We start from the raw sequence: 69,867 nt of genomic DNA, 5'->3' as shown, positions 1-69,867 counted from the left end.
GTGCTTTTGTAAGCTTTTGTGCTGTTGATTTTTGTTTTGTTTTTGTCCAGACAGTGTCTTGCTATGTAGCCCTGGCTGTCCTGGAACTCACTCTGTAGACCAGGCTGGCCTGGAATTCACAGAGATCTACCTGCCTCTGCCTCCTGAGTTATGGGGCCACTTGCCAGCATTTTATTTTAAATGGGGAAGAAATGTTGAGAGAGAAGAGAGAGAGAGAGAGAGAGCAAGAGAGCACCTACCATTGGGACAATATCCCACCTGCCTTACAGATCTGAGCTACAAGCACAGAGGTCCTGTAGAAGGTTCCCTGAGCAGGTACCAGGAGCCCCATCTCTGGCTTTCTTCTTCACCAGCTGGGCATAAACTGACCATCTTAGCTTAGGTGACCTTGGGTTCGCTGGCAGAGCATAGAGAAAGAAAGGTTGCTGTTTGAAGCCTACTAAAGACCATGAGAGAGCCACAATAAACACAGCAATTGTTTGATGAAGCACTTGGCTTTGGTTCTGGGCAACAGGAAGAGCTAAAACTGGTGTGGCAAGATGGAGATGGCCTGAGGCAACAGTTTGGCTGCAGGGTCTGGTAAAGAGTTCTGAAACGGTGCATTCTGAAGAAACCTGGGGATTTTTCTCTCTAAGTTGCTGTAATACTGGATGTACTATAATATCAATTATTAAAATGCACATTAATTACTCCCCTATATGTCCAGCACAGCAGGCCTGGAACTCACTTATGCTGAAATACGATTTCCTTGAACTCACTGAGATCCACCTGCCTCTGCCTCTAGAGTGCTGGGATTTTTAAAATCTGAGACAGGTTGTAGAGCAGGCTGCCCTTGAATTTGTGAAGATCCTTCTGCTGTCTCTGCCTCACAAATAAGGGGATTACAGATAATGTGTCACTAGACCCTGCTCTCCCCTACCCCTCCATGGTGTTAGGAGCAGAACCTAAGGCGTTACTCCTGCTAAGCAACTGCTCTCTTGCTAAGCCACGCCCCAATCTCTCTAACACACTGAACTCCATACCCCCGCCATCTTTTATTTTATTTTGACTTTTTTGAGACAGTTTTCCTCTGTGTAACATATCTGGTTGTCCTGAAACTCTCTTTGTAGACCAGGTGGCCTCAAACTCACAGAGCTCCGCCTGCCTCTGCCTTCTGAGTGCTGGGGTTAGAGTCATGTGCCATCAACAACCGGCTTTTTTTAAATTGAAAGAATGTATACTTCCACTTCTCTTATTAATTAGTTGTCTCATTGCTATTTTTTTCCTATCATGGGGGGATATGCATACAAGTGGGGTGTCTGAGGAGACAGGGACAGCAGATCCCCTTGGGGCTGGAATGACAGGTGGTTGTGAGCTGCCTGACGTTTGTGCTGGGCACTGGGGTTCTCCTGTATGTGCTTCTAGCTGCTGAGTCATCTCTCCAGCCACCATCTCATCTTCTATTTTTAAACAGTCTCACCAAAGCATCCAGGCTGGCCTTGAACTCACCCTGTAGCCCAGAATGGACTTCAATTCAAGACCCCCCTCGTGCTTCAGTCTCCTGAGTAACTGGGATTACTGGTGTATACCACCATAGCTGGCTTTACCTTTCCTTCTGGAAGCTGGTTGTCGGTGAATAACCCTGCGCCCACCTTCAGGACTCTGTGAGACAATGAGGTCAGGAGTGTGTCTTGGTTCTGGCTTGACCCAATTTGGGTCTCTGGGCCAGGGAGTGCTGGAGCTGGAGGAAACCACAACCCAATGATTCTTTTTCCAGAGATATGGTGTCTACTTCTTGTCCCTTCCTCCACCTAAGCGCTCTCATTTTATCTGTCTGTCTGTCTAGCATCCATCCATCCATCCATCCATCCATCCATCCATCCATCCATCCATCTATCTATCTATCTATCTATCTATCTATCTACCTATCTATCAATGATCACTTTTGTTTTTTTGAGACATGGGTTCTTTGTGTAGCCCTGGCTGTCCTGGAACTCGACCTGTAGACCAGGCTGGCCTCGAACTCAGAGATCCACCTACCTTTGCCTCCAGAGTGCTGGGATTACAGCTGTGCATCACCACCCACCTGTGAGCTCTCATTATTTGAGGCTCCCTTCATTTCATGGAGCCCCTCTGATGCCTAAGCCTTTCCTGGGCCATCATGATGGGTTAAGCATATGTCCAGTAAGCTTGATGACCTGAATTCAAGCTCTGAAACCCATGGAAAGACAGGACAGTACTGACTTCACTAATTTAACTGACTTCTGTGAACCTTGGCACATGCATGTGCCCACGCACACAACCACACACGATAAAAATAAATGTAAATATTTAAAAATGGGTCCCTTCCTGAGAGTTCCTCCCCTTCACTGAGCCAACATCTATTTATTTTGTTTTTTTTTTTTTTTAATTGGAGACAGGGTCTCATGTAGCCTAGGCTGCTCTCTGTGTCATCCAGTCTAGCTTTGAATTTGTAATCCTCCTGCCTCAACCTCTTATGAACTGAGATTATAGTCATGGCACACACTTGGCCCCAGATCTCTTTTCTCTGAAGCACTTCTCATCAGTCACTGGCTGGTTTCTTTCCTCTCCTGGATAGAAGAGTGGTTTCCTAAGGGAAGCTGCTGGGGACAGTTGTCTATATACTCACTGCTCTCATAGGCTCTTATCATGAATGAACTAAACACTAGGGCATTTGCTATTAATAGCAATCCATTTCCTTCTCCTTAGGTCATCCTGATGCCAGCACAGTGGCATTCCTTAGGGGAGAGGAAGGACTTTCTGGAGTTACTCTCCTAAGTAATCTTTTGGCACTGCCTCACCGAAATCTGCCTCTAATGCCAGCTACTTAGGATGCTTAGCTAAGATGAGCTTGAGGCACGCCCTGAGCTACAGATTGAGATATTGTCTCAAACCCAAACCCAATATCAAGTTCATGTGATCAGATACCCAGGTGACCCTCTTTGCCTCCTAAATCACCAGGATGGTCAGCACAGTTTATATCTCTGCTGCCCCAGCCTCCCCATGAGTCCTTTTTCAGGCCTGCCATTTGCACACGGTGCCTGAGTGCCCAGATCAGACTTGCTGCCTCCCACTCACTCCCCTCCACTCCTTTCTCCAGCATTCCTGCTTAGGCCACTCATGGCCACCTCACTGTTTAAAACCAGGTCTCTTCCCCAGCCTTCATCTCCCCTGGCCCTTTCCATGTTCATACACTGTTGTCCATCCCCACATCTTTGGAACTCTTCTTTTGGTTTCTAGAACGAGCTTGCCATTCTCCTGGTTTCTGCTGTATGTTAATGAGTCCTGGGTTTACAGTGCCTCTGTGCATTCATTCCCCTTCCTATTTCCTGGATCTTTTCACCTGGCTGTTCCTGTTCTGAACAACTCTTACACTCAAGCGAACCTCCATCAGCTTCCCGCAGGAACTCGAGCTGCTATTTGGTGCTTGTCCCACCATCAGTGACCTAAGGCTGAAAGCTGAGGCTATATCAATCTTATCTTATTTTGGGTTTTCAATACATGGTTTCTCTGTAGCCCTGGAACTCACTCTGTAGACCAACCACGCTGGCTGAACTCAGAGATCTGCCTGCCTCTGCCTCCTGAGCCCAAGTGTTAAAGGTATGTGCCACCACCACCTGATTCAAGTTGAGGCTATTTGAGATTCTCTGCTCTCCCTCACTCTGACACCCTAATGGTTCTGGAGTCCTACAGATCTCACTTCCTTAAGTCCCCTCAGTTCTGCCCCTAGATACCACTATCTTACCTAGATGGGGTCCCTCTATCATCTTTGAGTGTCTTCCTCAGGTTTCTCTCACCCTTTGCCGCTGTGTTTTGTTTGTTTGAGACAAAGTGTCCTTATGCAGTTCTGGCTAGCCTGGAACTTGATATATAGATCAGGCTGGTTTAGAACTCACAGAGACTCTCCTGTCTCCAGAGTGCTGGGATTAAAGACATGCTCCAACATGCCCCGTTTTGTTCATTTGTTTGTTTTGTTTTGAGAGAGCCTATGTAGCCCAGGCTTGCTTTGGAATTGATATGTGAACCAGGTGTGGTGATCAGCCTGGTCTACTACATAATGAGTTCCAGGACAACCAGGACTATGTAGAGACTCTACCTCAAAACAAAACAAAACAAAACAAAAAACAAAAACAAATGAGCCACACCCCCATCGCTTAGACGTCCTTTTGGTGAGGCATTAGAGCCAAACAATAGGTCTTTTTGTTTGACGTCTCCAAATATGAAATCACCGTATAGAATGAAAGAAATAGACAGAGAAAGAGAGAAAGACAGAGAGAGAGAGAGAGAGAGAGACAAAGAAGAAAAATTGTTAGTGGTGGTGAATATAATCTTGAATTCCTGATGTTTCTGCCTGCAAGGAACCTGGGGCCTGTTTTCCCTTCAAGAGCCCCTGCCACACACAGTTCCCTTTACCTTGTTCCAAGAGCAAGTGTCTGACTTCTCAATATTGTTTAAAGCTAGGTCCCTCCCTCCCTTGAGAGCACCGGAAAGAAGGTGAGGTCTCTCCACCTCCTGGTCAGAAGAATTCCTCAAATGTTCCTTTTAGTTCCCCACCCACCTGCCCCAGTGCTGGGAAGGGAACCTAAGCCCGGAGTGCGCTACAGCTACAAGAGTACTCTACCACTGAGCCACACCCCCATCGCTTAGACGTCCTTTTGGTGAGGCATTAGAGCCAAACAATAGGTCTTTTTGTTTGACGTCTCCAAATATGAAATCACGGTATAGAATGGATTTCTTTAACCCACACATCAGTCACCTCAAATACCCAGAGCCAGGCTGTAGATTCAAGCTCCAAACTCAAATCCACTGGGACATCCTCGAGAAGAGCCCCTTGCTTCTTTCAGCGGTATCCCTCAGCAGCCCTGGTTAGATCACTAGATAAGCCTTGCCATAGGCTCTGTTGAGTTCAGTCTCGGAATACCTCCCAAAAGACCCACCAAGTGAGTGCCAGACTCACTGTATTAACCCCCCCCCCACACACACACACACTCCACTTTCTCCTTACTGGACCAGTGTGCTGTTTTAAGCTCGCTGCCCACGGTGAGATGAGGGCTATCCCAGGGACACTCCCCAACAGGTGCCCGGTAGGGGAGGTGGTGGCCTGTGGGGGCGTTCAGGATAAGGAGGCTCCATCGACTGCAAAAAACGAAAGGTTTTTATTGAAAAATACGAAACTGCCCGTTTTATGGCTGCCTGTCTCTGCCCACTGTGAGCCTTCTGGCTGTGGAAGGACGGGTTGGCAAGTAGCTGCGGTGGCCACCCCAGCCCTGTACTTGGGAAGGGTGAGGTTTCTTTGTCCAGACGGTTGGGTTGGACGGTTCCTAGGCCCGGCAGTCAGGTGGCAGCCGGGGAAGAGGGGGGGTGGGGCGCCAGGCTGTCTGTCCTCTTCTAGTCTAGCAAGTAGACTGCGTGGCATCTGAACCATATGGAATGTGGGGGTGGTCTCCGACGCATGGCTGCACGCTGGACTGGTGGGGTGCTTCGGCTTCTGGTAGTGGTGATGGAGCTGTCTGCGTGCACCCGGCCCCTCAGACATAGTCCTTGCGGTCATAGGCGGTGCCGGTACCGGTGCCAGGCCCGGTGGATCGCGGCGCAGAATAGAGTATCTTGGTGGGCGCGTACTTCTCGCGCGGAGGGCAGGAGCAGCAGAGCAAGGCGCCCCCTAGCAGCTGCAGGGCGGCGGCAGCCCAGCCCACGTACAGCCCGGCTCCCATCTCCCGCTTCTGGGCCTCGGGCACCAGTGGGTTATAGAAATCCCTGATGATGGTGTTGGCTGACCAGGACACGGGCACTAAGGTGAGCAGAGAGGCCAACAGGAAAAGCACTCCCGCCCCGATGGTGATCTTGGCCTTGGCCGTCTCATCTTGTACGCAGTTGGTGCACTGGGCACCCACGAGCGCCACAAGGAGCCCGAAGGCGGCCATCAGGATGGACACCACGATAAGAGCTCGGGCGGCCTGCAGGTCCTGCGGCAGGGCCAGCAGCGAGTCGTACATCTTGCACTGCATCTGGCCGGTGCTCTGCACCACACAGTTCATCCATAGGCCCTCCCAGGTGATCTGCGCCGTGATGATGCTGCTACCGATGAATGCCGAGACACGCCACATGGGGAGAGCGCAGCACACGATGGTGCACAGCCAGCCCAGCACCGCCAGCGACGTGCCCGTGATCTCCAGGCCCATGGACATGGCTACTGGACTTGAACCGGCTCTGCCGGTCAGCTCCGAGGGCTGGAAGATGAGGGATCGCGGCCGCCGGACCTGAGAACCAACTGCCGTGCGAAGACTAACAGAGAATTGTCGCCGGGGCCGACGAGTGGATGGCAAAGGACGAAGCGCGCTAACGGCTCCTCTCCGGGGCTCTCACGGAGGCTGCCCCTGCACCTGCCTGTGGCTGGCTTCTGAGACTGGGTTGGCTCTGGGATGGGGTGGGTTGGACTTAGCTGGTGCCCAGAGGAGGAGGGTGGAGCTCGCTCTCCAGGCCCAGGGGACAGTGACGTGTGTGTCCCGTCCAGTCCCGTCCGTCCTCTCCCTCCCCTTCACCAAGGGAGGAAGGACTTAGCCAGAACCCGAATGTTCTGGGGTGGGGGGTGATGTCGAGGGAGGGCCGGGCTCTTTGTGTTTCCTCCCTTCCAAACCTCTCCTAGCTCCTTATCCTTAACGAATTCTCTTGAGACATACAGAGGGGGAGGGGCACTTCAGGGATTTTCGAAGCGCCAATTACCAATAGTAAACTGCTTGGCTCACTTGCCCCCACCTCCATCCTTTCCAACGCGGGAGGCGTAGGATGGGGGCGAGGCCAATTCCTCTGGACAGCCGGGACTGGGAGGACCCGGTGAGGGCGTGGCTGTGGCTGTTTGTCGTTGTAAGTCGACGGAATTGCTGTACCTGCTCTTGGGTCCTTCGGGCTTTGAGGCAAGTGAGCCCAAGCGCAGCTTTATGCAGGCTGGTAGTAAGGTCTGTATTTGGATATGCTAAAGTCAGGGCCGCCCACCTGAAGAGCGCCCCCATCACCAGATGTTGAGTTCAAATATTTGCTGGCCCCCTCAAGTGACTTAGCTCACTGTCCCACCCAGAAGTTACCTTTCCTCATTGAGGTTCTCTTCATGCGCTCTTGTTTGCTCTCCTTTTGGGGGGCAGCGTGAATGCCAGGGTGAGGTGGGAAAGAGATTTGATACAGCCCAGAACAGAAAAAGAAAAGGTCAAGCCAGTGTGTTGGCTCCTGCCTGAGGCTGAGGTAAGAAGATGGCTTTGAGTTCAAGGCCAGAATGGGCTCTAGTGTGTGTCTCAAAATAGAACAACACACATACGGAAAGCCCTGTACAGTGTGCCATGCCCGAAATCTCAGTACTTAGGAAAATGGAGTGAAGCAGGAAGGAGTTCAAGATCATCTTGGCTAAACCGAGAATTCAAAGCCAAACGGGCCACAGGAGACCCTGGCTCAAACAATCTACAAGCAAGCATTAAAATAACAATAACAACAGAGCCAATGGTGCACACCTTTTCTGCAGAGTGACTTTCCAAAGCAACACAGAGAAACTCTGTCTTGAAAAAGCAAGCAAACAAACAAAACCCAAAAACAAACGCCCCCAAACACCAATTCGTAATGTCTCTGAGCACTGTCTCTCCTGCCCCATGGTCCCTCCCCCTCTTAAGAGCTGGCCTTGGAGTGGCATATGCTCCAGCTCTTCCGGGTTTTGTTCTTAGACATTCCAAGGACCTGTGCTTGGGCTCCTTTCTTCATGGGGCACTCCTACAGCTACCCACCCTATGTCTTCTGTAGTTTCAGAAGCAGGGGGTTTAGCTCAGTGGGTAGAGCACTTAACCAGCATGTTTGAAGTCCTTGGTCTGTCCGGGGCACTGAATAAGCCCTGTGAGATGGTATGTTATAATCACTACTCTAATGCATATCAGAAGTTCAAGATCCTCCCCAGCTACTTAGTGAATTGGAGGTCAGTGTGGGTGGCTTAGAACCCTGTCCCCAAACAAAATAACAACAACAAAAAATGACAGCGACAAAACAACCCCAGCTTCTTACCCACAATGCCCAGTCCCCTTTTATACCTCTCCTCTTTAGTATTTGACACCATCTGAAGCCTGCTCCCTCTTTCCTTTCTTTTTTCTCTCTTCCTCCCCCTCCCTTCTTCCCTTCTTTACTCCCTGCCTTCCTATCCACCCCCCCCCACACACACATCATTTTCTCCCTCCCCCACAGGACTGCACTGAGTAGCCTTGGGTGGCCTTAAACTCAGGAGTGGTTTGCCTCCCCTGCATGAGTGGTGAGATTCTTTGTGAGAGAGGCTATGCTTGGTTTCTCTTTATTTCTGGTTCTTTGTCTCTGCTCCGCTCTGTAACCACCGCTGGGACATTCAGAATGTTCCAAGACTGACGAACATTTTTTCGCCTGTTTTATTGTATGGCACTCCCACCACCTAGAACAGGGCTGGGTACTCAGAGAAGTAATTGACATCGCACTTTCTCTTGTTCCGGTAACCTGTCCTGCCAGGGCTCTTGGACTGAGGATATTGTGTTGTGAGGGCCCCAGGGGCTGTGCAATTAGCCAGGAACCTGAGACCCATCCAACTAGATGAAAAGCTTGGGGGTGGCAGATGGTCCAGAGGATAAAAGTCCTTATTGTCAGTGACAACCTGAGGAGTCCCATTACTCCAAAGGTTGGGGAAAACTCATTTCCCAAAGTTGTTCTCTGACCTCACATGCTTACACATGCACTCACACACCCACACACACAGAATAACCAATCAAACAAAATAAAGGGGCAAGCTTCATTGAGTTGGGCCTAGGATTTTTTTCCCCTGGGGGGGGGACCCCTACCTCTCAAATCACAAATACTCAGACTTCATCCTTTTTCCTAAAAACTCAACCCCTAGGGTGACAGAAGACACAAATAAACAATCCCAGGGGCCCATGGAAACCAGGGCTCTGTTTCTTCCAAGTGCAAAGGTCTCGGGCTGGTCCTGATGGGCAGGGCTGGGAGTGCCAGGCCAGAAGGCTCAGCTAGTGCTGGGTCAGGGCTGTTCTGGGAAGAGTGTAAACCTGGGTCCTCTTTAATAGAGTATTGGTGTGGTGACTGACACCTTGGGTCAGGAGATGAGGATATGACTCTGTCTGTAAAGTACTTGCCACTTTTGAATGAGGATCTGGATCCTGTCCCTTAAAACCCACATTAAAAAACAATAAAAAAGCTGGCACATGACTTTAATCCCAGCACTGGGGAGGCAAAGGCAGACAGATCTCTGTGAGTTAGAGGCCAGCCTGATCTATAGAGTAAGTGCCAGGAGAGGCTCCAAAGCAAAAAACAAACAAACAAAAAAAAGCCAAGCTGGGCGGTGGTGGCGCCGTACGCCAAAGCCACAGAGAAACTCTGTCTTGAGAAACCAAAAACCAACCAAACAAAAATAATAAAATAATAAATAAATAAATAAATAAAAGAAGAAAGAATAAACCAAAACAAAACAAATAAAATAATAAAACTGAATACAGTGGCTCCCACTTGCCACTCCAACCCCCAGGAGGCAGAGACAAGAGGATCCTAGGGCCTGGCTGCTCAAATAGATGAGTTCATATTGAATGAGAGACCCTCCTCAAAAAATAAGATGGAGAAGTGATTGAGGATGACACCTGGAGTGCCTCTGGCTTCCACATATTCAAAAACATGCAATGTGCCCACACTGCAAAAAAGGGGGGGTGTGGGGAAAACCTGGAGTGGTGGTGTACACCTTTTTTTTTTTTTTTTTGGTTTTGAGACAGGGTTTCTCATTATTGCTTTGGAGCCTGTCCTGGAACTAGCTCTGTAGACCAGGCTGGCCTCAAACTCACAGAGATCCACCTGCCTCTCCCTCCCAAGTGCTGGGATTAAAGGTGTTCACAACCAACACCCAGCTTGGTGCACACCTTTAATAACAGCAATTGGATTGGGTGGTATAAATGGGAGAGCTCTGTGAGTTCAAGGGTAGCCTTATTTAAGTTAGTCCCTAGCCTGATCTAAGAAAGTTCCAGTCCAACCAGTGCTACATAGTGAGACCCTTTCTTAAACAAAACAAATCAAACAAACAAACCTTCAAGATCTGAGCTCTGTTTCCTGTCACCTTCCCAGCCTGTCACCATGCTGTCTCTGCCACATGGATTCTCTCCCTCTAAAATTATAAGGCCGAATAAACTCTTTCTTCCATTAAGAAAAAATAATAATAATAAAATGCCAGGCAGGCAGTGGAGGCTTATGCCTTTAATCCCAGCACTCTGGAAGCAGAGGCAGTCAGATCTCTGAGTTTGAGGCCAGCCTGGTCTACAGAGTGAGTTCTAGGACAGTCAGGGTTACACAGGGAAACCCTGTCTCAACAACAATACTAAGAAGAAGGAGGAGCAGAAGGAAAAGAAGAAAGGAAGAGAGAAAGGAAGAAAGAAAGGAAGGAAGGAAGGAGGAAAGAAAGAGAAAAGAAAAGGAAACAATGGTGGAAATCTATCCCCCCAACCCCAACAGTGTGTTAGAGGTCATAGGAATGCTGGGGCAGGGTGGGCCACTCTGACCGCTGGTTATACTGTGGTTTGACACCATGATCTTTGATTCCTGTTTGTCTTCGAGGCTAAGGAAAACCTAGATGAGTTTTCCAACCTCAGTTTCTATCCTTGTAAAATGGGGGAAACTATGTTCCCGTGACTCATGTTGTAGGACGGTGGAGAGATGGACAGCCACGTATCTGTCCCATAAAAATAGAAACAACCAGGGCAGGGCATGGAGTTACACAGCAAGATGATGTGTACTCAGACCTGTGATAGCTGATCCTGGAGACCTTGAGTAGGTTCTGTGTAAGCCTTGATCTCCAGTTTCCTCATCACAGAGAAGGAATTGCTCTGAGACTGAACAGGGTTGGGGGGATGGGCAGGAAGAGCAGGCTTGTTTTTGAGGTGGACTTGCTGGGCAGGGCTGATCAGAGGCAAGCTGGGTAATTTTCATGCCCAGGGGCCAAACTTCAGGTACTCCACAAATAAGACTTTGGCTCCTAGTAAACACCTCCAATCAGCCCTGAGCTCAATATCTACCATGGGTCTTATAACTCAGTAGTCAAAAGGCAAATGGTCCAATTGAAAAGTGGGTAAAGGAAATCAAAATGGTGAACTATTACCTCATTCCAGATAGTACGACTGTTACCAGAAAGGCAGAAGGGAATGGCTGCTGGGAGGAGGTGGAGAAGAGGGAACCCTTGCATGTTGTTGGCAACGGTCTGGAAGCTCCTCAAATGACTTAAGAGAAGAGCTGGCAAGACGGTTTAGTGGTTTAAGGGACTTGCCTCCAAGCCTGGCTACCTGAGTTCAGTCTCCTGGAACCACATAGTGGAAGGAGAGAGCTGACTCTCCAAAGTTGTCCGCTGACCTGCGAGTGCTTGAGCTTGATTACTAGAGAGAGAGAGTGTGTGTGTGTGTAAGCCATAACACACATCACAGAGCATACACACACCACAACACAGTATGCACACACACACACACACACACACACACACACACACACACCCTGCCTCCACAAAAAGTGAATGAATAAAGGACAAGTTTAAAAGATAATTATCAAAGATTTTAACTATCCCACTACTGGCTGTTCCATTGGTGACGGGATGAGACAGTTATTCACTGTCGCCCTCTTCAGCAGCCTAGGCATTCATTCCTTTCATCTTTTAGGGACTTCAACTCAGGCTAAACAGGGATCTGTGATTTTGAGGCAGAAAAGAGTTTCAGGAGGAGCCAACATGAAACAATCAGAGATACAAACAGATAAACAATACCAGGGTCTCACCGAGTGGTAGCTCTGGTTAGCTGGCCTTGAACCACAGAGGTTCCCTGCTACTGCCTCCAGAGTGCTAGAGTTAAAGGTATTCACCACCACACCCTGCCCAGAGTGGAAGATTTTAGTAAAGATATTTTAAGGGGCTGAAGTGATGGCTCAGTGGTTAAGACCACTGGCTGCTCTTCCAAAGGACCCCAGGTTCAAGTCCCAGCAAGTACATGATGGCAGTTCACAACCGTCTGTGACTCCAGTTCTAGGGGGATCTGATACTCTCATACAGACATACATGCAGACAAAACACCAAGGCCTGTGGAGTAAAAATAAATAAAAGATATTTTAATAGCTGGGCAACTGTAGTGGTGCCTTTAATCCCAGCACTGGAAGGCACAGGCAGACAGATTTCTGTGAGGCCAGCCTGGTCTACAGAGTGAGTTCCAGGCCAGCCAGGGCTACACAAGAGACTCTCTCTCAAAAGCTAACAAGTAAAAGAGACAGAGACGAGAGAACTGCATAGGGTTGAAGGCAAGCCTGGTTTATAGAGTGAGACTTTCTCAAAAGACCAAATCAACCACCCAATAAATAAAACCATTGACAGAGAGACCCTGTCCCAAATAAATAAGTAAATGAACAAGACATTTTAATATTTGTAACAAGCAGCCGCGTCAGTCCCAAATAACACAGAGACGCTGTATTTGATTTGAAGCTGTTGGCCAGTTACTACCATTTCTTGTTGGCTAGGTCTGTCTTAAAGATTAACCCATTTCTATTAATCTAGGTGTTTTCACGTGATTTTGGCTTACCAGAGAGAGGGTCCGGACCTCTTCCTCTCAAATTTCTACATCTTGAATCTCCTCTCCTACCTCTCCCAGAATCCTCCTTGTCTCCTAGTCCCACCTATCTTGCTTTCCTATTGGCTAACAGGGCTTTATTCATTAACAAATAAGAGAAAAATATTTACAGAATGACATCTCCCATCAAATATTGGCTTTAACCATGAAGGTTGGGAGAAAAAGGGGCTCTCAGAAAGAGAGACATACCCAGGTGTGAGTATGAGATTCTCCAGCAAAAGTCACAACTGAATTAGTATTGGGCATACATATATACCATTTTTGAAAGATGTATTTTTATATATGGATGTCTGTGTGTGTGTCTGTATGCCTCATGTGTGCAGGCCCATGGAAGCCAGAAGAGGGTGTCAGAGCCCATGGAGTTAGAGGTATCGGAGGTTGTGAGTCACACTCAAAGATACAGTTTTGGTCAAGAAATCACACCTTTGATCCCAGCACTTGGGAGGCAGAGGTAGGCAGGTCTCTGTGAGTTAGAGGCCAGCATGGAGTATAGATCAAGTTCCAGGACAGGCTTCAAATCTACACAGAGAAACTCTGTCCAAAAAAAAAAAAAGAACGAAAGAAAGAAAGAAAGAGAAATAATTCCCTTTTCATTTTTGGTAAGCGAGACGTAGATGAAATAGGCAGATAGAGATTCCCTGGATGGAACTGTAGCCTGCTAACACTATGACGTCTCTAGGGTTGAATGGGGTTAAATATATACCTTTTCTTTGAGAATGGTGCTTCTGGTGAGATTCAGGAAAATCGCAGGTCTGCAGCCGGGGAGGGAGACAGACCTTGAACAGCTGTTATCTGTGCTGCAGTTCTTGTCCCTCCGAAGGCCTGAGGCTCCAGTGAGACTGCAGTGAAGGGTCCCTGTCACTTTTCATGTCCTTGTACCTTTCCATCTTTCCATCCCTCCTCAGGTACATATACACAAATACAATTAGCACACAGAAGAGGCATCTGCGTTCCATGCTCAAGCAGCCACGTATGAAACAGCCAGGGGATGGAGACTGCAAGTGTATGGATAAAGAAACTCGAGGCATGGGGGTGAACACCTGTAACCATAGCACTGAGAGGTAGGTAGAAGCAGGAAGATGCCCAGGAGTTCAAGGCCAGGCCAGCCTAGGCTACATGAGACTCTGCCTTAAAATAAACAAACAAGCAAACAAACGAAAGAAGGAAGAGATGCGTTGGTGGTATAGTGGTGAGCATAGCTGCCTTCCAAAAAGAAGGAAGAGGAGGTGGAGAAAGGAGAGGAGGAGGAAATACAGCACATATTATGGAGTATTAATGGTTAACATAAAATTTTGTCAGTTTCAGAAACACTGGTGGCACTGGAGGACAGTAGTTCAGTGGAATAAAGAGAAATGAAGTGACCTTATTCACACGTGGGATCCAAACACAGTTGGTGTCATAAAAGTTAGAGTAGAACAATAACTATCAAAAGTGGAGGGGAGCAAGATGGAGGGGGGCATGGAGAGAGGGAGGGCAACAGGGACAGAGGGCTGGGATGCTGCTGCGGGGTTGGGGTGGGGAGTGGAAAGCTTGCCTAGCATACAAGAAGCCCTAGTACCATCTCTAGTGACATAGAAACCATGAACTGTGTATGGTGGGGCCTGTAACCCCAGCTATATAACTGGTGTAAGGCTAGCCTGAGCTACATGAGACCCTGTCTCAGATAATAAGTAAATAAACAAATAAATGAGAAAACCAAAACAGAGGTACAAGCATCCTAAAACCCAAAGTGTGTGTGTGTGTGTGTGTGTGTGTGAGGGGGGGGGATATGAACAGCCATTCAAATAGAACAGGAAGTTAGGCATATGAAAAGATGCTTATTGTCATTATTCATTAGGGAAAGACACAGAAAAACCACAAAGTGGTACCACTATACACTCTCAAGAATGGTTAAAACTTAAAACACTGACAATGACAAGTGTTGACAAGGTGATGGAGAATTTGTTTCACCTCCCTTCTGGAGTCCATAGTTCAAAAAAATAGAGTCTCATGTAGCCCAACCTGACTTCTAATTCTCAACTTCCTAAATAGCCAAGGATGGTTTTAAGCATCTCATACTCCTGCCTCCATCTACAGAGTGCTAGGCTTATAAATATGTGCCATCACACCCAGTTTTATGCAGGTCTAGGAACTGAAGCCTGGATTCTGTGCACACTAGGCCAACATTCTCCCAACTTAGCTACACCTCCGAGGCTGACCTGGTTTTATACCTCAGGAATTCATTCTGCAGCCCAAGGTGCTCCGAAACTTAGGATCTACTACAGAACCAAGCTCTCAGGTCCTTCCTAGAAGATTCTAGTACTGTACTACTAAGAGCCACAACCTCTCACTGGGAGATTCCAGGGAAATGTACCCCTCAACCTTCAAGGAGTGATTTTCTACTGATTTATCACCTGGAACTCTGGACATTAACTTTCTGTCTTGGTTTTATTGTGCTATCATGCTGGCAGGGGAAGGCAGGGTGTTTTCTTATCACTGAAGGGTAGATGCAGAAGTCTGGGTTTTCTATTTATCCTGTAGTGATGTCTGGGGCAGAGGAAGAAGGTATCTTTTCATGACTGCTGAGTAGGGATGGCAGGGCCAGCTCCCTTGGGAGGTTTCTATTGACAATTGGGTAAGGGTGACTTCCTGGGATGTCAACCCTGTGTTATCAGGAACTGGGGATGTCTTTTCAGTACCTCCTGCATAGAGAAGACTCACTGTCCATGGATGGGATAGTAGGAGGGCAGAGGTCAGGACAGCATCCTGTTGGAGGTGTTGGGACACTGCATTCCAGCCTTGTGAGTGTGGAAATTGACTCTATGACCCTCTGTCCTTTGCTGCAGCTAGTGTGAATTTGTGCACAATTTCCCTAAGGCATCTTAGTTATTTTTCTCACTGCTGTCACAAAATACTTGGCAAAAGCAACTCAAGCAAGGGAGGGCCCATTTGGCTCACGGTTTGAAGGTACACAGTCCACCAAGTTGGGGAAGGCATGGTGGCGGGAGTGTGAGACAGCTGGTCAATCACACAGCAGCCAGAGCCAGGAAGCAGAGAGAGATAAAATAGATTCTGGTGCTCAATTTTCCTTCTTGGTTTTTGGGTTTTTTTTTTTTTTTTTTTTTAGCTTTGCATTCAGCCTGAGTTCCTAGCTGGTGGGATGGTGCTGCCCACTTTCAGGATAGGTCTTCCTTCCCTCAGCAAAAACTCCTGCAAATGTCCTTGTAGACACATCAATCGGGTCATTTCCTAGTTTGACATGAAGATCAACTATCACAGTTAGAATCAGTTCCTACCTGTGTCATCCTTTCTTTTCTGATTCCTATCGTAAAAACAGGCCCTGTTTGGGCTTTAATTCCGCCCCTCCCCCCAGCTGTCTGCTTCTTCAGCTCTACATGAGGGGTATCCTAAAGTGTGTGTGTGTTGGGTTGGGGGGGGGGTGCAGGTTGGGGATCTGTTCCTGTAATCCCAGAGCTCTGGAGGTTTGGACAGGAAGGTCTGGAGTTGGAAGCCAACCTGGGCTATAGTAGATACTGTCCAAAAAAAGGCCAAGTGTAAAGAAGGGGCTCGGACTGGAGCTTGGTTGGCAGAGTGCTGCTTGCTATTGTGCAGGAAGGCCTGGGTTTCATCTCCAGGTTCACATAAACTTGGGACGGTGGCACACACCTGTAACCCTGGCACTCCCGGGGGTGGTGGAGGCAGGAGAACCAGGAGTGTAAGGTTTTCTGTGACTGCACAGTGACTCTGAGGCTGACACATCTGAGAACTTGTCCCAAATACAGAGGAGCGGGAGGAGCCAAAGACAAGAAGGGAGAGAAGGAAGAGAAAAAAAATAGAAAGAGGGGTGAGGAGGAGGAGATGGAGGAGAACGAGGAGGAAGACAAAAAGGAATGTGGGAGGGTCAGGAGGGGAAAGGAAGCCCTTTGGATGTTTGGATAGAGGCAGACCAGAGGGAGGAGAGGGCACTAGGGAGGGACTCAGGAGGTCCCCACCCCTGGCCTGTGCAGGGCCTGCTGAGTTCCCAGCCTCAGGCAGAATGGAGAGCCATACACTCTGTTGATTTCCAAGTTTATTTAAACCCAGGAGCCCTTATCATATCTCCATCCAAACAGCATGAAGTTAAACAAAGCTGGTTTCAAGACCTGCAATGAGGAGTTGATTTAAGATAGGGCTCTATCTGTGGTTACTCAACCTTAGGTGAGGTCCCACCTTATCACTGGCCAAGGCACGTTCCGGCTCCTGCTCTGGTCAGGCCAGCAGCTCTGCTCCCCTAGTTGCCTCTGAGCTAAGGTCTGAAGGGAAGTTTTGCTGCTGAAGGGGATCAGGTTCCTGTAGTCTTACAAGCATCTCTCTGGGTGTCAAGGAATCTCTTCTGTCTCACTCACCAGCACTTGTTCTAGGGACTTGGGATCACAGTCATCATGGTGACAAGGAGAAAAATCATTACAGAAAAATTATTCAGGCCTGGGCTGCATCCCAGAAGTAGAACACCTGCCTAAAATCCCCCAGGGAGGGACCAGCGTCTGGCTCAAGGGTAGAGCACCTGCCAAGAATCCCCCAGTGAAGGGCTGGGGTGTGACTCAGTGGTAGGACATACATTTGCTTAGAATGCTTCGGTCAGGAGTTGGGGTATGACTCACCTCTGCAGAATTTGCCTCACATGCATGAGTCCCTGGTCCCACTCTCAGTGACTCAATGACACTTTTCAGAGTGCAGTAAGGTAGAGTCCATTCACTGCCACCTGAGTTGGTAACAGCCCATTGTGATAGTGTCTTGGAGTGGGAACGAGAGATTGGGTTCTTCTTAAACACAAGCCAGAGAAGGTGGGAAGTATCTGTAATCTCAGCACTCAGAGCAAGAAGCAGGAGGATGGGATGGAGAGTTCAACACCAGCCTGGGCTAGGCAGGGAGAACCTCTTTCAAAAGAACAAATACAGAGCTGGCAAGATAGCTAGCTCACTCAGTGGCGAAACACTGACTGCTCGTGCAGACAACTGAGATTCAATTTCCAGCACTTACAGCAGATGGCCGGCGCTCTACCACTGACCCTAAATGCTAGAATTAAAGGCTTGCGCCACCTTGCCCAGTCTAGTTTATTTTTTTGTTTTTGATTTTTGGGGGAGGGGATTTTCAAGGAAGGGTTTCTCTGTGTAGCCCTGGCTATCCTGGAACTTGCTCTGTAGACCAGGCTGGCCTCGGACTCACAGATCTGCCTGCCTCTGCCTCCCTAGCGTTGGGATTAAAGGTGTATGCCGCCACCACTGCCACCACTGTCCAGTTATGTTTTGATTTAAAGATCTTATTCTAATCAGGCTGGCCCCAAACCCAAAGCAAGCTTCCTGACTCCACCTCCTATATTCCAAAGTGCTGGGTTATAGGTGTGAGTCTGTTCTTGTTAATTTTATTACATTTTATTTATTTGTGTATATTGTGTGTGTGTGTGTGTGTGTGTGTGTGTGTTGTTAGAGGTCAGAGGATAACTTGTAGGAGCCAATTCTTTCCTTGAATTATGTGAATCCCAGGGATGAAATCTATTTACTCAGGTTTAGCAGCAAGTGTCTTTACCATCTCTGCCATCATGATGGATCCCGACTCTCTATTAATTTACTTACTTATTTTGAGACAAGATCTCACTGTGTAGCTCATTTGTCTCAAATTTTTGATCTTTCTGCCTCCATCTCCCTAGAAGCAGGAGTTGTGTGTGCCTCTCTCTTCCCAGCCCCATGTATACGTGTGTGTGTGTGTGTGTGTGTGTTAACACACACACATATATATCCAAATTCATAAGGTATGGAACTATTTAAAGCATTTAACTTCCTTTTTTAGCAAATGGTCAATAACGCTGAATTTAAATTTTAAAAAATTTATTTTGTAATTAAATTCTTTTATTTTTTTTACTTAAAAATGTTTAAGCTTGTTTTTCTATTATTTTATGTGTATGTGTGTTTTTCCTGTATGTATGTCTATATATCACTTCACTTTCATACCTCATGCCAATAGAGGCCAGAAGAGGGTATTGAATCTCCTGGAACTGTAATTACAAAAAGTTATAAGTCTGCCATGTGGATGCAGGGACTCTAATCCAGGTCCCCTGGAAGACCAACCAGTGCTCTTAACTGCTGAGCCATCTCTCCAGCCCCTACATTTACTTATTTATTTATTTTATTTTTTATTTTTAGGTAAATTCTCACTATGTAACACAGTCTTGCCTCAAACTCAGGATTCTCTTGCCTCAGCCCCATGACTGCTGTGGGAGGCAGGTCTGTGCCATCACACCCGGCCAGCCAATTTTATTATTGGCTCCAAGATTGAAAATCGAGCCTGGCGTTGGTGGTGCTCACCCTGAATCCCAGCACTCTGGAGGCAGAGGCAGCTGGATCTCTGTGAGTTCTAGACCAGCCTGGTCTACAGAGCGAGTTTCAGGACAGGCTCCAAAGCTACACAGAGAAACCCAGTCTGGAACAAACAAAAAACAAAACAAAACAAAAGACTGAGAATTGAGAGAAGAGGAATGCCCCGACTGCCCTGTAGAACTGAAGCTCTAGTTTCTTTGGCCTGCCTTTGGAGGGAGTTGTTGGATAAGATACATGAATGAAAACTAAGGTAGACAGAGAGACAGATAAATAGTTAGGCTCAGTTACTTACATGTATAATCTCAACAATGTGGAGGCTGAGGCTGGAGGATCAGGAGCTTGAGGCCAGCCTGGGCTACACAGAGAGATCTTTTCTTGGGGGAAAAAATGCAAAAATGTTAGCTGAATATGATGATGCATACCTGCAATCCCCACACTAGGGAAGATGAGGCAGGAGGATTGCTATGAATTCAAGGCTAGGCTGGGTGGAGTGTGATGCCGTCAGGCTGGGCTGCTAGAGAACCAGTCTCAAAAGCAAAAACTAAAAAATACTGAAAAGCAAAAGTAGTTCTTTTATATACCTTTCCTGGGAATACACCATAAGCCCCTCATTTCAGGCCACTGTGCCATTCACCACTTACAGGAAGGAATGTTCAGAGACCAAGAGGAATGTGAACGGACGGGCCTTGCCGGCTGCCTCCTGTTCCATCCATCAGCCTTCAAATGTACTCTTTGTTTAGACATAGCACAGTGGTTCAGCCTCCCCTCTGCAATAATGCCTCCACAGAGACCCAAAGCTGGGGCTGGGAGTGCACTTTCGATGGTGGGGTGCTGGTGTGGCATGCTTGAGACCCTGGGTTTGATTTTTACCATGGCATTAACTGGGCCAGTTGATGCATACAAATATTCCAATGTTCTAGAGCTCATGGAAGCAGGGAGAACAAAAGTTCAAGGTTAGGGCTGGAGAGATGGCTCAGAGGTTAAGAGTACTTGTTGCTTTTGCAGAGGACCCAGGTTCGATTCCCAGCACCCACGTGATAGTTCACAACTATCTATAACCTCCTAACAGGCATGCAGTTGATACACATACATGGATGTGGGCAAAAACATTCATACACATAAAATAAAATAAATCTAAATGAAGCTGGGCTTTATGGCATATGCCTTTGATCTAGCTAGCACTTGGGAGGCAGAGGCAAGCATATCTCTTGAGTTTGAGGCCACCTTAGTCTATAGCGCTAGTTCTAGGACAGCCAAGGTTACACAGAGAAACTCTTGTTTCAAAAAGCAAACAAGCAAAAAGTCTAAATGAAGTTTAAGGTTACATAATGGGTTTGACTTCAGCCAGGGCTATATGAGACCCTGTCTCGAGACAAACAACCACAACAAACCACAAAACAAAAAACCCAAAAGAACTATGTTCAGAGTGTATCTATTTTGCCAACACTAGGAGATTCCTGGATGGTGGCTATTGGGAGCCATGTTCCTTCCTTAGGCCTCTTTGTAGCCATCTTATTACCTTTATTGTACTGGCTGGAGTCATCAGAGGAAGGAGCCTCAGCTGAGGAAATGCCTCCATGAGATTCAGCTAAAAGGCATTTTCTCAATTAGTGATCAATGGGGAAGGGCCCAAGCTACTGTGGGTGATGCCATCCCTAGGCTAGGGTCCTGCATTCTTAAGAAAGCAGGTTGAGCAAGCCATGGGGAAGCAAGCCAGTAAGCAGCATCCTCCATGGCCTCTGCTGGTGCTCCTGCCTCCAGCTTTCTGCCCTGTAAAGAACTCCTGTCCTGACTTCCTTCAGTGATGGACAGTGATATGGAAGTGCAAGCCAAATAAGCCCCTTCCTTCTCAACTTGCTTTTTGGTCATGGTGTTTCATCAAAGCAATAGAAACCCTAACTAAGGCATGTATTCTTTTTATTTTATTTGGAGTTTAAATTTCCACTGCATTTTAAATTATTTATCGTTTTATGTATGGGCATATGCACATGCCATGGCGTGCTTGTGAAGGCCACAGGATAGCTTTTACACCCTCCACACTTAAGTACTGAAGACTGGATCCAGATTGCCAGGCTTTATCTCACCGGCTCTTTTTTGTTTGTTTATTTGTATTTTGCCATAGTGAAAACTGAGTCTAGACTCTAGTCGGCCAGATTTTTTTTTTTTTTTTGTGTGTGTGTGTGTGTGTGTGTTTGGTTTTTTGAGACTATCCTGGAACTAGCTCTGTAGACCAGGCTGGCCTCGAACTCACAGAGATCCACCTGCCTCTGCCTCCTGAGTGCTGGGATTAAAGGCATGCACCACCAAAGTCAGGCTTTTTATTATTATTATTATTATTATTATTATTATTATTATTATTATTATTATTTTAAAGACAGAGTCTCTGTGTAACATTGTCCTGGAACTTGCTCTGTAGACCAGGCTGGCCTCGAACTCACAGAGACCCACCTGCCTCTGCCTCCCCAGGGCTGGGACTGAAGTCTTGCACCACCATGCCTGGTTTGGCCTTGAACTTTTTATCTCCCTGCTTCATCTTCCCTGTTAGCTGGTGATTACAGGTGTGAGCCATCACACCTGGCCCTGTAATAGCCTTTATCAAAACCTAGTAAACATTAAGTTATTGTCTTGAGAATTATGAACAGCTTCAAGAAGTGAATGGACCACAAGGAGAAGACACAGCCTTAACTTACAGCTGGTTGGTCAGACAATCTAAGAAAATGAGTTGTGATGACATGAAGCAAGCTTGTAATCCCAATACTGGAGAGGGGGAGTCAGCATCAGGACCTCAAGGTCATCTTTTATTATATCGTGAGTTTTAGGCCAGCCTGGGCAAGACTGAGAACCTGTCTCAAACCAGCTATGTAGTGGAGGATGACCTTGATGTAGCTCCTGTGTGCTGGGATAGGTGTGTGCCACCTCAGCCAGCTTCTATAGTGTTGGGAATCAAGTCAATGGGGCTTTGTGTATGCAGCAAGCTTACATCCTCAGTCTGCTTTGTTATCACTATTTTTTTTTTTTTTTTAAAGAAGGTCTCTCTATGTTGCCTTGGCTGTGCTAGTATACTTTATGTAGAATGAACTGGCCTTGGACTCAGATCTGCCTGAGTGCTGGGATCAAAGGTCTGCACCATTATGCTCGGCTTATTATTAGTTTTTAATTTCACATGGGAAAGTTGGGCACACTGCTGTCATGTAGTTCAGAGGCAGAGTTCTTGCCTAGCAGGTGCAAAGACCTGGTTTGATCACCAGCATTTGGTGGCAGAGGCAGGTGGATCCCTGAGTTTGAGACCAGCCTGGTCCATGGGGTAAGTTCCAGGACAGCCAGGACTATACAGAGAAACAAAACAAAACAAAAGAAACAAACTAAAAAACCAAAAAGAACCCAGACCACAACCAAAAAGAAAAAGCCAAAGTGCATATTAATGGGCACCGTGTGGCATTTCACCCTCTGGGTTATCCTCACAGAGATAGACGTCTGCGTTCTTAGCTTCCCTCTTGGGGTTTTCGGTGAAGGTTTCTTGGCTTTAGATCAGGGAAAAGGTAGTTTATATTTCTCTCCCTCTCTGCTGCCCCAGGGCTCTGGCTTCTCATTCCAACTTCCGGGCCCCCTAAGGGTCATTTGAGAAGCAAAACTGGTTAGGGCAGATAGGTGTGGGTGGGCCTCCCGTGGGAGCCCGTCTTTGTAGGTTTCCTGGTATCTGTCCTCTGCAGCAGGGTCATGAAGGCCTAGACCTCCCGCCTGCCTCCAGAGCATGCCTACTACACGCTGAGTCTAAGGATAGACTGGTTGTGGTTTCTTCTTGCCTGGCACAGGGTGTTGTATTCTCATCCAGAGAGTCCATAGTTCGGGGTACAACCTTTCCCTCCCTTCAGGGACATTGGGAAGGTGTGAGGTGCCAGTAGCCAGGCCAGGGTAGAACTGTTTTCTCCACCTGACCTGGTTGGCTACTCTGGGGTAATTCCCAGGCTCTTAGGTGTCACTGAGCAGGTGAGAAAGGGGTGAGTCACACCTGCCTACCCCTCCCCCTCGGGAGAAACTTCTCTCTCCCCAGGGCTAGGTTTCACTAAGCCATAAACAGGCCCAGCCCAAGATCACTTTCTTCCGTTTTCTGCCAGATCCAACTGAACCCAGCCTGGGGGGCTGCCAGGAAGCCTGGCCAAGGGCACTTCCTGGTTTCAGGCCAGATCCCTGAACCCCTTGTCTCCCTAGGTCCCCTCTGCGCCGGGTGAAAGCTGAGTCTCCCACTGTGTGCCTTTACATTCTCTCTGGGGAGTTAGGGAGGGTAACTGAGGATGGAGAAGCAGGAACTTGGTGAATGGACCCAGGATAAGATGAGAGGGCTCTTTCTTCTTTTAAATTAGATTTATTTAGTTTAGTTAATGTGAGTCTTTTGCCTGTGTATATGTTCTGTACATGTATGTGTGCAATACGAGCTGTCGGAGGTCAGAAAAGGGCGTCAGACCCTCTGGAGCTGGAGTCACGGATGGTCGTGAGCCACCAGGTAGGGGCCAGCCATCTCTCCCGGATTCTCTGAGGGTTATAGCTGGCGGGGATTTAAGTTTGTTGAGCATTTAGGCGGGGTCATCCATTCCAAAGAATCTCTGTGGGTGGAGTTTCCCTGTCCCATCGGTGGGCGGAGCTTCTGACCTTATTGTAGGAGGGCCTATCAAATCCAGAAGGATGTTGGCAGGGCCATCTAGTGACTAGATTGTGGGCGTGGCTTCAGATCCTGTAGTTAATCTATAGGTGGGGCTCCCCATCCATCTTGAGCGTGTGGGGAGGGTCTCTGTCTTTTCAGGGGTGGAAGGGGCTGGGAAAAGATGTGAAGTTACCTTCATCCAGTGGCTCGAACAGTCTCTCCCTTTCTTCATTCAGGCGACTCTCCTCCTCCTGACACTACATCAGGACTAGGCAGAAAGGACTCTTCCCAGCTGGGTCCTTAGGGTGGCAGTATTCCACAAGGTCGTGTGGTTGTGTGCAGTGAGTTGGGGGGTGGGATGGGGCAGTGAAGTGAAAACTCTTGCCACTGAGGCTGAGTTTGGTTCCCAGAAATCACAGAGTGGAAGAAAGCTTCAGTGGGTTGTTTTCTGACCTCTCCGTGCATGCATGCCATCACACACACACACACACACACACACACACACACACACACACACACACACTTTATAAATAACCAAGCTGATCAAGCTGCAGGGACTCTTACCTCCACTAGGGGTGCTCTCATACCCAGGGCCAAAGCTCCCCTACCAGGGATGGATGGGATTTTCTTTCCATTCAGTCTCCTGGGATCTCATATTTCTGTCTCAGGGTGGCCTTTCTAGACTATGTCACAGCCTTGGTCACGGTTGCTATTCCCTCTGCAGACACCTAAGGTGCACTGGACCCAGCCTCAACATCCTGTCAGGCAGCATGAGAGGACAGACCCAGATTTCCAGCACTCTCCAGTTGTTACCGTTTGTAAACGGAAAAAGGATCTCACCTCTGATTCTCCACATAGGCAGCCAATTTGGAGGTGCTTAGCATCCTGTTCCAACGGCCCTACCTCTCCATCCTCCAGTGTTGTATGAGGTTTTCAAATTTTCCATCAAACTTTGAGGAAGCTGCAGTTCCCACTAACAAACAGGAGAGGGCGACTCTAGCAAGAGTTATAGGTGTCCAGGGCTGATCTCTGGTCCTGGAGAAAGAAGCCTCTGGGACAGGCAGTTGAGGTTGGTGTGAGCAGTGTCACCTAGGACAGGAGCTATTCATTTTCCCTCTGAAGTTTGTTTTTGGTTTTGTTTTAAGATTTTATTTTTGCCTGGTGTGGTGGTGCACACCTTTAACCCCAGCGATCCAGAGGCAGAAGCAGGTGGGTCTCTGAGTTTGAGTTCAGTTTGGCCCACATAGTGAGTTCCCACCAGCCAGAGCTACATAGTGAGACCCTGTTTCAAAATGTTTTATTTATAGCTGGAGATGGTGGTGCATGCCTTTAATACCAGCACTTAGGAGACAGAGACAGATGGATCTATGTGAGTTCCAGGGCAGTCTGGTCTACAGAGCTAGTTCCTGGACAGCCAAGGATACACAGAGAAACCCTGTCTTGAAAAAAAAAAAAATAATAAACATACAAAAAAAAGACTACTCCCCCCAAAAAAACCAAGCCTACATTTATTTATTGGTGGTACAGGGGATTAAAGCTAGGGCTTCATGAATGCTAGGTAGGTATTCTACCACTGAGGCATAGCCCCATCCCTACTTTTAAAAAAAGATATAACTTAAACTTAATTTTATTGTATTTTCAAATTTGTGGGTATGGATGTTTGCCTACATTTATGTCTTGTACCAGGTGGGGTGTGTCTGGGGTCCTTGGAGGACAAAAGAAGCTGTCAGATCCCCTGGAACTGGAGTTCAGACAGTTGTGAGTCTCTGTGTGATGCTGGCACTTGAACACAGGTTTTCTGGAAGAGCAGCCAGTTAGCTTACCCACTGAGCCATCTCTCCAGTCCCTTGAGATTGTATTTTAATTACATCTCTCTCATCCCTTTCCTTCCTCCAGACCCTCTCATAAAACCCTGCCTGCTCCCTTCAAATTCATGGCCTCCCCCATCGGTTATTATTGCATATGTATATGTATATGTACATATACATATATATATAATATATAGTGTGTATATAATGTTACTTGTAGTATGTATTCTGCTAGGGTCAGCTTGGGCTGTCTTACAAATAAACTTGATTGGAACTGATGCTTGTTGTAGTCACACCTCTTGACACTGGAGTCTAACCCTGAGTCAGTCACGTTAATGTTCTAAGCTCTGAGGGCGGGAGAAATGGCTAAGCGGTTAAAAGCACGGGCTGCTTTCATGGAGGGTCTGGGCTTGATTCCAAGCACAGGCATGTCAGCTCTTTAACTCTGGTGATCCGACACTGCCTTCTGGCCTCATTGTATGTGTACTTGATGCACAGACATGCATGCAGGCAAAACACCCATATTCATAAAAATAATAAATCTGCATAAAAAGAAAGCTCTAGGCACTGGAATTGGGTATGTTAACAGGATGTGTGATAACAAAACAATATCAAATCTGGGGCTTGTAATGAGATAGTCCTTCTGTGGCACTGACCACGCCCATTGGGGTGGAGCCATGGACGGAAGTGACCTGTGGAGGGAGGTCAGAGAAAGAGCCGGGAAAAGCTCTCTTGCTGGCAGGACTCGACAGGAGAGCATCGGGTGGAATTTCCTGGTGTTCATCTGTCTAGGTTGTAAGTAATTTCTCCCTGAATAAACATCTATTCGGCCTATTTGTTTATCCTGATCCTTATTTAACCGCGATAGGGGCTTATAATCATCCAGCAGAAATCCACCAGGGAAGTCACTCTGAGGCAGCCAACTGGAATTCCTGATACTGCAGAGGCCTTGGCTTCCCAGTTTTGTTTTGTTTTGTTTTGTTTTTTATTGTTGTTGTTGTTTTGTTTTTTGTTTTGTTTTGTTTTTTGTTTTTGTTTTTTTAAAGGCAGCCTAAGATGGGTGTTGGTGGCACACACCTTTAATCCCAGCACTCAGGAGGCAGATGCAGGTGGATCTCTGTGAGTTCGAGGCCAGCATGGTCTACAGAGCTAGTTCCAGGACAGGTTCCAAAGCAATACAGAGAAACCCAGTCTTGAAAAAACAATAAATAAATAAATGATAAAAAAAAAGGCAGCCTATAGAGGTGATGATGTCAATAAAGCAGGAGCCTATAACATCCAGCAGAAACTAATGGGGGAGGCTGAGACCATTAGCCAGCTGGAGTTCACCCCAAGACTGAGCTTCCTTCCCACGCCTCAACTTCTCTCTCCCACTGCAGGCACCCTTATGCTGTGGGAGAAGCATGCGTAACCTTGTTGCTTACTTTCCAACTGTTGTTAAAGATACAGTGTTTTAACTTTGGGGCTGTTTTGCTATATTATTCCCTCTCCTAAAGCCTTAGGGGCAGGCTTCTTGGAAGACACTTGACATGAATATGTTTGAGTCTAAAGTGAGGGGCTGACCCTCTTTTGGAGCCAACTTCAATTTGTTCTTGTTGTTGAGATGAGGCTGGCCTGGAACTTGCTGTGTAGACCAGGTGGCCTTGAACTCAGAAAGATGCACTCCCCTCTGCTTCCAGAGTTCTTGGATTAAAGATGGGAGCCACCATACCCAGCTCAGACCCTGCTTCTAAGTGAGGTCGAATAGCACATGACCACTTTCCGGTATAATGTACTTATAACACTGGGGTATAGTCCAGCGGCAGAACATTTTCTTCTTGTACTAAAGGTCCTGACTTAATCCCTAGTATCACAAAGCAAACAAAAACCACTAATGAGCAGGGTGAGGTAGCCAGGTAGACAATCCCAGCATTTGAGAGGTAGAGTGGCAGCAGGAAAGATGAGGGGAAGATTTTTCTACTAGGTAGAGAACAAGCAGGAAGAAGCTGTGATCACCTGAGAATGTAGAGCATCAAAAAAAGCTTCCACTATGCACCCCTGCTATGTTTAGGTGACTTTCCCCTTCCCCTTTTCAATGCTGTGGAGGGAACCAGGGTCTTGCAAGAATGAGGCAACTGTACTCCAGCCCCTCACTGGGGGATTCTAGGCAGGTGCTCTCCCACTGAGCCACGCCCCAGCCCCTCACTGGGGATTCTAGGCAGGTTCTCTACCAATGAGCCACACTCCAGCCCCTCACTGGGGGATTCTAGACAGGTGCTCTCCCACTGAGCCACACCCCAGCTCCTCACTGGAGGATTCTAGGCAGGTACTCTCCCACTGAGCCACACCCCCAGCCCCTCACTGGGAAAGTCTAGGCAGGTGCTCCACCACTGAGCCACACCCCAGCCCCTCACTGGGAAAGTCTAGGTAGGTGCTCTACAGCTGAGTCACATTCCCAAACCCTTTTTTGTTGATTCTAGGCAAGTAATATAACTCTGAGTTACACTCCTTGCTCAGCATCACATTTTGAGTCTAAGTTGCCCAGGCTGGCATTGAAAACACTCTGTTGTCCCAGGCAGCATAGGTTCTTGATCCCTGTGCCTTAGTCTATAGAGTAGGTGGGATTTCCTGTGTGCATTATCAGATCCAGTTATAAACAATATTTATAGGAACTAAACACCAGACAGACTTCTGCCCTTCTGGAACTTACCTGCTGGCAGGGGAAGATAAATGTAAGCAGCTGACTAATAAGTGAATGAGGAGTGGCTTGGAATTGATGATATGTTTTCATTTTCATTGATGCCCTGTGGTTCCCATCCAGGGCCATGCGTGTGAGTCCCTTTGGTTGTTTTATTCTTTTTCTTTCCTTTTTTTTTTTGGGGGGGGGGATAGGGGTTTCTCTGTATAACAGCCTTGGCTGTCCTGGAACTTGCCTGCTTTATAGACCAGGCTGGCCTTGAACTCACAGAGATCCACCTGCCTCTGCCCACCAAGTTCTGGGATTAAAGGTGTATGCCACCAAATCCTGCTAGGCTTTATTTTTATTGATGTGTGTCTGTGTATATATGCCATGTGAGTGCAGGTACCCTTGGAGGCCAGAAGAGGGCACTGAATCCCCTGAGGCTGGAGTTCCAGGTGGATGTCAGCTGTCATGTGGAAGCTGGGAATTGAATGAGGGGGACCTCCTTGGAAGATCAGCAAGTGCTCTAAACCTCTGGTCCATCTCCCCAGCACTAAGATTTCTTTCCTTTTCCTTTCTTTTCTTCTTTCTTACTCTCTCTCTCTTTCGTGTGTGCGTGCGTGTGCGAGTGTGTGTGTATATACACAAAGCCATTGAACAGGATGCCTTGAAGGAGCCACATGAACCACAAATGGACCACTCTGGAGATTTTTACCAGGGCTTGGCAATAACTGATGGGACCAGTGAAGGGCTCCCTGATAATCCTGGGGCCTGGAGTAACCCTATCAGAGAGGGAGCATCAGGAAGGAGCTAGAGGCAGGAAAACCAACCACTGGGATGCCAGACCTGGCTAGCCTCAGGTGAGAGCTTGACTCAAACCAAACTAAATGCCAGGTATGGTGGCAAATACCTTTAATCCCAGCAAATGGGAGTCAGAGACAGGTAGATCTCTATATATTAAAGACCAGTCAGAGCTATGTAGTGGGACCCTGGCTCAACAACAAAAGGTCAAAACCCCAGCAGCAGCAACAAACTCAACAACAAGGAGTAGGGGGGTCTGGCTCAGTGGTAGAGCTCCTGCCTAGAATCCCCCAGTGAGGGGTTGGGGTCTGGCTCAGTGGTAGAGCTCCTGCCTAGAATCTCCCAGTGAGGGGCTGGGGTGTGACTCAGTGGGAGAGCTCCTGCCTAGAATCCCCCAGTGAGGGGCTGGGGTGTTGCTCAGTGGTAGAGCTCCTGCCTAGAATCTCCCAGTGAGGGGCTGGGGTGTGGCTCAGTGGTAGAGCTCCTGCCTAGAATCTCCCAGTGAGGGGCTGGGGTGTTGCTCAGTGGTATAGCTCCTGCCTAGAATCTCCCAGTGAGGGGCTGGGGTGTTGCTCAGTGGGAGAGCTCCTGCCTAGAATCCCCCAGTGAGGGGCTGGGGTGTGACTCAGTGGGAGAGCTCCTGCCTAGAATCCCCCAGTGAGGGGTTGGGGTGTGACTCAGTGGGAGAGCTCCTGCCTAGAATCCCCCAGTGAGGGGCTGGGGTGTGACTCAGTGGGAGAGCTCCTGCCTAGAATCCCCCAGTGAGGGGTTGGGGTGTGACTCAGTGGGAGAGCACCTGGCTAGCATATAGAAAGCCCTGGGTCTAGGCACTGCAAAAAAGGAAGGCAGGAAGGCAAGAAGGGAAGGAGTGGAAAAAGTCAGGCAGAAAGAAACAAGGGCTGTGTGCTGTACACCTAGGTGTGTGGAACATGGTAGGGTGGGATCCAGAATGGCAGCACTACTGTGGGCAGAGACACCCACTATGGCTGCTGTGTTCTCAGTGTGCTTCTCCAGCCAGAAAGGGGGAAGGTGAGAGGAAAGGCAGGAAGGAGGGTGGAACTGAGCTCTGAGGGGAGCATTTAGGAAGCCTTCAAACATCCCAGCCCTGTTGATTAAGCCCTGATATAAAAAGAACATTGAATAATTAAAGAGTTCAAAACTAACCACAAGCTTGGCTGCTCTTGGCTCTGCCCTGCCTCCTGCCCCAGGGGATGCGGCAGATCGCGGTGGGTTGTGCCCTTGCTCAGTCCTGGTTTGATCCAGAGCTGAGGGCCAGTGGGAAACCGGAGCAGCTGGCTTCGAGGCTGTCCAGATGAGGTGCGTGTGTCAAAAGGATCCACAAGCACCGGGAGATGTCTTGGCTGGCAAGGTGTTTGTTGCACGAATGTGAAGCCCTGAGTTAGGATCCCTGGGTCCCATGGTGGACTTGGTGTCGCCTGCTTAAAATCCTGTGCTGGAGAGGCAGGGCAGGCAGATCCACGGGGCTCCCTAAGCAGCCACCTTAGCTGAATCAGGGAGTCCCAGGTAAAAGGGAGAGACCTTGCCTCAAGAAACAAGTGGGTTGGTAAAATGGGTAAGGGTTCCTTCTCAAACATGAGGACCCACCGTTCTGAGCCAGCACCCATGTGAAGACAAAACAAGGGGCAGACTCAGCCGGTAAAGAAGTTTGCCTCTCAGCCTCAAGACCTGAGTTTGGTTTCTGGGGCCAACTGAGGAAGACAGTTGATAATGACATCACACGCATACACGAGCACACACGAGTACATACATGTGCACTGACACACACGCATGGACACAGGCACACATGGACACACACAGAGACACATACAAACACGTACGTCCATATAAACTCACACAAAGCTAAGGATCCAAGAGCTAGCAGCTGAATTTCCTGGGCCTACGAAGTATGGAGTAGGAGGGAGGCCTCTTCACCTGTAAGCAGGGAAGGGAAACTTGACCTCTGAGTCACTCGGGGCTGGGGCCATATAGAGTTATGATCCCTGGACTCCTTGGGTTTTGTTCTTGTCACAGCTGACTCACTGGCTGTCTACCAGGGAGTCTCATGGTTAGCCTGGCTAGTTTCTCTCAGCCTCTCGGTGTGTCACAGAGGCGCGAGCTTTTCTCTCTGGTAACTCACGTCATCAAATGTGTGACCTGTGCAGGGTTCTGCTCCTATTGTTCTCCTACCTTCCCAGAGGAAGCGCTGTGGAGGGTCCCAAATGTGCCTCTGCTCAGTGCACTAGGGCCAGGCCTGCCTTGATTCAGGAGGTCTGGGCTGGTCCCGGCTTGGACACACCCTTCCACCAGTGAAGCCCTGTGTTCCATTGTTTGGATGCCCTATTACCTACCCACAGTTCTTCTACTAACCCAAAGCCTGTTCCAGTTACTCACAGATTGTCTGAGTCTGGTAATAGAGGCCTGGCAATCCAGCTACTGGGGAGCTGAGGCAGGAGACTTAAAAGTTCAAGGGTATAGGGTGAGTTTAAGGCTAGCCTGGATAATCTAGTGGAATTCTACTTCAAATCATAAATGGGCTTGGAAGATGCCTCAGTGGTTAAGAGAATGTACCGCTTTTTCAGAGGACCTGAGTTTTATCATTTTTAATTATGTGTGTGTTTGCACTGGGGCAGTGCTCACTGAGACTCAATGCCCATGAAGTGAGTTCCAGGGCTACACAGCCAAGGGCTACACAGAGAAACCCTGACTTGAACCCCCCCAATATATATATATATATATATATATATATATATATATATATGAGAGAGAGAGAGAGAGAGAGAGAGAGAGAGAAAGAAAAAAGAAAGAGAAAGAGCTGGGTGGCAACGCATACCTTTAACCTCAGCACTCAGGAGGCAGAAGCAGGTGGATCTCTGTGAGTTCGAAGCCAGCCTGATCTACAGAGCTAGTTCCAGGACAGGCTCCAAAGCTACAGAGAAACTCTGTCTTGAAAAACAAAAGTAAAGAGAGAGAGAGAGAGAGAGAGAGAGAGAGAGAGAGAGAGGGAGGGAGGGAGGGAGGGAAGGAAGGAGGCAAGGAAGGAGGCAAGGAAGGAAGGAAAGGGCTGGGGCTGTGCTTAGCGGAACAGCTTCCTAGAAGCCTTTTGCGGAAAACCTGAGCATTCCACAGCTGGCTGAATGTGAATTTTGGTCTGCTACTCTTTATTGGAGCAGCCTGGGATGTCACATCAGCTCTTGGAACCTCAGAACCTTTTTTTAAAAAAATATATTTTAATAATTTTGGTTTTTTGAAACAGAGTTTGTCTGTGTAGCCCAGGCTGTCTTGGAACTCACTGTGTAGACCAGACTGGTCTCAAACTCAGAGATCCGCCTGCCTCTGCCTCCCCCGTCCTGGGATTAAAGGTGTTCACCACAGTCCTGCCACGATCACCACAGGGAAACCTAGGTTTTCTGATCCTGATCTGGTAGCTGAGTAGGAAGATAAAGTGACTTCCTGTTTTAAACAGGCTACTAGCCCAGTGCCCAACCTGTACCACAGGTTCTTAGAAAGGTTTGCTGATGCTTTGCCTGGAGAGGCTGCAGAGTTAGGCAAAAAGAGCTAATCCAGCAGATTAGAGGAGCTTTGAGGGTTTCGTGACTGTGTGGGGCTTAAGGATTGTCTCTCAAAGCCAAAGCAAACAGAAGCCTTTCAAAGATTAGGCCACCTGAAATGAAGTCCTTGGAGGAGGAGAGAGATGGGTGAGAGGCAGTGGTGGCCTTACTATGAGGCCTGATGGGCCTCTGTGTGCTGTGAGGAAATGGCCTGATAGCCAGATAGGATGGTGGTAATAGGATAATGGCCAAGGTCATGTGCAAATATTGGGCACTGTTATGGAAGGAGTCAAGGGTCTTGCAGCTGCTTACCCATGCCCTAGCCCCTCGCAGAGGGATTCTGGGCTGCTGCTCTACCATTGAGACAGACCCCCAGCACTTAATATGAAGGTTTAAAAAACCAGCTGCCTAGAAACTGAAATCATGTGCTAATTGGAGGGAAAGTAACTTGACAGCTGTCCTCTGAGTCAGTATATCTCCTCTACATTACCGTTCCCGTTCCCTATCTGCTCTCCTCCATCCGAGCCCTCCCCTCCCTCTCCTTCCAATTGCTGTGCCATCCTGCCTGGGCCCTGGGTCTCCAGTCAGGGGGTGGCAAAGTGTCTTTTTTTTTTTTTTTTTTTTTTTTTTTTTTTAATTCCTTGGAAACACCTCCACCCCAGCCTATGTAGGGCTCAGCACTTGCCTGGCTAGTCTAGCCAGGCTGGGCAGCCAGGCCTGTCATTAGCTGGCCTCAGGCCTTAGGGGATGGATGGCCCACCCATGCAGCCTGCCAGGACAAGGGAGGGCTGGAGATCCCCATGCTAGGTAACAACTCTATCATTAGCTACATCCCAGCCCTTGCTCTATTTTCTTGTGTGTGTTCATGTGTATGTTGTGTAAGTATGTACACACACATGTAGAGAGACCAGAGGTTGCTCTGGTATCATTCCTCAGTGCCAGTGACTTGCTCTTTTGGGCAGGTGGGGTGGGGTTCAAGACAGGGTTTCTCTGTGTAGCTCTGGCTGTCCTTGAACTCATAGAGATCCACCTACCTCTGCATCCCCAGTGCTGGGATTAAAGGCCAGCATTTCCTGCATTTCCTGGTGCTTTTTTTTTTTTTTAAAGTATTTTTACTTTTTAAAAAATTTTGCGTACAGGAGTGTTTTAATTGCATCCATGTATGTGTACTGTGTGCATGCAGTGCCCGCAGAGGCCAGAAGAAGATACTGGATTCCCTGAGAACTGGATCTAGAGATAGTAGTTAGAGGCCATGTGGGTGCTGGGAATCGAACCTAGCTCCTCTGGAAGGGCAGTCAGTGCCTTTAACACTGAGTCATCTCCAGCCCATAATGTGCTTTTTAGCTCTACCTGTCCAGGAACTCACTCTGTATATTAGCCTGGCCTTGAACTCACAAAGATCCACCTGCCTCTGTGTCCTGAATGCTGGGATCAAAGATGTGCACCACCACCACCCAGAAACCATGCTTGACTTTTTATGTGGATTCTGGGACTTGAACTCTTCCTACTTTACCCACTGAGCTATGTCCGCAGTCCACCCTTTACCTCTGTTAGGTAAAGCAGAAATGAAGATGTCCTAAAGGGACACCTGGTCTTTCAATCTGATCATCAGACCATTAAATGTGGATCCCAAAGAAATGGGAATCTCATGCTGGGAGAAGGAAGAGGTCTCAGCCAGAGGAGGAGATTGCTTCCCTGCACTTAATTTCACACAGTTCTAACTGCTTGTCCAACAACCTTGCAGGATGAGATTGGAGCCCAGACAAAGATGGGTCACTGTGGGCAGAACTAGACCTTGATAGTGGCTGCTTAGGTGTGCATATCCTTGGCCATCTATTTAAATTTTAATTTCATTTTAGGACCCTAAAGAAAGGGTTGGGGATGGTTTGAATCTCTGTTCCTCTTCCCAGTGGAGTCAAATTAAATAAGCTTCCCCTGCCTACTTCTCATTATTACTTTGACTCTTTAGATTGTCTAATTGAAGACCAGTGACTGAACCTGGCTTGGGGCAAATTCACTAATTCTTCTCATTCCGACACAGTTTCACAGGCTGCTTTTGAATTCACCCTGTGGCCTTATCTGGCCTGGAACTCCAGATCTTTGTGCCTCAGCTCCTACTTTCTGAGATCCAGAACTGTGGATTTCCAGAGGCTTGGCACCCCAAAAACAACACACCCCATCAGTCAGAAGGATGCTGCACCCCCTTAATTCAGTTCCTCATGTTGAGGTGACTCCAGTCATAAAATTTTTGTTGTTACTTGTTGTTACAGTAATTTTGCTACTGTTATGATTCTTTATGTGTCTGATATGCAGGATATCTGATATGCAACCCCTGTAAAAGGTCATTTGACCCCCCCAGGGGTCACAACCCACAGTTTGAGAACCACTGATTTAAAGGTTTGTCTAGGTCTGGTTCCTGAAGCTTTGGCTCATGGAGACAGAGTAATTGTCTATTCCCAGATGAGGAAATTGGTTGAGAGTTTTTTCCTGTTGCCCAAGATCTTTTCCTGGTAGTAACAGAGTTTGGATCCCACTCAGGGACAGTGGGGACATTTCACTAGGAAGATTCCATGTTCTCCCATAGATTCTGAAAGTCCCCAGCCCAGGGTTACAGTGTGGAAAGAAGTGGTCATACTACACCTGCCTGGTTCTCGGAAGGAGTGGCCTGTTTCCTGTAACTGTCCTTATGACCCTCCTTCAAGATCATTCTATGCAGATGAGGAAATGCATTTTAGGTTTTGTAAAACCTTTAATGGACTAGTTACTTTAAACAAACAAACAAACAACAACAACAACAAAAACCCAAAAAAGTAGCCAGGTGGTGGTGTATACCTTTAATCCCACCACGTGGGAGGCAGAGGCAGGTGGATCCCTGTGAGTTCAAGGCCAGCCTGGTCTACAGAGTGAGTTCCAGGACAGCTAGAGCTGTTATACAGAGAAACCCTGTCTGGAAAAAAAAGAAAAGAAAAGAAAGAAAAAAAGAAAAAGTAACTGTGGGCTGAAGAGATGGCTCAGTGGTTAAAAGCACTTGCCGAGGACCCAATTTCAGTTCCCAGTACCCACAACCATTTGTAACTCCAGTTCCAGGGTACCTGATACCTTCTTCTGATCTCCATGGACACCAAGCATGTATGCACATATACAGACATGCAGGCAAAACACCCGTACACATAAAGAAATCTTGAAAACAAAACAAAACTGAATGTAATTGAGAGATGGTTCAATTAGTAATGTGCCCTATTGTAGAAGCATGACCTGAGTTTGTTTGTTTTTCAAGGCAAGGTTTCTTTTTCTGTGAACCCCTGGCTGTCCTGGAACTCAATCTGTGGGCCAGATTGACCTCGAACTCACAGAGATACCTCTGCCTCCTGAGTGCTGAGATTAAAGGTGTGTGCCACCACTCCCCCCGGCTCTGAGTTTGATGCTTAACCAGCACTTTGTAGAAAACAAGACATAATGAGGTTGGAGACAGGAGGGTCCTTGAAGCTAGTCTTGGTGAGCGCCTCATTCAGTGAGAGTCTCAAACAAACAAACAAACAAACAAACAAAAACATGTGGAGGGTGGCTGTCTAGATGGGTAAAGGGGTAAGGGAGCTTGCTGCCAAACCAGCCAACCTGACTTCAATTCCTGGGACCCATGGAGTGGAGGGAGAGAACTGTAAGTTGTCCTCTGACCCCTCCATGTACCATGTGACATGTGGGCACCGCCCCCCCAATAAATAAATAAATGTATCTAGTTAAAGGACACCTGACATAAACCCCTGGCTTCTACATGCATGCATACATGTGCAATGCATGTTCACAAAAATGAATACACACAAGCACATACATATGCCACACATATGTACATATATGTGTGTTTATCTCTGTTTCTATATAACCAGAGCCAGTCTTGATTGCACATACCTTTAATTCCAGTACTTGGGAGGTGGAGGCAGGAGGATTGTGAGTTCAAGGTCACTCTCTGCTATATGGCAAGTCTGAATCCAACCTGAGCCACATGGGAAAACTCTGTCTCAAATAAAAACAAACAAAAAGGAGAAAATGCTTTTTTGTCTGTCCCCAAACACTGACTCTTCACATGGGCCCACACGGCGACTAAAGCACTAAAAAGCCTGGCATCTCCACCTTCATTTTAGGATGTCTCGACTGAGGGGTCAGTTGCTGCCTCTCCTTGTAGGCATGTCAATCATTCAAGGAATGTCCTGCTAGAGTCCTAAACTATCTTATCAACCTCAGGATGGAAGCGCCCAAGATAAGAGTAACAGGAATGCCCGGTGGTAGTGGCCCATGCCTTTAATCTCAGCACTCGGGAGGCAGAGGCCAGTGGCTCTCTGTGAGTTTGAGACTAGCCTGGTCTACAAGAACTAGTTCCAGAAAAGCCTCCAAAGCCACAGAGAAACCCTGTCTCCAAAAACAACAACAAAATGGGTAACAGGTATCCTACTGTTGTCAACTTTTACAATATTCTGTTCCAGGTTCCCGCAAAGCACCTGAAGGCGTCCGGTCATTGCGTCATTGTCATGCCAATCCTGCAGTCACCTTGGATTCCAGGAACAACAGAGCCTTTCCAAACAGATCCACTCCCCTAAGGAAGGGATCGATCGTACACTATGTCCAGACTGTGCGTGCCCTGGAGCAAAGCAATCATCAGAGTGGCTTGGAGGGGCTGGCAAGATGGCTCGGTGGGGAAAGGTGCTTGCTGACAAGCCTGAGAATCGATACTTGGGATCCACATAGTGGAAAGAGAAAACTGACTGTTAGGAATAAAGCACAAGCGGAACCTTGGTGGATCCCATGACAGAAGAGGGAGACAGGAAAAGTCCTGTCTGCCTCAGGAGAACAGCGGGAAAGAGAGTGTAAGTGGGCGGGGTCCTTTGCACCTGCATGAAGACCAAGCTATTATGGAACCCTGGCTGACTGGAGTACTGCCTGAGTGCATTGTGACAGGGATAATCCAGCATAATGTCTGAATCCTTACATTAATAAGTTATACTGAGAGCTACACACACACACTAAATAAACACATAAACACAACAGAGAATAGAAGCAGCTGTCCTCAGGCAAGAAGGGCTTCTTGAGACTATCTCTGTAGAGCAACCAGACCCCACTTGGACCTGGACTGTTTAGTTACGCACAGCCCTCAGCAGTAGCCCCTTACTCTCCCACTATCTGAAATCAAAGCTCAGGTCAGAACCTTGGAGATGAATTTGACGTGGATTAAATCTCTTTTCTTTTCAGCCTTACTCACCTGCTTACGTGGCACGTGGCACACCAGGGCGCATGGCTGAGATGAGCAGGAAATGGTTTGCACATCCCCTCCCTCTCTCCACCTCTTGGTTTTACGTTTTTTCAGACTCACTTCTATATCTCGGTAGCATCTGTTTCCCCGGGGATGGTGAGATAGCCGTGCTTTACGGTATGCTGCCGAGCAGCCGTGGTGGTGGGTTGGAGGTGGATGCTGCCCCTGATAAAAACCAGCTTGGATGATATGTGTCCACCGGCACAGACATGACATTCCGCTGTGAAAAAAGGCAGTATTTGTGTAACTGTCCTGACAGGAATGAGGGCATTCTAAAGAGCCACTTGTGTCCCACCCTTTGCCTGTCATTCTGTTGAGACAATGGCTCCCAAGGAATTGGAATTCCCCATGAATTTCACATGGGGGGAAGAACAAGGTTGAAGCCTGGTGCCAGCCAGAGGGGGAGTTTCCCTCCCCTGGAAAGGGGCTTCACACAGCTTGTAAGAGAGACTTGGAGTTGAGACATGATGGGTCAGAATGGGTGGGACCATGCCTTCACTAGGGTGGCTCTGCCTACTTCTTGCCCTCTATTCAATGCTAAACCTCTTGTCTGGACCCCAAAAGTGGACTTTTAGGTGTGTGTGTGACAGGACCTCTTTGTTCCTTTTCAATATGTAGCTACATTACTACTGTTATGATAAAGCGCAGACTGGGGGGGGGATTCTATAATAGGTGTCGGTGCAGATTCTATAATAGATGATGGTGAACAAGGCGGAGGGACAAGCAACCCAGATGGACAGAACTCAAGTGAGAAGTTTTACTGGAAAAGGAAAAGGGGGAGGGGAAGGAAAGAGAAAGGAGGTAGAGAGACAGAGAGAGGGGGCAGAAGAGAAGAGGGAGACAGGAAAGTCCTGTCTGCCCCAGGGAACGGTGGGAAAGAGAGCATAAGCTGGCAGGGGTCTGAACGTTCTGTCTGTTTTTAAAGGGGCCCTTAGAACTACCTCTTCTGCCTCTGTGATTCACTGTTGTTCCTTTCATTGGTGTTTTGAGGCTGTGCCTAGCTAGTGAGGGCTGCTGTTACCAGGCTGGAAGCCAGTGTCAGATAGTATGGTGCTTGCTGCCCAAACAAAAGGAACTGAGTTTGGAGTACCTGCAATTCCAGCACTAGAAGGTGGGGACAGACGGGTCCTAGACTTGCTGGTCAGCCAGCCTGGCCAACTGGTGAGCTCTAGGATCAGTGAGAGAGTCACACACCCTACACCATACATATACACCGCACGCACACAAACACACACACACACTACACCATACAAACACCACACACACACACACACACACACACACACACACACACACACCAATCTGCATCCCACGGCCTATAAACAAATCACAAACACATGCCAAGGCCTTGCAGCAAGATTTTGTCTATAATCTGAGCAGGGCATGGTACAGGGCTGGAGGTGAGCTTTTGTCCTCCCCCCCCCCCCCACCTACTGCTCATGGAGCCATGAGGTTTCCTGTGCCTACAGGTGTTTTGTTTTATGGCAGGTGGGGTGTGCGGAACATAAAGCCACCTGACGCTCGGCTATCCATCAAATGTCTCCATCTCTCCCACCCACCCCGGTCCGGATCTGGGTGTCCTCTCAGGATACTGTTTTTATTTGTCTTGCCTAGCTGCCTCCATCAGTTTCACCTTCCGTGGCTGACCACCTCTGCCTTTGGGACCCATGAACACCTGTTCCCCCCCCCCCCAAAGCCCCAGCCCTTCCTACTTCCTGTTCCTGTGTGGTTGGCTGAACTTCTTAGTCACTTAGGACACAGATGGAAAGTTTTAGGGTTTTTACACTTCCCCTCCTCCATCCCTGTTTCTCCCAGTGCAATTTAGTGAGAGCAGGAAGTAGGGAGGGGAGGATGGAAGGGGTTGAGGGTCTGGATGGCTGGCCATCTGCTTCCTATCAGACAAGCTGGGCAGGAAAACAGGGAGGGAAACCTGGCTAAGGCTATGTGTACAAGGTAAGCACTTGCTTCTCTCCCGGCCTCAGTTTACTTGGAGTCTTCCAGAGTGACTGGGAGTCTGGCATGAGGTCATTCATGGGCAGGAAAGCACTTCTGGTTAAGACAGGTGCTTATCTCTGCTATTATTTAGCCCGAAGCCTTCATGGAGTTTTCAGAGCCTTGTATGGAAAGTCCGGAGGAGGCGTGCTCCAGGCAGAAACTATCCCTGTTTGTGTTGCTGGGGTGGTTCCCACCTGGGGGAGGTGCAGGAAGCCACCTCCTAGGAAACAGGAGATGCCTCATGCACCCCCTGCGCCCTGAATTCAAGCATCCCCCCACAAACCTACTATGTGCAAGCCCCATGCTGAGTTCTGAACTTGCTTTTGAATCTTTGTTTTAGAGACAGGGTCTTGCCTCCGGCTTGCACAGGGCTCCCTAATGGAGACCTACTTGCCTGCACTCAGTCTTCAGCAACACACTCCTGCCTCTGCCTCTGCTATTGCCTCTGCCTCCTGAGTGCAGGCATTATAGGTGGGCACCACCACGCCCATCTTTGTTCTTATTTTTCTCCCTCTTCTCTCATTTTCTCCTCTCTTCCCCTCCCTTTTTTCTCCCTTTTTCTTGCTTCTGCCTCAGTTTTTGGCGTGTGTTTGAACACCATCTCATGAGCCCCCAGACTGACCTTGCTTTCACTTTTAGAGTTCTGGGGTTACAGGTGTGTACCACCATGTCTAGCCTATGTGGTGTCATGGATGTGGAACCCCTGGGGCTCATTCATGCTATGTAACCATAATGGCAACAGAGGTATGTCCCCAGCCCTTTATTATTATTATTTGTGATACAGAGTCTTGCTATGAGCTGAGGTTGCTATACAGAGTCTTGCTATGAGCAGATTCATAGTCAGTGAAAGGGGTTTTCGATGAAAGTGTCTCAATGAGTCCAGCGGTGGTAGTGCATGTCTTTAATCCCAGCACTGGGGAGGCAAGGCAGGCAATGTCTGTGAGTTCAAGGTCAGCCTAGTCTACAGAGCTAGTCCTACCTAGGACAGCCAGGACTACACAGAGAAACCCTGCCTTGAAATACACACACACACACACACACACACACACACACACACACACACAGAGTATCTCAGCAGTCAGAGGCCAATGTGTGTGATGGTGGGCTTTATAGGTGCATGGAGCTTACACATAGGGAAAATACAGCTGCACTGACAGCTGCTGATGCCATTATGCCCAACAGTTGATCTCATCTTGCCTCAGCCTACCCAGTGCTGGAATTACCCTCATGCTTAGATAACTTTATTCTTTGGAACAGTTTACCCAGTGAGCCCTGTCTGGTCTTGAATTTGTGATAGTCCTTCTGCCTCCCCCTCTCAAAAGCTGATATGACAGGCATTACTGCCACACCTAGCTGGAGCACTTCACTTGACTAAGACATTGCTCTAGGCTCCAGGAGCCCCCAGGTCAGAAAGGGGCATGGAAGTGCATCTTCAAGGCTGTAACCTCCACTTTGTAGCATCAGGGATACCTGCCCCATTGGTTGTTCTAAACCTGGGGCTCATTAGGTGGCCCAGAGTCAGTCTCCAATGAACTCCAAGTACTGAGCACTCACGGACCACATGACATGACAGAAGAGGGAAGATGGCCTTCTTTAAGATCGAGGATTATGGTGCACACCTTTAATCCCAGCACTGGAAAGGCAGAGGTAGGTGGGTCTCTGTGATTTCCAGGCCAGCCTGGTCTACAGCAAGTTCCAGGACAGGCTCCAAACCCTGTCTGGGTCAGAATTGGACTCACAGGCAAGCCTAGGATAGCAGGTGGAGTTCTGGATAGTGATCAGGGAAGGATCTATGGCAGCTATGGTCTTCGTGGTGTTTACCCCGCTGGTAAGAAAAGAAACATAAGCTGGGCAGAAGTGGCGTAAAGTTCAAGGCCAGCCTGGTCTACAGAGTGAGTTCCAGGACAGCTAGAGCTGTTACACAGAGAAACACTGTATTGAAAACAAACAAACAAACAAAAAGCCCAAACACACACACACACACAGATGCACACAGGCATGCACGCACGTACACAGCAGGCCAGGGCAGACAAAAGGAGCCCAGGTCTGGTTATGATTATGGGGAGCTACATCAATGACTCCCTCTTCCAGTTCCTCTCTGCCTGAACTATGAATCTACCCTTCTCCCTTTTTTGCATTTCCCAGATGCCTTTGAGATACATGTGATCCCTTCTCAGCCCGTCCTCAGAAAGACTTGTTCATCTCTGTCCTTTGTACCCAAGCAGGGTGGTGGCGAGGGAGCTTTTGAAACTACCCCCTCCCCATACCCCCACCCCTGAGGCCAGTCTAGGATCAAACTAAATTCCTTGTCTTGCAAAACATCTATCTGACCCCCCCCCTTGCTGTCCCCTCCCTGAAATGTCCTCTTTGACCCAGTCCCCACAGTCTTGCACAGTCCCCCGGAGAGGGTGCGTGTTTCTTAATGTAATGTCCCCTAGAACTGTGCCAGGGAGCACCCCTTCTCTATCGAGCTTCCTGTCTGCACCCCTGGTTGGAGGACCCCTTTCTCTTGGAAGTCTCCAGGGACTTTGTGCCCAGGTTGGCTTTTATGGGAATGACTCCCTTGTCTTGGAAGAGCAAAGATCAGTTTACAGGATAAATCATCTTTCTGTAGCCTGGTAGGGTTTTTTTTTTTTTTTTTTTTTAATTCTTCTTTACCCAGTTCTGGCCAAGTAGGCTAAGTCCCAGGAAGGAAGAGCAGGCAGAATTTTGTCCCTAGCACCACCCCTAATTTTAAATTAAATTTACTTATGGCATTTGTGCATCCGAGGACATGTGTGACTCCTATCATGTAGGTCTCAGGGATCAAACCCAGGTCCTTGCGGCTTGGCAGCAAGCACCTTTACCCACTGAATCCTCTCATCAGCCCTTCTGTGTCTCTTGTCCTGGCCCTAAGTGCCTGGCCTCTAAACCCTGCGGCATTCTGGCTGGGTGGGGAAATCAATCACATGAGAGGGAAATGAGGGCAGCAGGTGATGTGGCTCCTGAGTCCCCAATCCTCACCCCCGCAGGTCCTCATTTCCCCACACCAACTTCCTCTGGCTAATAGTAGGAAAGTTGCTGTTAAGGCAAAGTACGGGTACTGGCACCATAATGATAATAATAGCCATGATGGCAGTGATAAAATTGAGAGGGTAAAAGCAACAATAATTAAGACAGGGTTTCTCTTGGACATTCCCAGGCATTATCCTCAGATTTCCCTGTGAAGGGTCTCTGTTTTCTTTTCTCACTGGAGTCCAACATGAGTCTTGGGGACCCTTGCCCTCAGCTCTGAACCCTAGGTAGGCTTGGCTGTTTGTTTCTCCTAGTGTCCCCACCCGGTGAGCGCCCAGGTGCTTTTGGCTGGTGACTCAGTGTCTGACTGACCTCAGCATGAGCCTGGGGGGGCTGGGGGAGATGATAGTTTCCTGTGATACCAGTAGGTGACTCAGGGGCGCAGGATTGGAGTCTCAGAACGTCTTTGTTGGCCCAGGTTCAGGAATCCAGAGAAACTGGTCAGGAGGGAGGCCTTGGGGACTGAAACCCCTCCCCCTGCCTCCGCCCCTCCTCCACGGTGCTTTAACTGCCGCACCTGCGGCCTCCTATCCTAGTTGCAGGTGCGGCCAGGAAGGCGCTTCATAGCTGGTGTAACCGACTCAGCACCTCCGGCTGACTTCGTGGCCCTGAGGCTCACCAGAAAAAGTTTTCTCAGCAGCCCTCGGACTTCTATAGCTTCCAGAGACAGAGATACTTTTTTAGTGATCTCCAACCTTGACCCCTGCAGAGGCTGAGCGATGGCGTCCATGGGACTACAGGTGTTGGGAATCGCCTTGGCGGTCCTGGGCTGGCTGGGCGCGATCCTGAGTTGTGCGCTCCCCATGTGGCGGGTGACCGCCTTCATCGGCAGCAACATCGTCACGGCGCAGACCAGCTGGGAGGGCCTGTGGATGAACTGCGTGGTGCAGAGCACGGGGCAGATGCAGTGCAAGGTGTACGACTCACTGCTGGCCCTGCCGCAGGACCTGCAGGCCGCCCGAGCCCTCATGGTCGTCTGCATCCTCGTGGCAGCGGTGGGAATGCTTCTCTCAGTGGTAGGGGGCAAGTGCACCAACTGCATGGAAGACGAGACCACCAAAGCCAAGACCATGATCGGAGCCGGCGCGGTGTTCATCGTGGCAGCCTTGCTGGCTATGGTGCCTGTATCTTGGACCGCACACAACGTCATCCGCGACTTCTACAATCCTCTGGTAGTCGCCGGGCAGAAGAGGGAGATGGGGGCCTCGCTTTACATCGGCTGGGCAGCCTCTGGGCTGCTGCTCCTGGGAGGAGGCCTCCTCTGCTGCAGCTGCCCACCTCGCAGCAACGATAAGCCCTACTCCGCTAAGTACTCCGCCGCCCGCTCTGCTCCTGCCAGCAACTATGTGTAAGGTGGGCCACTCTGCTATGTTTCCCATTACCTCCGTTATTTTTTTTCTCATGAGTTCACAACAGCCTGTGATCTCCTCACTTCCCTCGGGACCTGCCCTGCTATGGGCCACTAACTGCTGGGAACAGCAAGCCGGGATTGTGCTAAATTACTGGCTAAAGTAGCCCTTGCGGAGGAACCATCTGCCCCGCTTGGACGTATCTCAAGGCTCCTTACTCCTGCAAGGATGGATGTTAAAAAAAAAAAAAAAAAAAAAAAAAAAAAAAAAAAAAATTGTTGCCTCCGTTCAAATTGCTCATGGATACAGGACTCAAGGCAGAAGTTGCTAGGCACTGCAGTGAAGCCGGGAGCTGGGTCCTGCTGGCCGGGATAGCTCAGCTGAGACTTTGGGCCCTCCAGCGGGTGTCCTGCTCATGTTAGCCCCTCCAGTGACCCTTTTCTATCCTCCTCACTCTCTGCACACATCTGTTAAGCCGGCGCTACTCTTGCCCTTATGCCCCATGTTTCCAAACACACCTGGTCCAACCTGGAGCCTTGGTGTGACAAGATGACTGTGACTGAGGGGGCTTGAGGGCCGGATGGGTTCTGCCGTGCAACCCCAGTGACTGACAATGACTGGGACCTAACCCACCCACCTACCCTCCAAATGGAGTTCTGTGGAGTGGATGGACGGGTTTGAGGGAAGGGCGGAGGTGGATTAAACTGGTTTGGGAAGTGCTGGTGCTGGGGACCTAGAAGCAGCCCAGGCTGTCCCCACCCCTTTCTGGTACTGTCTTACTAAATGTCCTGCTCTCTGCACCCCCTCCCTCCTCAGAAGGACCCTTGGGCCTCTTGAGCCAGCCCCTCTGAATTCCTTACCCTTGTCAATTTCAAGGGCGTTGGTCAGTCTGCCGAAGGTATGGGGGGGCGATGGCGTTGCTAGAGGGGGAGTCTCCCAAGACTCCTGCCTTCTCTGTGGTTTGTTTTGTAATTTAAGAACGTCTATTCACAGCTGTAATTATTATTTTCTACAATAAATGGCACCTGTGTACAGGAAAGGTCTGGGCTGTTCTCTGTATCTGTGGATGGGACAAGGCTGGAGGGATGGCTGGGGGTCCCCAGGAGACCTTGACGGTGTGAGAAGTTGAAGTGATTTCAAGGGCTGAGGATGCAGCTCAGCTGATACTTTGCCTGGCATGCCAGAAGCCCCAGGTTCCATAGTTACCCCAAATAAACCAGGTGCAGAAGCAAGAGGATTAGAACTTGAAGGTCATCTCCCACTATTTAGTAGGTTCAAGGCTAGCTCGAACCTGTCTCCAGTGGCTTCAGAGGATTGTAAAAATTAGAACTAATCTGGGGGGGGGGGCCACCATGTTTGAGCCCTTTGTTTGCTTTTTTCATTTTTGAGACAGGGTCACAATAGAGCCCAGACTGTAAAACACAAGGCTGTCCCCTGTCTCAACCTCCAGTGTACTATGATGGCAAGCCCTCCAGAAAACCCTGGAGATACAGGGTTTCCTAACAAGAACATGTCCTGTGTATGTCCAGGACTGTGGGGGGGAGAGTGGGGACTTCAGAAGGGACAGCAGACCAGAGCAACCAGATCTGAGATCTGTCACTAACCTCCTTACTCTTGTCTCCCTTTCTCTGAGCAGCCGGGCTGGCCTGCTTATCAACTATAGGCCACTCTGCAGGCGCCACCATCCTGCCTTTGTTGTCCCTTCCCTAAGCCTGGAATGTCCTTTCCCCTACTCCTGAACCCTTCTGGTCTTGCAGGTCCAGTCTGTGGCCTCCTCCCTAGAGAATCCTCCTACAGCCCTGGAATGTCCAAAGGTAGAGAGTCCTTAAGCCCACACCCGCACTGCCCTAGGGCATCCTGGGCCAGGCCTGGGCTTTCCCATTCCAGTCCCTTTAGGTTTTTATTGTTTTGAGAAAAGGTTTGAATGTAGCCCAGGCTGGCCTCCAGCTGAGGATAACCTTGAACTTCTAATCTTCCTGCTTCCACTCATCCAGTGCTGGGATTGGAAATGTACACCATTGTGCCTGATCTTTCAGGTGCTCAGGCTGGAAGATTTATGTTGGAGGGCCCTTGTTACCAGGTCTGGGTCCCCACTTTGTTTTTTTTTTTTTTTTCTTTTTTGGTTTTTTGAGACAGGGTTTCTCTGGATTGCTTTGGAACCTGTCCTGGAATTCACTCCATAGACCAGGCTGGCCTTGAATTCACAGAGATCCTCCTGCCTCTGCTTCCCGAGTGCTGGGATTAAAGAAAGGCGTGTGCCACCACCACCCAGCTTTGCTTTCTGAGAGAGGGTCTCATGTATCCTTGGCAGAATTCAAACTTGTTTCATGACAAAGGATGGTTTTGAATTCCTCATCTCCTACCTCTCCCTCTCAGGTGCTGGATTTATTTAGTGCTGGGATGGAGCCCAGGGCTTCATATACACTTGGAAGCTTGTCAGTTTTCTAGTTTTAAGCCCCAGCCCACACAGTTCCTTTGTGGAAAGGGAAACTGAACCCTTCCCTGTGTGGCTCAGATGCACTTCTGAGGTCAGAAGACAACCTCATGGGGGTCAATCCTCTCCAATTTCTCCATGGGTCTGAGGGTGGCCCATATCGCCAGGTTGGCACATCAGGTACCTTTGCTGGCTGGGTCATCTCACTGGCCCCCTTATTGCCTCTTGACTCCATGGGTATAACCACATGTTCATAATGAAGTTATCAAAGTGTTTTAAAGTCGGGTGTGGAGGCTTGTGATAAGAATCCAAGCACTCAAGACCGTCCTTCATTACATAGCCAGTTTGAGGCCACTCTAAGCTATCTGAGACTTTTAACAGTCTCCATTTTCCTTCCATAGTTATTTCTTTCTCCATCTGTGGTACAGGGCTTCCCATGTGAGGCAAGGGCTCTACTGTTGAGTCACCCACGCCTGCCCCTAGTTAAAACATTTAAAAACTAGTTGGTTGAGCATGGTGTCCCACACCTTTAATCCTAGCACTCAGGGCAGAGGCAGGCAGATCTCTGTGAGTTTGAAGCCAACCTGGTCTGTATGGAGAGTGCCAGCCTGGCGAGGTTACATAGTGAGACCCTATTTAAAACCAGAAACAACAACTCTCCCTCCTGCAAGGTGCAGGGATGTACCTTCCTGGATAGAGGGCTAGCCGAGCATACCAGAGGTTCTGGGTTCGAGCCCAGCACTGTGTAAATTGAGTCCTATAGGCTCACAGGCCTGGAAAGTAATCTTAGATGTTTAGTGGTGACTGCTGGAGAACCAGGGCTCTAAGCGCCTGCTAGGCTTCAACCAGTTAAAGGTCCCCCAGCCTATGTTTGTAACAAAGGAGCTGTTACATCCTTTTCCTTTCTTGGGCTTGTGATATGGCTCCACAGGTAATGGTGCTTGCAGCCAAGCCTGATGACCTAAATTGCATTCCCAAGCCTGTATATCATTCTGCAAGTTGTTCTCTGACTTCTGTAAGCATGTATAGCCTGGCACATGAACACATTCATACATACATATACTGTAAGGAATATATAAATGAAAAAAATTAGACTTTTTTTTCTATTATTTGCATCCCTGTGCTGGAGGTAGAATCCAGGGCTTCTAGGCAACTCTACCACTGCTGAAGCAAACTTTCAGCCCCTCACTGGGGGATTCTAGCAAATGTTCTACATCTCTAGATCTCTTTTTAAATACTTATTTTTATTTTATATGCATTTGTGTTTAGTCAGATCTCCTGGAAGTGAAGTTATAGATATTTGGAGCTGACATGTGACTGGGAATCGACTCATCTGGAAGAGTGACCTTTGGAAGGGCAGTCAGTGTTCTTAACAGCAAAGCTATTTCTCCAGCCCTTCTAGACCTTCATTTTTATTTATTTATTTTGAAATATAATATCAGACTGTCACCAAATGGTCCAGGTTGGCTTAGATTTCACTATGTAGCCCAGGCAAGACTTGGACCTCTGCCTCAGTTTCTCAGGTGGCTGGGGTCTATATAACCAGGACAACCTAGAAATAGCTGTTTCAGGTTGGCCTAAAATACTTAGCTTCCTGTACTAGCTTCCCATGTCATTATCTATCCCACCCCATCCCTTTAGCTTACACAGATAACATTGGGTGGGTTTGGTGGGGGGGGCAAGACAATTGTTTACTTTGCTCTCTTCTATCCGGGTTTGGATGATGTAGCCTTGCCTAGCTCAAACTGGTTGAAGTCACTAAGTTCTTTGCTTGGGGCTATACAAGTGTGCAATGAAAGTTATTTTGACATCAAGGGGCTCTAGACTACAATCTCAGATCAATTTAAACCACAGTTTTCTGAATATGCATCTCCAGGCACCTTTTCCTTTTCCCACAAATCACATCACCCCATTTCTCTGTCATCAAGTCTTTTTTTTTTTTTTTTTTTTTTTTTTTTTTTTTTTTTTTTTTTTTGTATTGTTGCTCTGTGTGTGTGTTTGGTGGAGGGCAGAGGACAACTTGCTGGAGCTGGTTCTTGCCTTCTGTCATGTGAGTCCTGGAGACTGAACTCAAGTTACCCTTTGAATTTGGTGCTTTGTCTCATAAATACCTTGAAATTCCTGGTACAGAGGCAAGTGAGAGACAGTCTGTGTGTGTGAGCATTCGTGCCTCTGTGTGTGTGTGTCTGTGTGCATACACACATGCGCACGTGTGCATGCTCCTACTTGTTGCATGTAAATGTACACACATACAGGTATGAAGATACATACCATGTATCCTTGCTCACTTTTTTTGTTTGTTTGATTGGCTAGTCTGGCTGGCCAGTGGGCTTCAGGGATTCTGTCTCTACAACCCTGGCACTGGGTTACAAATATCTGCCACCATGACTACCTTAAAAAACAATGCTAGCCAGGCAGTGGTGGCGCACACCTTTAGTCCCAGTACTAGGGAGGGGGAGGCAGGGGGATCTCTGTGAGTTTGAGGACAGCCTGGTCTACAAGAGCTAGTTCCAGGATAGCTTCCAAAGCCACAGAGAAACCCTGTCTTGAAAAAAACCAAAACAAAAAACAAAAAACAAAAAAAACAAAAAAAAAAAAAAAAAAAAAAACCACACACACACACACACACACTCACAAAAAACTGAATGCTGGGGCCCTGAACTCAGGACCTCACACCTACATAGCAAGTACTTTATAGTCTCCTCCATCTTCCCAGCCTGTTTCTTATTCATTCATTCATTCATTCATTCATTCATTCATTCATTCATTCAGTTTTACTCTGTATACTTGGCTGGCCTCAAACTCAACAGAGATCTGCCTGCCTCTGCCTCCCTACTTCTAGGATTATAGGCATAAGCCACTACCACCCCACAGTTATTTTTTATTATTTTTTAAATTGTGTGTGTGTGAGTGTGTGTGTGTGTGTGAGAGAGAGAGAGAGAGAGTGCAGGTACCTGCTAGAAGGCTAGAGCTATCCCCTGAGGCTGCACACACAGGTAGTTGTGGGTGCTGGGAACTCTGGTCCTCTGGGAGATCAGGAAGCACTGTTAATCCCAGAGCTGTTTCTCCAGTCCCTGAAGTTATCATTGTAATTATTGTGTGTGTGTATGTGTGTACATGTGTATGAGGGTGTCAGTCCAATCACTGCTTGTGTGTGGAGGTCAAGGACAACATAGTGGGATCAGTTCTCTCTTTCCAGCTTTATGTGGGTCCTGGGAATCAAAGTCGGGTCACCAGCCCTGCAGGACATCAGCCTTAGCCTCCCAACCCATCTCACCAGCCCTGTCATTTTTTAAATGTTAATTACATTTATTTACTTACTTATTGTGTGTGTGTGTGTGTGTGTGTGTGTGCATATGTTGAGTGTATGTTTTCCATAACACATGTATGGAGGTCAGAAGTCAAACTTGTGGAACTGTTTTTCCTCTCACAGTGTGGGTCCTGTGAATTGAACTCAGGCTTCAAAGTAACTGCCTGTACCTGCCGAGCCTATTTGTCAACTCTGTGCTTTGTTTCTTTGATACAGGATCTCATGAATCCTAGGCTGGTTTTGAACTCTGTATGTAATGGAGACTGGCCTTGAATTCCTGATCCTTCTGTCTCTACTTCATGAGTGCTGGGATTGCAGGTATACACTACCATACCTACATTGAGTTGAGGTTTTAAAGTAAACTTCTCTTAAAATTCATTTTATTTATTTGTAGTCAGACTTTTATTTGGGCCGCCAGTTCATAAATAATGACATGGAGGCTTATTATTAATAATGAAAGCTTAGTTATTAGCTTAGGCTTGTCCCACTAGCTCATAACTTAAATTAACCTCTTTTATTAATCAATGTTCTTCCATGTGGATTGGTTATCTCTACTCTGTACCATATGTCTGATGTCGTCGGTGTCTCCCTGGAGTCTCCATACAGACCATCCTGCTTCCTCTGCATCATCGGGCTGGTGACTTGTTTCTTCTTCCCAGAGTTCTCTCTGTCTCCTGAAGTCCTGCCTAGCTATTGGCCATTCAGCTCTTTACTAAACCAGTCAGAAGGTGCCTTGGTAGAGAGGTATCTTCACAGTGTAAACAAATATTCTGTAGCATTTATTTAAAATTGTGTTTTGTTTTCATTTAAAAAAATTTTATGTGTATGAGTGTCTTGCCTGCATGTATGTATGTGCACAATGTGTGTGCCTGATGCCTGCCAAGGTCGGGAAGAAGACATTAGACCCCCTTGGACTGGAGTTACATTTGTGAGCTACAACATGGGTGCTGGGAATGAACCAGATCCTCTGCAAGAGCAACAGTGCTCATCCTCTGTGCAGACTTGACTATCCTTGCTGTGTAGACCAGGCTGGCCTCCATCTCAGAGGTCCTCCTGCCTCTACCTCCTGATGGCTGGAATTAAAGGTGTGTGCCACCACAACTGGTACAATGAGTGATTTTAACTGCTGAGCAAATTCTCCAGCTCCCTTATTTTATTTTTTTGAGACAAGGCCTCGTAGGTAGCCCAGGTTGGCCTTTAACTCATGATCCTCAAGTGCTATGAACATACATGTGAAGGCTGGTTAAACTAACACCTTAGTATTTTTATCTATTATTAACTATTTAGGTGTGTAGAGCATGAGTACATGTGTGAGTCCCACAGTAAATATGTAGAGGGCAGGGGACAACTTGTAGGGATCATTTCTCTCCATTTACCATGTGGATCCTGGGGGTCCAACTCAGGTTGTCAGGCTTGGTGGCAAGCATGGTTTTACCCCGAGTCACCTTGCTGGTCCTAATTCAGCATCTTTAGCAAAATCATTGCTTCAAGGACTGTTATACTGCTGGGGGATGGAATGGAACTTGGTTGTGACAGTAGACAATGGTCTCTTCATTCCTTTATGTTTCTTTACTGTGTCTGGTATGAGTGTAGCTATCACATCTGTGTGTGTGTGGGGGGGTGCACCTACACATGTGCAGGCATGTGGAAGCTGGAGAAAGGTGTTAGGTGTTTCCCCTCCGTCAATCTCTGCTGCCCACCTTATTACTTTGAGGCAGGTCCTCTTACTGAGCTGAAAGCTCACCCATTTTCCTACCCCAGCAGTGGTGTTACATGTAGGTATGCCTGGAACTCGGTTCAGCTTCTCATTCTTTGCAGAGCAAGCACTCTTACCCACGGGGCTCGCTCCAGCCCTGAATTCTGGGTTCAAAGAAACTAGAGGAGTCTTTTCAGTCCCTCTGGGGTATTCCTAGAACATTCCTAAGGGGCAGGTTTGGGAAGATGCGTGGGTCCCCTTCTATGGGGATGGTTGGTCATAGGTCCAAGTGGGTGGAGGGAGCAGAAGTGGGGAACAGGGTTTGCACAGATACGTTGGAGATGGCTCTCTGGTATAGGACTTCATTGAGACCACTCAACTTTATTCCAGAGCATAGGGAACATATAGGATTGGGATTTAGCAGGAATAATAAAAAAACAGAGACAGATATTGAGGTTCCAGCTGAAGATCAGAAAATCGAAGCAGCTTGCCATTAGCTCTTACCTCTACCAAGGCTGAGATGGGGACCCTGTCTTCCCTGTGACGGGACACTGAGTCTCACGTGAGACCCTTTGCTACTTCCTTACATACCTCTCTAGTGCTGGGATTAAAGGTGTGAGCTCTGTTTCTCTTTAGACTGATTCACTCTTGTGTAGCCCAGAGTAGTCTTGGATTCACAGAGATCCATCCATCTGCCTCTGTCTCCTGAGTCCTGGGATTAAAGGTGTGTGTCACTACTGCCCAGCTTCTATGGCTGTCTAGTGTGGCTGGCTTTGCATTCTGATCTCCAGTGGCTTTGTTAGATCATAAACAATATATTACCACATTGGAAAGCCTGGGGACAAACTCTAATTTGCATTAAGTGGCCTGCTCCTATCATATAGCTGGATAAGTGGAGAATGGCCCTGTCAAAATGGCTAGAGCATTAACCTAATTATCATGTGGGCATCAGGGGAAGAGCGTTTCCAAGGACCTATGTCAAGGGTCATCCTTGAGATAGGTTAGGCGTCTGAGCCCAGACATCCTCCCCAATAAGGTTACATAGAGAGCGGGAAGCCCCTGCTGGCATGGGTCAGGTGGAGGTGGGTTTGTCCTTCATGTTTCCAAGCTTGGAGATCGCTGACAGGCCATTGGTAGACTGTAACCTCTGATGAGCAGGGCCTCCCAACAAGATGGACCCATTTCTACAGACACAGGAGAGAAGGCCAAGAGGACCAGCCAGGCTAGGACCACACACAGAGGATCAGGGGTCAACTGGGGCCTGGACACTGGGCCTCCCTCCCTCACCCTGGCCTCTCTCCTGCTTTCGGTAAAGGTAGATGATGCCGGAGATGAAGCCATGGTTTGCACAGGTACCCAGTTCCATCTCTTGTTCTGAAGTCGCCAGTTCCCAATGCTCCACAGGCTGGGCCACCAGGCGTTCCCATGCTCCAGCCTGCTCCAGGGAGTCTAAGGTTGCTTCCAGCACCTCCTTGTAGGGAAGGTTGGATGGGTTGCTCCTGGTAGTCAGACATACTAGTCCACCTGAGAAGAGGGGGGAGGGGCTGGTGAGCTGGAGGAATACGGGGGAGCCCCTGCTCAAGACTTCAGTTCCAAGAGAGCTTTCTACCTCCAGGGTTTGGTGCTTAATGCTGTCTTCCCAGGAACCCCTTCAGTTTCCTCAACCTGATGGTCCCCTCACTTAAAAAAAAAAAAAAAAAAAAAAAAAAAAGTGCTTTTTCAGGTTGCAGATGAAAACATGGGCCTCAAACATGCTCAAAAAGACATTACAGCTGAGCCATGCCCCTAGCCCCTCACTGGGGGATTCTAGGCAGGTGCTCTACCACTGAGATGCCCCCCCAGCCCCTGGCTGGGAGATTCTAGGCAGGTGATTTACCACTGAGCCACACCCCAGCCCCTCACTGGGAGATTCTAGGAAGATGCTGTACTCCTGTGAGCTTCCATTAAACAAAGTTCCTGTTATGGGGTTCCTAGGTGAGTACTCTACTGCTGAGCTATAGCCCCAGCTCTATTATTTATTTATTGGGTTTTCAAGGCATGGTTTCTCTTTGTAGCCCTGGCTCTGTCCTGGAACTTGCTCCATAGACCAGGCTGTCTTCAAACTCTGAGATTTACCCGTCTCTGCCTCCCAATTGCTGGGACTAAAGGGGTGCACACCCACTGCCCAGCTACAGTTCTTTTAATTTGTTTTTGAGACAGAATCTTGCTAAGTTGCCCAAGTTATCTCTGAAATCACTGTGTAGCACAGGCAGGACTTGACTTGGAGATTCTGCTGCCTCACTATCCTTACTTAGTAGGTGAGATGACAAGTCTGTATTACTAGTCAGGTTCCTATGAATCCCTGTAATGCCCAAGTGTCCTTTACTCTGGGAATTTTTCACCTTGGTGGGGCCAGGGAGCTCCATGATGGCTGCTAACTCAGTCTCATTAAAAAGACAAGTCTGGGCAGACGAATCTCTGTGAGTTCGAGACCAACCTGGTCTACAGAGTGACTTCCAGGACAGGCTACAAAACTACACAGAGAAACCCTGTCTGGGAAAACCAAAGCAACAATAAAAAAGCTTTGGTCCTTGGGCAAGACCCTTCATTTCTTTGTGCCTAAGGTTTTTATGTTTGTTTTTTTGTTTTTTATAGGCATGGGGGTGGTGGTGATAATTTTCTCTAATAGAGCACATGTGTGTGTGTACATGTGTACACATGGGTGCGAAATCCATGGCTGACCCCAAGCATGGTGGTGGCCCAGGCCTCTTATCCCACCATTTAGGAGACTCAGGCAGGAAGAACAAAACAAAGTTTAAAAAAAAAAATGGAGATCTTATTTTAAAATCTTTCTTTTATTTTTATTTTTTGGGTTTTCATGACAGGGTTTCTCTGTGTAGCTGTGTAGACCAGGCTAACCTCAATCTCACAGAGATCCACCTGCCTCTGCCCCCTAAGTGCTGGGATTAAAGACGTGCGCCACCAACGCCCAACAGGTGGGACCATATCTTGATTGGGACTGCTTGCCTATATAAACTCCTGCCCCCTCTTTAAACCTAAATGCCATGTCAGGATAGGAAGATGGGTTTGGGGAGTGTGTGTGTGTGTGTGTGTGTGTGTGTGTGTGTGTGTGACTAGACTTCTTTGCTCCTATTCCCAAAAACACCACACTGACTAAATCTCCTTTCACTGTTTTTCATGATTACTTGGTTATTTATTTATTCATTCATTTATGAGACAGGGTTTCTCTATGTAGCCCTGGCTGTCCTGGAACTCTGTAGATCAGTCTGGCCTTCAAGTCAGAGATCTGCCTGCCTCAGTCTCCTGAATGCTGGGATTAAAGGTGTGTGCCACCACTGCCTGGCTTAGGCAGCATGGATGTAATTCATCTATTGGAGATGGGTGGCTGGGCCCAATTTGTCAGGGCTATTGAGGAAAAAAAAAAAAAACTGGGTGTGATGACCTAAAATTTTTTAAATTTTATATGCATGAGTGTTTGACTGCCATGTATGTATGTGTACCACACACATGCCTGGTGCAGGTGGGCACCCAAGAAGGGTACTGGATTCCCTGGAACTGTTATACATAGTTGTAAACTGTGATGATGAGGGTGCTGGGAATTGAACCTAGGTCCTCTGCAAGAGCACCAGGGATCATAACACTGAGCCTTCTCTCCATCCCAACACTTTAATTTCAGCACTCAGGAAGCAGAGGCAGAGGTAGGCAAATTCCTATGGGTTTGAGGCCAACCAGGGGTACATAGTGAGATCTTGTCTTTAATTAAAAAAAAAAAAAAAAGCCTGGCTGAGTCAAGAAGCACTGTCTTGGAGGGATGAGGCACTTTGGCCAGTATGGCTGGGTTCTGGCAGATGGGTTGAGGAAGGCCAGGATGCTGCTGCTGGCTGGGGTGGGTGGGGGTGGGTGGGGATGGGGGAGGTGTAGGGTAGTTGGGGGGGTGGGATGAGGTGGGTGGTGGTGGTGATAGGAGCTCAGGCTGGAACAGGAGAGTCTGTTTCATTTAGGTTCATGCAACGGGCATTTTGGGTGCTGCTGAGCCCAACCCATGCCACTATGGATGACCCTACCGATATCCCAGCTTTTGTTTGCCTCTTTGAAACAGAATCCTGCCTGGACATGCCTAGGTTTAGCTCCAGGAGTGGAGCTTGGGAGAGGAAGTATTTTTATGCCACAACTTCCTCATTCTGTCCTCAGGCAAGGCCAGGCAGACCCTCTTCTGGATCATTCTAATCTCTTCCCTTGTGACTTCTTCCAGGCAACTCCTTACCTCATTTTCTGTGAATGCCTTGCCCCCAACCCTTGAAAATGCAATTTCATTCTGAGAGTGCTGAGTCCTCACTCCCTTCTCTCACTGGAGCAAGTTCCAGGACAGAGCCAGGACTGTGACTACACAGAGAACCCTTATCTTGAAAACAAAAAAAGAACTGAGGATATAGCTCAGCAGGAGAGTCCTCACCTAGGAACCCCCATGACAGTTAGGGGACTTTGCTCAATAGAGGAGCACAGTGGTAGAGCCTAGAATCCCCCAGTGAGGGGCTGGGGTGTGGCTCAGTGGTAGAGCACCTGACTAGAATCCCCCAGTGAGGGGCTGGGGTGTGGCTCAGAGGTAGAGCTCCTGCCTAGAATCCCCCAGTGAGGGGCTGGGGCGTGGCTCAGCAGTAGAGCTTATGAGGGATTTTGGGGCACAAAGCCCATTTGAGGCTCTCAGTTCCATCTCTAGCACCACAAGAAGGAGAAAGCCCCAGGTTGCTCCACCTTGCATGAATAGACCTGGACCTATGCCAGGAAAGGAAGATTATCAGAAAGATGAGAGTAAGGGCGGTCCCCAAATCAGTAAGGGGACTGGAAGATAAAGCTGAACTGACTTCCACTGAAGCAAAGACCTCAGGGACATGGCTGCATCCAGCTGTCACTGTAGTCTGATGGGGAAGTGGACGAAGGCCAGAAGGGTGGGGCTCTTCCGAGTTGTTCCTGGATAGGTGAGCTGGCCACCTGTCTGGCCTTTTCCTGTGCCTGCTGCCTCTGTTGGTGGCAGCCAGGGTGGAGCACAAACTGGCAGATGGTGAACTGGGAAGCTGGGGGCGGGGTGGGGAGTGAGGGGGGTACCCTTACAAAATGCCCTACCCTTCCTCAGCCTAAGTGAGTCCAGGGTCTGTGTGTTGTGGAGAAGGGGGAAAGGGTGTACTTGGGGGAGGGGTTGGCTTGTGTGACTCACCTGGCTTGGTGACTCTTAAGAGTTCAGGAATGGCGCTGCTGGGCACCTGCCCCTCACTGAGGGCTCCCACTATGATCACAGCATCAAAGGTCCCTGCATGTGGAGTGGGTTGAGATGTGTGGCAATTACAATTGATCGTCAACTGGTCAGGATCTGGAAGACAAGTCTCTGGCCTTGTCTGTGAGGGTTGTTCTAGACTGAATTAATTTAGCAGGAAAGACCTGCCCTAAGGGAGGATGGCACCGTCCCATGGCTGGGGTCCTGGGCTGAAGAAGAAAGAGAACTCAAGTTGAGCACCACCAGCGTTCAACTCTCTTCGTCCTGGCTTCAGCTGCTTCATGTTCCTGATGCCATGACTTCCCCACCAGGATGTGGGGAACCCAAGTAAAACTCTCCTTCCCTTAATTTGCTTTAAAGTTATTTTATTTTCAATTAGCTGATCAATTTAAATTTTTATGTGTATGGGTGTCTTGCCTGAGTGAATGTTTGCCTTCGATCAGAAGAGGGCATCAGACATCACCCCTACAACTGGAGTTTCAGAAGGTTGGAGCAGCTATGTGGGTACTGGGAATTGAACTCAGGATCTCTGCAAAATCATCAAATGTTCTTTTTTTGTTTGTTTGTTTTTCGAGACAGGGTTTCTCTGTGGCTTTTGGAGGCTGTCCTGGAACTAGCTTTGTAGACCAGGCTGGTCTCGAACTCACAGAGATCGATTACCTCTGCCTCCCGAGTGCTGAGACTAAAGGTGTGCGCCACCCCCGCCCGGCCATCAGGTGTTCTTAACTGCCGCACTGTCTCCAGCTCGCTTTGTTTTCTGTTTTAATTATGAGTATGTGTGTATGGATGTGTGCACATGCCTGTAATGCCCTTTGGCTCTAGAAGAGGGCAGTGGCTCGCTTGGGGTAGGAGTTTGGGGCCATTGTGAGTTTGCCTGATGTGCATGCTGGGAAGAGGACTTGAGTTCTCTGCGAGAGCAGTATGAGATTTTAGCTGCTGATCCATCTGCGTGTGCATTCTACCGAGGAACCATCTCTCCTACCCTGTCGAGTTGCCCATGAATATAATGTAGTTTGGTCCTTGTCACTACCATTTCTCTCATCCTCCTCAGCACCTGCTACCCCTCCCCACCTTTTTTTTTGTTTTTAGTCTTGTGTTTTTCAAGATGCATTTCAGGCTGTCCTGAAACTCACCCTGTAGACCAGGCTGGCCCTGAACTCACAGAGATCCACCTGCCTCTATATTGGAGAATATTATTTTAAGGCGTGTGACTTTTGTTTATGGTTGTTTTTTTTTTTTAACTCTGTGAGGCTGCGATTCTTTGCCTGTCTAAAACACCTGATGGTCTAATAAAGTGTTGAATGGCCAGTAGCAAGGCAGGAGAGAGAAATAGGCTGGGCTGGCAGGCAAAAAGAATAAATACGAGGAGAAATCATGGGTGGGGGAGAAAGGCTCCGAGAACAGGAGAGTTAGGAGGAGGACCTCAGGCGCCAGCCACAGAGCCACACAGCCAGACAGGGAGGAAGATGGAAAGAAAAGGCATTCCAGAATAGAGGAAGATAAAAGCGCCAAGGCCAAAGACAGATGGGATACTTTAAGTTAAGAAAAGCTGGCAAGATCCTAAAGCCCTCATCTAGTAGCTGATGGAAACAGAAGCAGACACCCACGGCTAAACACTGAGCTGAACCCCTGGAGCCCAGTTGCAGAGAGGGAGGAGTGATGAGCAAAGGGGTCAAGACCAGGCTACAGAAATCCACAGACAGCTGACCTGAACAAGGGGAGCTCATGGACCCCAGACTGATAGCTGGGAAACCAGCATTGGACCGACCCAGACCCCCTGAACGTGGGTCTCAGTTGGAGGCCATGTGCAGTCTATGGGACCTCTGACAGTGGAACCAGGATGTATCCCTGATGCATGAAAGGACTTTGGGAACGAACACATTCCCCATGGAGGGATGCTCCCTTAACCTAAAGACAGGAGGGAGTGCCTAGGCCCTGCTCCAAATGACTTGACAGATTTTGATAGTCCCTCCTGGAAGGCCTCATCCTCCCTGTGGAGTGGGTGGGGAATGGGATGGGGGGAGGTTAGGGGGCATGGGAAGATGGGAGGGAGAGGGAACTGGGATCAATATGTAAAATAAGAAAAAATAATAATATATAAAAAGAAAGAAAGAGAGAAAGAAAGAAAGAAAAGTTGGCAAGAAACAAACCAAACTAAGGCCGGGGATTCCTAATGAAGAATAAGCCTCTGTGTGTGATTTATTTGGGAGTTGGGTGGTGGGCCCCTTAAAAAGTCACAAGAATAAAGCAACCAACTACACCTCTATCTCTTGAGTGCTGGGATTAAAGGCATGTATCACCACCACCAGCCTTGCTAGTTTTCATATCTTGTTTTGTTTGTCACCCACTGAGTTTAACTGGGGGTGGACTGCATGAGCTTGATGTGTGTGTGTGTGTGGGGGGGGGTTACTGGAGCATGGGCAACTTACCAGTGGCTACACCACTGGAGAAAATGATTGTCCCTCCCCCAGCAACTGCCTGTGGCTCCTTAGGTACGGGTGGGACCTCATGATTAAATTGCTTTTGCCTGGTATTTTGTCAGAGCAATAAGAAAAGGAATTAATAGACGGTGTCATGTATGCGCTGGGTCTAGTAGGACCTCAGGCACCTGTGGGACCCAGCCCCGTGCGTGCGTGAGATGAGGTGACTTCACCAGCCCTGCGCGTGAGATGAGGTGACTTCAGACTCTCGATTGGAAGGGAGGGCACAGTGGGAAGGCTCACTAAGAGTGAAGATGGAGGACGGACAGTAGGGGATATTCTCGGCAGTGTGGGTGAGGGTGGAGTGGAAGGGAAAAGTACCTTCAGGGTTGGGCAGCGGCTCCTGGCCCACAGTGCAGAGGCTGAGGCGGTGGTACAAGCCACGTGCCTGGGCCTGCTTCAGCATTTCTGGGCTCCCATCCACCCTGTGCACCTGGAGGAAGCCCCGAGCCTGCAGCTGGGAGAGAAGGTGACATCAGTCGTGGCTCATCCCCTGCCCCTGCTCAGTTGGGCCCTTGTACGTTGTGACCAATGAGCCAGAGACAGAGGATGGGTTCTTGATCAAGGAGTCCCAGGGAGTTAGATGTGGTGCCTCAGGCCTGTCATCCCAGCTACTCTGGAGGCTGAAGAACCCTAAATTCAAGGCCAGCCCAGGCAACTTAGTCAGACCCTCTCTCAAAATAGAAAGCAAACCGAGGGTGGCCCAGAGGGAGAGCACCTGCCTCGACTCCCCCAGTGAAGGTGGGGGCATGCTTTAGTGATAGAGTGCATGCACAGAATCCCTCAGTGAGAGGCCACTAGCCAGGGGCTGAGGGCTGCTGATTCAGTCAGTGGTAGCATGTTGGAGGCCCTGAGTGCAAAGGATCATCATATCAGAAGGCCTTACCTCCACAGCCACCAGGCCAGTGCCACAGGCCACATCCAGGATCAGGGCATCATGGGGTGGGCCCAGAAGGGCTTGGCTGAGACATTCCACAGCAAGGCAGGGGGCTCGGTACTTCAAAGCAGCCACATCCTGGAGACAGAGCACTTAGTCTCACACCCTCTAGTGCCCTAGTGTTTGGAGGAGTTATTTTGTCGGGTATCTACCTAGCTATGTGTTTTGGTTTGGGTCCTTCTGGGACTCCAATAATAGGAGACCCAGGCTTAAGCTGTCTTTTACTGTCAAGGGACCCCGCACCAGTTGGACTCCAGCTGGCAGAAACTGGCTACTGGCTGTGGCAGCTCTTAGCCGGTCTGTCTATATTAAGTGACGTTTCAATGGCGCCTCCTGCAGGCAGTCTCACTGTCTGGGTTGCCATTCTTCGCTCAGGGGATGTCCAATCCGGAGCTAGAGGGGTGCTTGGAGGCCAGTAGGTGGGCAGATCGCTAAGGAGCAGGTCTGGAAGGTTCTTTCCCAGGTCTCTTTTCAGCTCCCAGCTTCCCTGAGATGCACGGGCACTATTCTCGCTTTGCACATAGAAACACAGTCTGGGCCCACAAAATTCAAGGACCCACGTGCTTTCTTTCACCTGGTCGTACTCCGGGGCCCAGTTGTCATAGAAGCGGAGCTTGCAGGCCAGGTTGGTGATGCCGTGGGAGGCCCCGACCCGGGCCAGTACTTGGGGCAGCCTCCCAGCCTCCTCCTGAGTCATCCTCCTGTGGGGACAGAGCCCACCCTGTGACGGGGTTCACCAAAGCATCCCGTACTCCCTCACCTGGCGGAGGAGGTTACCAGAGCTCCAACGCCTTCCCACATCACATACAAGACTCTGAGTAGATGGCAGGAGCTGACTTGTACACCAAGGGTCTGTTTGTAGGGGGAGGAGTGGGGGTTGGAAGTATTCCCGCGCAGGGAATGAGGACTGCGCCTCAGCCCGCCACCACCCCCCCCCCCGGGCGTGGATCGGGGGGTCTTCCTCACCGCAAGGGTCTCCAAAGAGCAGAACGCTCAGAACTTATGCTAGGATTCCCCTTTTCCGGGGCAGATGGGCGGTGGAACTGGAGAAAGGGCGGCAGGGAGAGTCTGGCCCCGCCTCCACCACCAGATGATTGGGTTTCCGTGAGAGAAAACAACCAATCAAAGAAATGATCTGACAGTCCGCCCCCCTACTACGAGCCAAGGAGCATAAGGCTTTAGTCTTGCCCCCCCCCCCAATAGGTAAACAAATAGTTTTTAGAGACAAGATTTCTCAATGTAGCCCAGGATGACTTGGAATTCACAGAGATCCTCTTGCCTCTGCCTCCCAGGTACTAGGAATAAAGCCCTCTGCCGAGGCTCCAGGCTACAGTATTTTTTAAAAATAAATTATTTTTGGGTGATTGTGTGTGGCGGTCAGAGAACAACTTTTTGGAGTCTCATCTCTGCTTCCACTGCGTGGCTTCCTGGGATGGGACTCAAATTCTGAGGCTCGCCTGCAAGTGCCTTCACTTGCTGAGCCATCTCATCGACCCTGGTTTTTAATTTTATATGGTTTCATGTAGCTCAAGTTGGTTTAAACTTTCTATGTAGCCAAGGATGTCCCTGAACTTCTCATCCTTCTGCCTCTACCTCCCAAGTGCTGAGACTTCAGTGTTTTCATGGAACTTCCCAGGAGCACCTAAAACATCCTGTATAGGACAGGGATGTCTCTCAGAGAAGAGTGCTTGCCTAGGATGGATGCACCCACAGGTTCCATCGCCAACAGGACCAGAAGATAATAATGACTATCCTAGCTGTGGTGTATGGTGCATGTGATCATTCTTACACCACTCCCCCGATCTCAGTGGCATCCACAATGTAAGTCTGCAACTTATTCTAGAATATTGCAGGTGGGTGTGGAGGACCCTGCCTCACACACACATTGGCAATCCAAGCCCCTTCATCCGGTGACTCCATTGTCTTTGGAGTTTTGGAAATGCCTCCAAGAAAGGTCATATAGATAACCATGCTCCAGATGTGCTCGGTGAGCATCCGATTTCTGTGCATGTGGCACACCTCCATGACAGGAATTGTCCAAAACTCCAAATCCTTGCTCAGGTCTCAATTCCCACTTTTACAGCGTTAAAAAAAAATTATTTGGAGCAGTGTGGTGTGCCACAGGGCACATGTGGAGGTCCGAGGACATGGGACTTCGATCCTTCTGCCTCTGCCTCCTGCATGCTGGGATCACAGTGTGCACCACACCACACTTTGCTGATGTGGTGCTGGGGATGGAACCCAGGACTTCATTCATGCTAGGCACACACTCTACCAACTGAGCTCCACCCTAGCATGCAGAAGGTACGCCTGGGTATTGCTAACCACCTACTCCTAGTCCTTAGTCACTAAGGTACCACATAAGTCAATACATGGGGGCTTCTAGACTGGCTCAGTCCATCCAGACATAGCATTTGTATATGTGATGTTATATGTTTGTGTGTTTTGCAGTGTGTGTATGTGTATGCACACATATGTATGGAGAAAAGATGTCTATGTGCCTTCCTCAACCACTTTTCACCTGCATTACCTAATGTGGACTGGGGCCCATGATGAAGATCTCTGTAACCCGAAATGAACTGAACCTTGAGGTCACTGGAATTAGTGAAGCCATTCAAATGGGGGCAGAAATGACAGTGGAGTTTACAGAAGCACAAGGGAGGTCATTGCAAGATGGGAGGTTGAAAACCACAAAACAATGGCAATGAGCTGAGCCAGACCAAGTAGAGAGAGTTGCCCATCTGCGTGGGACATAGCAGTGGGTTGGAAAGCTCTAGGAAGACATTGTGCTACCTAGCATACTGACACTATTGGACCTGGCCATGGAGAAACTAATGTTCCCACGAGAACCATGGCTCAGAGTCCGCTGGCGGCAGGATGGGAGAGACTGTGGAAATTTGACTCTGGGGCTGCAGGATTCTAAGGACTTAACCCTTTGTTGTTGTTTTGTTTTGTTTGTTTTCTATCCTAGATCTCATTCTGTAGATCAGAATGTCTTGGATTCAGAGAGATCCACCTGCCTTTGCCTCCTGAGTGCTGCTGGGATTAAATACTTGTGACAGCAGTATTTAATCCCAGATGGCAAAGATGGATTTTCAAAGTGTGCAGAGAGAGCCATTACCCATGAGGCTCAATGACTCAGAGTGAGAGATGTCTCTGCTACCCTGTTATCTGTGCACAGTCAGATGTTTGCGCCAGCACTCTGTGACCACAGCAGTTGATCGGGTGCTAGAGACCGAGTTTGTACAAGGTTCTGAAAGAGGGGTGGGGCAGATGGAATAGTGCCCAGTAGACCTTAGCCTTCCATGGTGTTTTTGTTGTTGTTGTTTTGTTATTTTTTGGCCTGGGGCACATTTGGGGTGGGAGGTGTTGCAGGCTGTGAGGGAACCCAGATTTTGGAAGCAGCATCCACACTCCATAGTGGAATCTGCCCTACTTACCGGGTATGAGTTGAGTATGTGGGGACACCATCAACTTCTACAGCACATGAAGGAATGGTGTATGGCAGGCTCCAAGGAGGGACTATGTTCTTCAATGTAGTCTGGGGTTCAATGATGCCATCAGGGAGCCAGCCATGTCACTGTCCCTCTCTGTCTCACCTTGTACTCCCAAGCCTTGGTGCCCAGTCTGTCAACTCATCATGCTGGGACTTTACTCTCCAGGACAAAGGGAGAGTTCTGGGCTTGGTGGTATATACCTGAGAATCATCATTGCGGAGGTTAAGATAAGAGGATCGTGAGTTCAAGGCTGACCTGTGTTATGTCACAAGAGTGTGCTATTAAAAACAGAAGGCAGGGTGAGGGAAAACAGGGAACTTGGCAATGTGAATCTAGTCCTACCTGCCAATCACCATGCTGAGCCTTCTACTATGGCCCATTAGCCAGAGAGTGCTCACTGGCCTAGGCCTGGGCATTTGATGGTCGTGAGCTAGCAAGGGAAGCTGGAGACAAGGCAGGTTGTCATTTCCACCTTGTCTGCACTTGAACCAATCAATTAGAGCTAGACATGGTTTTTCTTTCTAGATTATCATTCTATATAATATATATGCAATTATATAAATGTGTTACATTCAATGTGTATATATGGGTACCCATATGGAGGAAAGAAAAGAGATTCTTTCCAATGGCATGGCTTTGTTTGCTCTGGACTGGGGACTTCAGGGGACTCTGCTGTCCTGGGCTCAGAATGCAGAGACCCATGGCTGGGGGTCTAGCTTGGAGGACCTGATCAATCTGAGAACCCTGATAAAAATGCACATATACAAGCGTGTGATCGTAAATCTAGTGCCATAAAGAAAAAAACAGGTGAATCCACAGGGCTTCCTGGCCAGGAGGTCTTGCATAGTGGATGACCTCTGGTCCAATGAGAAACCTTACCTTAAAGGAGATAGATGGCATCCTGAGGATGACATCAGAGGAAGTCCTCCTCTGGCTTTCTGCACTGCCCCCCCACCCCATCTAAGGATGCACACACACACACACAGGCACACATGTACACACGCGCACACACACGCACACACAGGCACACACCTGCACGCACACATGCAGAGTTTTAAAAAAGGCAGTATAGCCTTGTCCTGAGGTCACATGATCAGAAGCTCCTCCCTGTGCCCCACCCCTTGTTATGGCCTCATTTACCCTCAATCTATATCCCCAGATGTCGGTGTCAACTGCTGTCCTCACATTTTGATGTGAACATCTGCTTCTATGGAGGTAATTGCTGCTGTGGATGGAGTCTCTGTCTGCTTTTGCGTCTCTTTGCCTCCATGAAAGACTTTCTCTGGACACTTCAGATGTCTCTCTGCAGCTCAGCCCAGATTCCCACCATCTCCCCATCCTGACTACAGTGACTCTGGGCCATGGCTCTAAAGGCACTAACTACAGTGGGTCGCCATCTCTGAGCAGAATGGGCTGGCTGGGGGCCCTTTGGAGTTGTGGGATGCCCATGTGAAATGGGGCAATGTTTCCAAAAATTTAGTTTATGGATTTATGGCAAATGTGCTAGGTTCCAAGTCTATGTGGCATGCAAGGACCATGGCTAATGGGTCTCATTAGCTCAGGGCCAACAGGTGTCTCAGGTCCTCATGGGCATCTGTATAATGGAATGGGTTTGTTGCTGTGTATGTTTGAGGTTGAGTGCAGTCATGGCTGCCTAATGATGGAACTGATGCCATGATTGTAAGGTGGGTGGGAGCCTTGATCCTGGTGCTAGCCTGCAGCCAATGGTATCCATGCCTTGGAGAACATACAACTTCATCTACGACTGCTGCAATCCACTGCTGGGCTCCATGCAGAAAGCAGAGCTGGGTATTTGACTCTACCCAGGCTGGGCCAGCTCTACACCGCTGATGCCCTGCCCTTGTGCAAGCCCTGCCCTTGTGCCAGACCAGAAGGTGGGCATCTCTCTACATGTTGGGTTTGTTTACCCTCGAGCTCAGCTCAGACCATGTTCTAGAGTGCCTGAGCTGTCTTGTGACCAAAGTCATGGGATGGCTGTAAAGCTCATTTAGCAAAGCAATCACTGGTTTCTACAAAGATTCTTCAAGGTCAAAGTATTTCTAAAAAAACAGCTCTTTGTTCTAATATCTACCCCCATACACTGATTCTGCTGAAGTCCTACAACCACCATATCTCAGTGTCAAGTGCTGATGCTGACAATGTGTCTGACTCCAAAGAGACCTGATTCTCAGGACAGCTTGCTGTGGAAACATTGAAAATCCACCTCCAGCCCTTTGAGTCCTGCAGCTGAGGGCCAGATCTGTTCTGTCTTCTGTGTCCGGAGTCCAGCAGAGAGTGAGCCATGGCTCCCCTGGAACTGGAGGCAGCCAGTTTCTCTCTGGCTATGCTGGCCTGGATAGGCACCATTGTGTGCTGTTGGCTGCCCAAGTGGCGTGTGAAGGAAATTTCTGAATGCACAGTCATTTGGGAGGGCTTGTGGAACCTGTGTGAGGCTGACAAACTCCAGAGCCTGAAGTGCATGATGTACAACTCCCGCCTGGTACAGCCACATATCGCGGTAAATAAGGATCAGGATAAACAAATAGGCCGAATAGATGTTTATTCAGGGAGAAATAACTTACAACTAGACAGATGAACACCAGGAAATCCAACCTGATCCTCTCCTGTCCGAGTCACGCCAGAAAGAGAGCGCCTTTCCTGGCCCCCTCCGACCTCCTTCCACAGGTCACTCCGCCCATGGCTCCACCCCCAATGGGCGTGGTCAGTGCCACAGAACTCTCTCCCTACAGCCACAGGACCTGCAGTTGCCTCAAGGTCATCTGCATCATGGTCACCTGGCTGGGTTTGCTGCTGTACATGATCAGAGATGAACACATCACGTGTGTCAAATATGAAGAATGAAGAAAAGATCATGATGGCGGCAAGTGTGTTGTTCCTGGGGTTTGGTCTGCTGCTGCTGGTGTCTGCGTCCTGGGTAACACATGATGTCATCCTTGGCATTGCCAACCTTCAAACAGTCTCCCAAAGGAAACCAGAGATGGGAGCCTCACTCTACCTGGGCTGGCTCAGCTCCCTGCTGCTTCTGCTGGGAGGGGCCCTTCTGGGAGCGGCCCACCTGTGGTGCGAGGTCCCAACTAACAATGACAGTCCAGTGTTCCAGAGGGTTCCAACAGTGACAAACCCAGTGCTTCTGAGGGCTCTGGGGAAGGGCCCTCCTCAGACAACAGCAAGCACAAGGTGGGCCCATCTCTGTGTTTTGGATTTGTTTATCTATAGTCAGCTCAGGCCACCTTGTGACTTGCTCTGTCGCTGTTTCCCCCTGACTGAAACATCTTTGGCCGGATGGACGAAGGGGAACCAGGAAGCTCCAAGACTCGAGTGCCCTCTCAGCCTCAGTAAGCTACAGCTGGGAATACAAGGGGAGAGAAACACCTCCATTGGAGCGGGCTGCAAACAGGCTGGGCAGGGGGCCTCCTGGATGCAGTTCTCACGAGTCAGCACAATGTTTGGGGCAATCCCTGTGGCAGCAGCTCCCTGAGTCACCCATGACCGTGGAACCCCAATAAAGTCACTGGTCCCTTAAACTGGACTGGGAGGGAGTCATTTCATGATCTGCCCGTGCCCTCTGTAGTGGGGTGACTAGAATCAAACTAAAGGTTAAAGAGCTGATACTAGGGTGTTAGTGCCAGAGTCCCTGGCTGTGACTGGGCCATGCTGCCACCAGCTTGGTCCCCCCTGAAACCCTCCCAAAAGTCTTCTTGTCACAGAGTTCACCTCTGAAATTACGCAGTCTGCGTCCCTGGCACCTCAGCCACTTGCTTGCAGAAGATAAACCTCGGTATTGGAAACCGCCTTCTCCTGGCTGGCAGTCGCTGTGGTACTATGGGAACATGTAAGTCAGCCCATGGAGATGGTGTGTGTGTGTGTGTGTGTGTGTGTGTGTGTGTGTGTTCAGTGCAGGGTTGAGACAGGGTCCGACTGTGTGGCCCTGCTGTGTAGACCAGACTGGATCTGTACGCTCAGAGCTCTACTTGCCTCTTCTTTTATATTTGTAGAATCCAGATCCCATGGAGCAAAGGGGGTGGGGGCAGGCCCTGTCCTGGAGGCTGAGTGAGGAATTAAAGAGCCCTGGGCTGTGCAGATAAAGGGACTCTTTCTTTGAGAAGTTAGGGAAGGGTAGGTTTGGGGTACTCCATGGATCTGGAAGGACTTCTAGGCCTGTGTAGAATCTTCCAGGCAACAATGGCAGAGAAGGTATAGAATTCTCAGTCCAGGGCTCCAACCTCCTGAATTCCTGTGAGTTGAGCCTTTTCAGTCTGTGACACAATGAGCCATCCAGCCAGTAAGCACCCGAGTTTTGGCTGGTGTTGGGGAAGTCACTTTTATCATTTGTAACTTCCTTTTTTTCTTTTCTCTTTCTCTTTTCATGACGGAGAAATCCTATGGAATCCCGAGCTGTTCTGGGAGGTGTGACCATCCTGGGGCTGCAATGACTGGTGTCACCTGCCAGGCTTTTTAGTTTTTAAGATAGGATCTCTTGTTCGGGGTGGCCTTGAGCTGGTTATCTCTGGGGATGCACTTGAACCCTCATTCTCCTGCCTCCACCTCCAGAGTGCTGAGATAGATACAGACGTGTGTTCCTTTTCTGGCACGTGGGGTCCTGGGGATGGACACCAGGGCTTTATGCATGTTAGGTCAGCACTGTCCCATTGAGTGACATTCCCACCCTCCCCAGGGGTCTCTCTGATAAGCTGAGCCATGAGATCAGGAGGGAGGTCAGGTTGGAATAGATGGAGGGGTGGAGCGTGACTGTCCCTTTGTGTGAGGAGCCAATGGCCTGGGTTGAGTCATGGGAAAGGCTGAGTAGGATGCAGGATGTAGGTAAGGATGCCTATGATGATGGGTAGGTTAGGAAGTACATGCAGCTCCTGGAGTCCTGGAGAAGTCACAGTCAGCAAGGAGCCAAAGGATGTCTTGATAGTCACAGTGGGGGGCTAGAGACCCCCATGTTGTAGAGGAGCCATCAAGAGAACATAGAACTGAGCATGGATGGCATGGATCCAGGGCCTGTGTGCACTCCCTAACGTGGGTGTGTCCACTGGGGCCTTTGGATGGAGGACAAAAGTAGAACACCCATCGACCAGAACCCTAAAAAAAAAATCTCATGCGTCACACTCCGTGAAGATGGCTCCATATCCCTGTCACAATGTGGAGCCAATGATGAAGGTCTCTGTGACCTCAAATGAAGGTTCATGGTGGGTTCCTCCTCATCAGTGCCACTGTCCTGTCACATGAAGGAGAAGCGAACTTTCCTGTGTGAACAGTGAGATTGACATTTGTCTAATACACTGTCAAACCGATTGTACACAGTAATCCTTTCTCCTTTTAAATTTTTTTGTATGTATAGTGGTGTGAACAATGGCTCCCCATAGTCTCATATATTTGAATGCTTAATCTCAGTGGAGTGGAACTCTTTGGTAGACTCAAAAGGATTAGGAGATTTGGCCTTGCTGGAAGAAGTTTGTCAGTGGGGATGGGCTATTAGTTGCAAAGGCCACGCCAGGCTCAGGTTCTCTTTCCCTCTGAGGATCAGGCTGTGTCTCTCAGCTCCTGCTCCAGCGTCGTGTCCCTTCAGGATGATAAATCCTCTAAAAGTGTAAGTAAGCCCCCAATTTTTCTTTTATAAGAGAGGCCTTGTGTTATGAGTAGATTTTCCCTGCCGGTCTGGTCCCACCGCCGCACCAGCCTCAAATAACACACAGAGACGCTGCAGTAGATATAATTCTGTTGGCCTGTTACTATCATTTCTTATCGGCTAGCTCTGTCTTAATTATTAACCCATTTCTATTAATCTAAGTACTTCCACGTAGTCTCATCTTACCCAAGAGAGGGGCTGGCGTTCTGCTCTCTCTGTCCTCCATCTTGGATCTCTTCCCTACTACTTCCTCTCTCTTCCTAGTCTCCTAGTCCTGCCTATCTTGCTTTCCTATTGGCCAACAGTGCTTTATTTATTAACCAATAAGAGAAACATATTTACAGACTGACATCTCCCATCAGCCTTGGTCATGGTGTCTCTTCACACATACAGAATGTTGACTAAGACAATGTGTGTCTGTGTATGCATGGGTGTCCAGGTATATATGCATGTGTGCATG

At 48.6% G+C, this 69,867-nt stretch overlaps 4 protein-coding genes across 5 annotated transcripts; 2 read left to right on the top strand and 2 right to left on the bottom strand.

Moving 5' to 3' along the window:
• Nucleotides 1-5,137: 5,137 nt before the first annotated feature.
• Cldn3 (claudin 3) lies at nucleotides 5,138-6,555 on the bottom strand. The gene has a single exon (XM_051204999.1). The coding sequence runs from the start codon at nucleotides 6,186-6,188 to the stop codon at nucleotides 5,529-5,531; it is 660 nt and encodes a 219-aa protein (XP_051060956.1). The 5' UTR covers nucleotides 6,189-6,555; the 3' UTR covers nucleotides 5,138-5,528.
• Nucleotides 6,556-43,368: 36,813 nt separating this feature from the next.
• Nucleotides 43,369-44,362, top strand: Cldn4 (claudin 4). The gene has a single exon (XM_051204995.1). The coding sequence runs from the start codon at nucleotides 43,499-43,501 to the stop codon at nucleotides 44,129-44,131; it is 633 nt and encodes a 210-aa protein (XP_051060952.1). The 5' UTR covers nucleotides 43,369-43,498; the 3' UTR covers nucleotides 44,132-44,362.
• An 8,341-nt stretch (nucleotides 44,363-52,703) lies between these two features.
• Mettl27 (methyltransferase like 27) lies at nucleotides 52,704-61,283 on the bottom strand. Of its 2 annotated transcripts, XM_051204875.1 has the most exons (6): nucleotides 61,221-61,283; nucleotides 60,829-60,955; nucleotides 60,204-60,332; nucleotides 59,639-59,774; nucleotides 56,781-56,873; nucleotides 52,704-53,092 (listed from the first exon to the last, which is right to left on the bottom strand). In XM_051204875.1, exons 2-6 carry the CDS (start codon nucleotides 60,949-60,951, stop codon nucleotides 52,812-52,814), a joined length of 762 nt encoding a protein of 253 aa, XP_051060832.1. In that variant the 5' UTR covers nucleotides 60,952-60,955; nucleotides 61,221-61,283; the 3' UTR covers nucleotides 52,704-52,811. The 2 variants fall into 2 exon arrangements, with proteins under 2 accessions (XP_051060832.1, XP_051060833.1); XM_051204876.1 differs by lacking the exon at nucleotides 56,781-56,873.
• Nucleotides 61,284-66,053: 4,770 nt separating this feature from the next.
• Nucleotides 66,054-67,608, top strand: LOC127236921 (claudin-4-like). The gene is made up of 3 exons (XM_051204896.1): nucleotides 66,054-66,269; nucleotides 66,609-66,875; nucleotides 67,480-67,608. Exons 1-3 carry the CDS (start codon nucleotides 66,054-66,056, stop codon nucleotides 67,606-67,608), a joined length of 612 nt encoding a protein of 203 aa, XP_051060853.1.
• Nucleotides 67,609-69,867: the final 2,259 nt, after the last annotated feature.

The sequence above is a fragment of the Phodopus roborovskii genome, unplaced genomic scaffold (assembly GCF_943737965.1).
Source record: "Phodopus roborovskii unplaced genomic scaffold, PHOROB, whole genome shotgun sequence".
Lineage (NCBI taxonomy): Eukaryota > Metazoa > Chordata > Mammalia > Rodentia > Cricetidae > Phodopus > Phodopus roborovskii.
The sequence above is the reverse complement of the archived record's forward strand: the minus strand, read 5'-3'. Positions and strand labels throughout refer to the sequence as shown.

Excerpts from the sequence above, each read along its gene's own strand:
- Mettl27 (XM_051204875.1), bottom strand. The coding sequence starts at position 60,951 with ATGACTCAGGAGGAGGCTGGGAGGCTGCCCCAAGTACTGGCCCGGGTC. Across the intron at positions 56,874-59,638 it reads GCCGCTGCCCAACCCTGAAG|GGACCTTTGATGCTGTGATC; the intron begins GTACTTTTCCCT and ends CTCCACATGCAG. Across the intron at positions 53,093-56,780 it reads CTTAAGAGTCACCAAGCCAG|GTGGACTAGTATGTCTGACT; the intron begins GTGAGTCACACA and ends CCCTCTTCTCAG.
- Cldn4 (XM_051204995.1), top strand. The coding sequence starts at position 43,499 with ATGGCGTCCATGGGACTACAGGTGTTGGGAATCGCCTTGGCGGTCCTG.
- LOC127236921 (XM_051204896.1), top strand. The coding sequence starts at position 66,054 with ATGGCTCCCCTGGAACTGGAGGCAGCCAGTTTCTCTCTGGCTATGCTG. Across the intron at positions 66,270-66,608 it reads TGGTACAGCCACATATCGCG|AATGAAGAAAAGATCATGAT; the intron begins GTAAATAAGGAT and ends TCAAATATGAAG. Across the intron at positions 66,876-67,479 it reads ACAGTCCAGTGTTCCAGAGG|AGTTCACCTCTGAAATTACG; the intron begins GTTCCAACAGTG and ends TTCTTGTCACAG.
- Cldn3 (XM_051204999.1), bottom strand. The coding sequence starts at position 6,188 with ATGTCCATGGGCCTGGAGATCACGGGCACGTCGCTGGCGGTGCTGGGC.